The following is a 72089-nucleotide window of genomic DNA, read 5'->3' as shown; positions in this document are numbered from 1 at the left end:
AGAGCTCTGTGAGCTCAAAGCCAGCGTGGTCTACAGAGATAGTTCCAGAAACCCAAGGCTACACAGAGAAATCCTGGGCCCCCTTTCCTCATAATTCCATGAGAAATAAATTTTGGTTTGTTTTCTTTCTCAGAAATACATACCAGGTCAAATCAAGTAAATTCAATGAGAACAATGAATAATTATTCACTTTATACCTTTAACAAAAATTTGTTACTTATATGTAAATGTAGGTTTCTAAAAACGTATTTTGATAATCATTAAAACAAAATCTAGAATCCTAAAGAAATATTTTAGAGGGTTGCTATCAGTAAACTTAATTATTCAGAAAACTATTTTCTAGCTTGTAAAAAGTTTATTCTGCTTTGTGAAACAAGAAGCCATTAGGATCAACATATGTTTCTAAAATAACAAATATACTACAGAAAACAGAACTTAAGGTGTTTGTCTCATGTTTTAATGTTCATCCAGTTTAGCAAACATTCCTACTTCCTTTTGACCCAAGGTATAATTTTTCAGCAGAAAACAGTTATCAAAACTAAGCATGTTAATATAATTGCATATGGATTCCACTATAATTTAAGCTGAAAATATTATATCTTAAATAGTTCTATTGTTTTCTCAATCCTTTTGGTCAAGTGCAGGTTTAAACAGTCATTTTATTTATGCATTTAGTATTCATCTTCAAATTTCCATTGTCAGTATGCCCTTAAAAATCAATTAAGCCATCTTAAAATAATGTTATCTTAATTATAATCATGTGTTTACTTGTATTAATAAATATTTTTGAATAAATGTTTTGCTTACATTATAAAACATATTCTCTAGATTACTATAGTTCTCAAATAAATGCCTATTATGTTTTCTCAGCATGCTGTGTGTGCATTCTGGTGCCCAAGTAAAATAGATTTAAATACATATATTATGTGATAAATGAATAATAAGTTATTATGCTTAAAATTTGCAAAGAAACTTTTCTATGAATGATATATGAGTTAATTAAGTAATACTTCGTAAAATTACATTTGAACAGGTTGCTGTAATGCTTGGTATCTATTATTTTAAAATGCATCTCTAGAGTGCTTGCTGAGACTTCAAAGGATGGAGCAGCCCTGTGCCAGAATTAGTGTTTCACTCAGATTTCATCAGAGAAGTTTCTCTGTAGAGTGGCAAAACACTAACAACAGGAGGAAATACAGAGTATAAGAAACAGTGACATGCCCAACCACAAATGGGTTATCTAACTATCTCATCCCCACTCTTCAAAATTGAGGGACCATTAATGATTACGGGGAAGAAGATAATAAGAGCCAAATGTCAGAAAGGCCTGGAGTGAAACATGTCTTTTGGATAAGGAAGACCCATTGTACCCATGAAATCACAGTACATATTGTTACTTGTATAAGACGTAGAAGATCAAGCTAGCCAGTCAACATTAAAGTATGGAATGGAAGAGGTTCACAGGCCTCCATCCTAACTGAGGAGATATAAAACACTCAACAGCATCTCGAGAAAGGATTTTGTTTTATTTACAAGTCTGAAATGCTATTAATGTTTATTAATTTACTAATATTAATTAGAAACTCATGCAATCAAACTTCATAACTTCTGGAAATTAGAAAAATGTTCTTAAATTTCTAGTCAAATTGAGCAAACCTGAAAGAAGTATCATAACAAAAATTACTAAATTACACATTATATATTTAACAATATTTTCTGAACATTAAAGATGTTTACTTTTTCTCTTATTGAAAATAGATTTGTTTTAAAGCTGTGACTACTGATAGGTTGACCATGCTCCCATAGATGGTCTCATACCCAAGAATACATGGACAACAGAAACTGAAGTTGATGGCTTATCAAAATTAAATAAATAAAGGGGGGAAGAAACCTGAGGAGGACAGACTGGTGGGCTGGATCTGGCAGGAGTTAGGAGTAAGGGTAGAGAACGAATATGGTCAAATACATTGTCTAAAATTTACAAGCAATTAATTAATTTTTTTCAAAAGAACACCTCTAAAATGTTAGAGACTATGACATTTTTTTTAGTATTAACTTTTTTTCATGTTTTTGGAATTGAAAATATATGGAATACAGTGTCCTTAAAGTATTAGCTAAAATAAATACTATTCCTTGTACAACTTGTATATTTTCTTTATTTGATGCTAATTTATCCAAACATGCTTTCCTACTACCTCTTTGATATTCATGGTGATATTTTTGTAAGTCATGGGACATTCTTCCTTGGGATGTGGACATGACATTTTTCAAACAACTAACAGAGCACAGTTGGTTTTCTCGGAATCCTAATGAAAGTTACAAACGAATGGCCTTTCTCCCTTCTCCACATGTTGATTAGACACTTTCCCACTCTTCTATGCCAAAGGCAGACTCCACTTGGAGTAACTATGATTCAGAGAACAGTATGGAGGCTTTTTGTTGTTGTTGTTGTTGCTGCTGCTGCTACTGTTAATTGAGCTGATAGAAATGGCTGACAGGGTAATGGTTGTAATTGTTCACCGTTTCACATAGAAAAGAATTTGCTCAGTAAATAGGAGTCTTTGTTTCCAGCCTAATTTAATGGAAACACAGAAGGTATAAGAAAGCAATGTGCCAACTGACACTGGGTATAAAATAAGGCATTCCAGAGACTTTTGTGCAAATGTCCATCAGCAGACATCTGTCAAAGCAAACTCATGGGAAGGCTTCAGAGTGCATCCATTTACCAGCAGCAAACATTTGGTAGTTTCATTCTCAGAGGGACAGACTGTTGGTTTGTTTTGCTGTAGGAACATTTGAAATATTCCACTCTTTCCACCACCCCCTAACTGCTATGTAAACTCCATGTAGCCTATTTCAATAGTAAAAGGAACAGACTATTATACATATGGATACCAATTCTTTAGACTAGCTGAGAGGGCAATGAAAGCATATGAGAGGGAATCATGTGACACATTTTTGTTTTTTTAAAAGTAGCATGGAAGAGGGGATGTGAAGTCTAAATAATATTCCTTCTGCCAAATACTTAAATTTAAATGCGTACCAAACTGCCTGCAGTCTGCTAGAGTATCTTGTGGGTTTATGATTGTGATGGCTGGACTGATTTCCATTGTACTTTGTGTGGGTACTAAACTATGGACTGCAAAAGAACAAAAATTAAGGCTCATGTGTTGTCTCTGTGAATAATGTAGGTCAAATGAAATCATGGAAGGTCAGGGTGATGCTCAGCACACACATAAAAGTCCAGGTAGACATGGGGTCTTTCTGCAATCCCAGCGCTCTAAGAATGGGGGGATAAGTGTTCTCGGGACAATATAGCTAGCTTGACTACCTAAATCTGCAAGCCCTGCTTTGACCATGAGGAGCTGCCATAGTAAGCAAAGTGGAGCTTGATGGGATACCAGATGCCATTTGCCGTCTTCACCATGCACATGCATAAATGAGCATGCCCATATGAACACACTATAACAAATCTACAATCAAAGAGTACAACAATTAACAGTAATAACAATCCAAATTATGCTATTTATTTTGTCTCTGTGTTTGTACTGTGTGAAATAGAGGCAGAGATACAGAGACTGAGACAGAGTAACAAAGACATAAACAAAGAGATACAGTAGCACAGGTATGAAGGTCAGGGACCCTTACACCAAAAGACCCAAGATACAAACTCACTTTTCTTGGCTTGTACAGCAAGCAGTTTTATCATATGGGCCATCTTCACCATTCTATTGAATAATTTTTCAGTTACCGCTCAGAAAGAAACCAATACTACTAAGATATATTTATATCTCTTACTCGCTATTTAGAATTGTGGATCAATGGAAGAATACCATCTGGTGAATTGTATGTGGCATATTTCTAACGGTTAGCTAACTAGAAAAGCCCCCTTCCTTTTCACTTTTTCTCTACCCCAATATGCTCTGCTCTTGATGCTCAGGTTTTAAATGCAAATATCTACAGTGCGATCTTAGTGAGTACCTCAACTAAAAATCCATAGTGGCCATAGAAATGTAGCAAAAAGTATGGAGTTTTAATAACTAATGTTTAAAGATCTAGACCTCATATGTATTTATTTTTAAAAAAAAATATATATATGTATACACACATATGTATATATACATATATAAATGCACACACACATTATTTTAAGATATATATTATCAATTCTCAAAATTACCAAAAAATATAAAACCATGTCATTTCTGATTAGATAAGAACTGTAGTGTGAAGCTCCTTTGTTCATTCTTTGAACTAACAGTTGGCCAAAGTTGACTGAATGTCCAAATGGAAGGGTCAAATACAAAATTATTTGGTGTTTTATAATAGGGTTGAAATGCTATTCTGGTGTGCTTGGAACTTTTAATATGCAGACCGATGTATTCAATGCCTAAACTCAATTATTCTATATTTTTCTATTCTTTACATGTTCTCATTTGAATTCAGCCTCTATAAATACCAACCAGATAGTAAAACCAGTGCAGAACAGCATTTTTCATGAGCACTTGATTCTTGGTTCATTTGCTTTCCCAGATTAATGAGACCTCTATTTTTTTTTTTTTTCAGTAGCACCACTGCCTAAGGAGAGACTCAGCATGAAAGAAATAGTCTCCTTTGGGGGAACCATTTGAATTATATTTATTGAAAATTATTGACTAGTCAAGCAAACAGTCATCATTGATTTAGTGCCACTTTTCTGGATGTGAAGTTTAATGTTTCATGAATCAACTCTAATACGAAAATTCCTTCTTTGGAGTTTTGTATAAAAATAAGTGAATTTTTTTGTGGATAGGAAAATATTTCTAACTTGCTGAAAAATGAAAATCTGAAGTATTTACTTAAAGGGAATTTGTTGCCTTAAATGTCAAGGGCAACAGTCTTCCGTATTAATTTTGTAGAGCTTCTCAAAGCATAATAAATAACTTGAGTTTCTCCAATGATTTAGTTCAAATTCATTAGTATTCATTTTAGAAACCAAACTTTGATCTGCTACAAGGAATAACAATGCATACTTGCAGAGTTGAAGTACAACCAAGTAATCTAGCAAAACACTTCAAACCTATGTAAACCATTTCTGATCAAAATTAATGTCACTTACCCTTTAAAGTCAGTAAAATAGGATAGGATTTTATTTGTTTGCATGTCACAGTTTGTAAGGTACTTAATAGGTCTTATCTCTGAGAAGGGGATCCCCCCCTTCCTGGGAAAGGGGATGGAGCAATTGGGTGAGATCTGTGTAGGGAGTACTCGAAGAAAGGGGAGGCTGATACTGTGATATAAAGTGAATAAATGAGTAAATATAAAAATTGCTAACAGAAAAACCATTTGCTATCTCATTTATTTCTAACTGTCGCCTTCTGTGGTGCAATTTGCAACACAAATAGAAGCCATATATTTGGTGAGATTCTCATTGACCTATTTTAATGTAATCAGTGATGTAATGTAATTTTAATGTAAACTTGTACCTTTTCTAAAAACAAATCCTGACTTCCAGTTTTCTGAAAAAAAAATCCTAAACAATTTTCTCTTCTAGGGTTGTATTTGAACTTTGCCCCCTTTGAAATTTATAGTAAATAGTTTAGTTTATTAACTCATATTACATTTTTTCTTAGAAGTTCATACTAAGACAAAAATTGACAATTATCTCTGTGAGCTTATCTAAGGAAACATTGGTACAGGAGAAATGCGGATGCGTAAAGGGATAATGAAGACCACTAAAGGATGGATTGCGGAATATGATTACTGTGCATGAATGGATTTTCTTCCTCCCAAGGATGTTTAGAACCATTAGAGAATGTGTGTATGTGTGTAAAGAGCCATCACACCTACTATGCTACAGAGACTGGCATTATTATTTAAATCCTAGATGGTATCCAAAGTTTATCTCTACAAAACTGGCAGTTTGTCATTTGCTCTGTTAGTATCTCACTAAAGTTCTCTGTGCCGTGGCTGATGTATTGTTCTCTCTCTCTCTCTCTCTCTCTCTCTCTCTCTCTCTCTCTCTCTCTCTCTCTCTCTCTCTCTTTTGCTCTCCCTCTTCCTCTTGCTCTCTGTCTCTGACCATCTCTCTCCTGCTCTCTAACTAGTATGTTAATATTTCTTCTATTGATAAAGGTTAGTATTCTTGAAGACTGCTATCTTGTAATATTTCATTCAAATTTATTATAGTAGATTGGTGGATAAGAAAATATAGGTTGATGTGCTCCCATTAATGTACTTGCTGTTCCAGAGCTAGGAAATATTGAAGATATTCAATTCTAGTCCCATGATTTTTATATGGGGTTATTTTTCATCTGACATTAAGCATGTGAATAAATGCTGAGAAGGATTCTGTTGTGTTTGAGGTACATTAAATTTACATGAATATATTTGTACAACATTATATTGGTGAAGAAAGTGGATCTCAGCCTAAAAGACACATGTCTATTTGGCTCTCATTTGTCTTGCTTGTCTTTGCATCTTGATGTCCTAGCCTGACATTTCTGATAGTCTTTTTAATTGGTTATATTTAACTCTAGACTATTTCCATTGGGTTTTTTTTTTATGATTTTTTTATTACATCTTTTCCTCAATTACATTTCCAATGCTATCCCAAAAGTCCCCCCATACCCTCCCCCCTACTTCTCTACCCACCCATTCCCATTTTTTTGGCCCTGGCATTCCCCTGTACTGGGGCATATAAAGTCTGCATGTCCAATGGGCCTCTCTTTCCAGTGATGGCCGACTAGGCCATCTTTTGATACATATGCAGCTAGAGTCAAGAGCTCCGTGGTACTGGTTAGTTCATAACGTTGTTCCATCCATAGGGTTGCAAATCCCTTCAACTCCTTTGGTACTTTCTCCAGCTCCTCCATTGGGGGCCCTGTGATCCATTCACTAGCTGACTGTGAGCATCCACTTCTGTGTTTGCCAGGCCCCAGCATAGTCTCACAAGAGACAGCTATATCTGGGTCCTTTCAGCAAAATCTTGCTAGTGAATGCAATTGTGTCATTGTTTGGATGCTGATCATGGGATGGATCTCTGGATATGGCAGTCTCTAGATGGTCCATCCTTTCGTCACAGCTCCTAACTTTGTCTCTGTAACTCCTTCCATGGGTGTTCTGTTCCCAATTCTAAGGAGGGGCATAGTGTCCACACTTCAGTCTTCATTCCCCTCAACAGAGGAATGGATACAGAAAATGTGGTACATTTACACAATGGAGTACTACTCAGCTATTAAAAAGAATGAATTTATGAAATTCCTAGCCAAATGGATGGACCTGGAGGGCATCATCCTGAGTGAGGTAACACAATCACAAAGGAACTCACACAATATGTACTCACTGATAAGTGGATATTAGCCCAAAACTTAGGATACCCAAGATATAAGATACAGTTTCCATTGGGTTTTTAAGTCATTTATTTTTACAAGGGACTGGCAGTATAATGTGAAAAGAATATAATAACAGTTTCACTAACAAACTAAATCTATTATAATGCTCTGAGAAGGCTGTGTATGCAGGTGTGTGCAAGTGTGCATATGTGTGTGCATATTAGACAAAAGCTAATGTCAAGTATATTCCTCAATCATTGTCCAGCTTTTTTTTTTTTAAACATGGCAATCCAAACTGAACCAGGTACTCACCACTTGGATACAGTGGTTAGCCAGAGTATCTAGGCACCACCTGTCTCTCACTCACTCGCAAAAATGCTGAGTTACATATAGGTGTGCTAGAATACTGAACTTATTACTTCTTGATTACACAGTAAGCATTTTACCAAATAAGTCAATGTCTTCATGAATTTTGCATTTATTTGACTCCAAATTTGATGAGTTTCAAATATTAAAACAGTGTATTTATACTCTGTTAGAAATTTTGAGCTTTTATTCTTGACCAGAGATACTCAAAATATGACTTAGAAACCACAACAACATTGTGAGTTTTAACTTTAACTTTATATTAAGTACAAAATATTCTGTGTAAAATAATACATTTCTTATTGAAAAGGATCTGTCTGAGCAGGATCCTATGGGCATGACTCTGCTGGTGAGCTTTGCCAACTCAAACCTTTACCTATGCCACATTTTGCAGACATGAAGCACAACTGGGATGAGTCTCAGAGAAACACATTGTGACTTTATGTGTTTCTAGCTTTGAATATTTTTAAACAATCACAAAAGATATCACAAATAATTATGGAATAAAAATGTATTTTAGTAGATTCCCCTTGCTTGTCATCTTTCCTATGTCTTTGGTCTCAAGATCTTCTTTTGTACACTACATCCCCTCTGGTCTCTTTTCTTCAATCATACTACATATTTCCTATCATCTGCACCACTATCATTTATTTTCACCCCTTTTAGTCTCTCTTCTAGTTTTGTAGCCATTACCTATACATACATACAAACATACATGCTACATGCATGCATTTGTGAACATGTGTGCTTGCTTGTGTATATGAGTTTGTTAGCTATTATAAGGTAGTCTCTGCATGTGGAAAGTTGTACTTTCTTTTTTTGTGAGGGAAATCACTTTGCTTAATGTTATGCTATCCAGATACATATATTTCCTACAAATTTCATAGCTTAATTTTGTTTTACAAATGAATAACACTTCATATTGTGTATGTCCTACAATTTTACTATCTAATCATTTGCTTGGCATCATGGTTGGTTTCATTTTCTTGGTTCATGAATAGATCAGCAGCAAACATGGCCTTAATAATATCTCTGTGGTAGAACATGGAATCCTTTGAATATATATATATATATATATATTTGAATATATATATATTTGAATATATATATATATATTTGAATATATATATATATATATATATATATATATATATATATATGCTAAGGAGATACAAAGTTGAATCACATACTACACAAGGAATATACAGACCTTCCCCGCCACAAACTCTCTCTCTCTCTCTCTCTCTCTCACACACACACACACACACACACACACACACACACACACACACACATTCATAGTGATTTCCAAAATTCCTATATTAATCTCATCCACCAACACCCTACCACACATATTTCATAAGAATTTATTGTCGCCGGGCAGTGGTGGAGCATGCCTTTAATCCCAGCACTTGGGAGACAGAGGCAGGCGGGTTTCTGAGTTCGAGGCCAGCCTGGTCTTCAAAGTGAGTTCCAGGACAGTCAGGGCTATACAGAGAAACCCTGTCTTGAAAATATATATATATATAAAAGAATTTATCATCAGGTTTTTTATCTTAAATTTTATTTATATTTGTATGCATCTTTATAGGTATATGCTAAATGTGTGTAGGTGCCCATGAAGGCAAGAATAGGGAATTGGTTTTCTTGGAGCTGGAGTTACAAAGTGCTTATGAGCCACCTGGCATGGGTACTGGGAAAGAAACTCATTTCTTTTGTAAGAACAGCAGCTATTTTCACCCTTACCCATCTCTCCAACCTGTGTTGCTAGATTTCTTTATGATGGATACTAAGAGTGACAGTGAGATAGTATGTCTTTTTTTTTTTAACTTGCCTGTCCCTGGTGACTTTATGTCTTTAAAATATTGATGTCTTCAAAATAATTGTATACCATTTTTGTTTCTTCTTTTAAGAAACATGTATTCATTTCATCATCCATTTGTTGACTCTCCATTTTGTTTAATAAGTATTAAAACTTCATAGGCCTTTTAAACGTTTAGATGTTAGTCCTCTGAGACTATAGATATATCTCTTTACAATAGATCTTCATAATACAGAACCGCTTAGCTAGAGTTTAGACCTTGCTTCCCAATAATGTCATGTGGGATCTTTAATATCGAACACCAAGTTTACCTGTCCTGCCTCAGTGTTCCTCGTTCCAGTGTGTGGAGGAAGGACTGACAGATAGCTGTGATTTGTGTTGCTTTTCTTTAAGTAGTACGCTTTCTGAGTCGTTGAGGACAACCTCCATTCTCATCAAACAAAGCTTGATGGTGAACTCACCTCTTGTGTACATGATGAAACTAGGGATAACCTCATTGAGAAATCCACACATTTAGTCCTAAGAGACTTTCCAAGAAGATATTCATCATTTTCAAACTTATATTCTGTGAAGTTCTAGGAAAAAAATCAATTTTTAAATGAAAATCTTTTATCATGAAAGATTGTTGCTTTACTAAAATATCCAAATCGTTATAAACACTTACAATCCCAAATGATCTAGAGCTGTGTTAACCTCTTGACAAGGGCACAGTGAGTCAAAACATCGGCATACATATTTGCTGCCGGGTATCAAATGGTGTCTGTTCTCTCAGAATGTTTGCCTCTATATAGATGTACAGCTATGTTAATGTACTCTAATATTTCAAGTGTATACTTAGATAATAATATATACATAAAACATCTATCATCCAGTCAGAACTTTGGAGTTCTCCACATGGCACATAACACACATGCATTGGGAGTTAGAGATGGTTGTTATGTCAACCTTTGAGTGCTGAAAACTGAATCAGGGTACTTATAAATGGTAGAAAGTATTTTTTTAAGGAAATCGATTCAAACAAATGTGATATATTATCCCGTCCAGGAAGACTCGGTTATTTGTGGGTGCGAAGGGGACCGCAAACCTGGGAGAAAATGGGATGGGAGAGAAAAGAGGAGTGGAGACCAAGTAGAACATTCCTATTAAGGTCTCCGTTTATTAGGCTGAAACACTGGGTTTTAAAGCATACATTGAGGGGAATAGAGAGGGGTTGAGGGGGAATTAACAAAGAACAAAGAAGTGGGCATCAAAGTCAGGCTCCAGGTGGCGGGCACTCTCCATTTTATCTCTGGAACATAGATCCTCCTTAGCCTTGGGTGTCAGGCCGGGCTCAGCATGTACCTTATGTCCTTGGATGTCATGGGAGTCAGGAAGAGATAAGGAAGAGGGAACTATAATTCAGCTTTTACAGCCTCAGATGCCAGGAAGGGAACAGGGAGAAGGGAGTGAAGATCGGCTCCTAGCACAAGACCATTTGGCTTGTCAGGATGGGAGACTGAGAAAGGCTTTTTCTCACGTTATGGTCTCCAACAATATATCATGAAAGAGATGCTGGACCAGTCAGGTATATTGATGACATCATGATTCCTACTGTGGAGTCTTGCTTTTGCTACCAACTTCAAACTCATCTATGGAATATTAATGGATAGTTATGACAACTGGATCATTATAGTTTACTTTGAGCTAGATGCTTTTGAACTTTGCTGACAGTGGTATCTTGGTAAGAAGTAGTTTTAGTTATGCTGCATACTTTTTTTCCTTTCCTGTATATTTTCTATAGTAGGGATGGGGCCGAGACAATCACAAAAGCTAGAAAAGGACCATATCATAACTACATACCTAGTCATGGGTTTTGTGACAATATCAAACTCAAAAGATGTTGAACACATACATGATCAATCAATAAATTAGAGATATGTGAGGTAACATGTCAGGGCTGATCAATTTGAATGCTGACTAAAATTCATAATAGTAATTTTTGAATAAGCTGTACCATTTTGTGAAATATGCCACTTTTCAAAAGTATACTGAAAATTATAGTTTCAAAACATGACATTAATCTTTTCCCAAGGCATCATATTCAAATTATTACTTTTCTTTTTTTGGTAACATCTTGAAATATTACCAGTAATGTAACAGGGTTTTTTTTCCAAAGTTTGGTATTAATAAAAAACTAACCAAGCAATATATGAGCCGTGAATGAGCAATTATATTTCATGGGATATATCAAGGACTGTTTTTTATATTTCCATTCAAGTCATAGGGGTGTAATTATGTGGCTATCTGCCATAGTGTCTGATCTCTGCCCTTTAATGTTAAATTTCATTTTCTCCCACAAATGTCCTTCATAAGTATTTGGAGATTCTGGCATAGGTCATTGTCGTCCTGCTAGCTATTGATGAAAAAACATCACTTCCTTTTTCTGATCCAATCATAAAGATCATCTGTTTTGATCCTACATCCTTAGAAGAGATGCCTGTTTTGGGGAACTATAGGAGAGTAATATCCACTCAGTGGACAGATCATTTGAGTCAAGCCTAGCAATAAAAAGGGTGACAGATTTCACAACCTACTTCACTATGATTTGTGTAGAAGACTTGAATTTGGGAAGCAGTCAAAACTCATTGGCAATTGAGAATGTGGAATATGGTATGTAATATATTTAAAAATATTTTCCTTCCTTTAAGGTCTTAGGTTAAATGTGTTGGAATTATTAGGTGATGTATTTAGTGATAGAATGTTAAATCATTTTCCCAATATATTTGACATTAAAATTGTTTGATATTAAGAATAATATTTTATTCAATAACCTGTATAAATCATTTAATCATCCTCATACCTTAGAAGTTTCTCTCCTTGACAGAGATCTAGATTACAATTTAAAAAGTAATTAAAACAATGACAATAGGTAAGACGAAGTGGAAATGATGTGATTTTTAACATGTGCTTATTGTGATCTGATGATTACTATCTATTCCAGTACTTGATATCTCTTTGAATCCTGTAATTAAGATGGAAACTACACATTGCTACAATGATTGGAATGTATAGTAAGGTGTTACAAAGCAAGAATGGCATATAAAAGTTTGTAGAGTTCAAGCCAGTGATGCCTGTCAAATCAGACCTATCCGGTTAGAAATTCTGATGTTTGATTTTGCCATAATTTCACTTAAGGAGATAAGTAGAGTATATATATATATATATATATATATATACACACACAGACAAAAAGATTACTTGAAAACCCAGCACTCAATGATTTACAGATCCATTTCATATCAAACATCTCTGTTAGCTTTCATATGTGTATGGGTGTGTATGTGTGTCTGTATGTCTGTGTAAGTGTGTGTGTTTCTTACAGGCACATTAAATATTTGTTAAGGCTTTGCTTCAATATATTAATATTTATGAAGGTTATGGGTGTGTTGCCATCATTCCTAATTAATTTTTATAATAATATTAACTGCTTTGATTCCTGAGTAGTTTTCTTCTTAAGAAAGCAATGCTTCCTTTGGCTTCAGATTGTCATCTATTTTCTGAAACAAACAGCCTCATTCTCACATGACATATTCAGTGCCTGCCCTGTGCAGACTCATTTTCAGTGACTCCATTTAAGTCACACTTTTAAAATTGTCCCCAAGAGACTTGGCTCAAATAGAGCAGAGCTGCCTGCATTAGCTACTGCACACAGCCAGCCTGAGTGACAGGCATGCTTAATCTGTTCATTCCAAATCTCTATGGTGCTTTGTGCTTTAATGATGGTGCTGCCTATAGAAGCGGGTTCTGTGCTCTTCTTACTGAGCTGAACCGCCTGAAGACTGGAGGACAGACAGTAAATGTTGTATTACTGTACCTGCTGTTAGCATCATCTTTCTTTGGAGATTATGTCTATATATGAGGCATACTCTGCAGATAATGCAACTTAGTTTGAGTCTACTTGCCAGAAATAGCCTATCATGATCTATTTAAGTTCATATTGTGTTATTCTCAATAACTCCATTCTCTATAATGTTCTCCTTCTTTCCTTCCCCTTGACTCTCTAAATATTGTTTCAATGAAGTTGATTCAAAGTCCACGCTTTGGCAGTTAGTGAGTCGTTTATTTCATATCAAAAGCTATGCCTTCCATTATTTTGATATATATTTTCTTAATTTACTCACAGTGGTCCAAATCTACCATTCCCATGAAAGAATTTACTTGGGAGCAACATGAGGAAACTAAGTATTTATATAAAAATGTGCAACATCACACCAGTCGTCTCAACTTTTTCTGTACTCTTTGTGTATTTAGTTTCATAATGCTGTTTATGACAGGACTATTGACTTTACAGACATTCTGGTCCCAGAAAGCAGAGATAAATCCCCTTGATTATAAGTGAGCCCCTCATATGACTTACTTCTGTATCCCCACAGCATGTTCTATACTCCTGGGATCTGCACAAATCTTATGCCAGTTTTATGAAACATTGATTTTTCTAACTCCAAAATACCTTCTCTCTCTCTCTCTCTCTCTCTCTATCTTACCTCTCCCCGGTGTACAAATAAAGGCTCTAAAGCAATAACAACAAGAACAATCAATCTTGAATTTTATTGATTTTATTTAACATATTTCTTCTCTCAGAATGATTTATGTACAAAGAAAAATGTCTTTACATATTTAAAGACTCAATCTCAACTCTGTTAGGTAAGGAAATCTTAGTTAAGAGAAACAAGAGGTCATAATTTTAACCCTGGACTTGTGAATCGCCACCAGGATATCTCTAACATTACATAGACATAATTGCCACATGACCAGCTGCTGTACCTTTTAAAAGATGCATTTTATTTGTCTCTGTGTTTTATTTGTACATGTGTTTCCAAGTGCCCTTCAAGGTCAGACTAGAACAATTGATCAACTAGAACTGAAATTGCAAGTGTTTGTAATCTGCTCTAGGTGGGTTCTGGGAATCTTGAAGTAATTTCTGACACTTGTGAAATGAATGATTTAAAGCATGTTTTCTATCTCTTCTATTCTGTAAATTTAAAAAAAAGTTTTTTTTAAATTTTGTATATGAAATTTCTGTGTCTGAGTATGTGTTTCTGTGTGTAGTCCGGTGGTGCTGAGTTTCAAGTTGTTCTAAGATCCCCATCAAATGTGCTCAGATCAGAACTCAGGTAATGGGAAGAAACAGGTGTCAATCTAAGCTGCTGAGCCATCTCTTCATCACAATCTCTTCCTTGCATTTTGTATTAAGACAGGTACTGTAGTAATGCGTATGTCCTAGGAATGTCTCACTGTTAAAATGAAAGTGCCAGGTAAGATATTTAGTACAATGCTTGAACGAAGCATGAATGTATTCATTGTCATTTATATTTCGTGCATCTTCTATAAGAATTACACATCTATATAATCTTTATCACCCTGTTTTATAGGTGAGTATACTGGAAGGGCTTGAAGATTAATTATGTAAAAGCACACCTAGTGGAATCATATTGCTGAAGAAATTGAGCTTTTATTTAACTTTAAATCCTTTGTTCTCTTGCTGTATAAAATTATATTAAGTTATATCATTTCCTTTTTATTTGAAAAGCAACTCTCTGAAGTTACTCAATATCTACATAAAAAGGTCTGTTTTTTCTACATCTGCACTGAGATATAACACACTATTCTTTCCACTGAAGTATTCCTAGGTCTTGAAACTGTGTTTGCAACATCAGTATTTGTAGAATGTGTGGGTGGTTGAATGGCAGGGTGGGTTTGGAGGATATTTTCAACCTGCCTTTTGCTAAGGAGACCATACCTCTTCCTGATTTCTCTTTATTTGCCTACAATCACATGCTATATAAGATTGTTCCTGCTGTGAGTAGACATAACTTGACAGCTTTAGGAAAATGACTATATTGAAGAGATACACTTCCTTCTGTCCCACTTTTTAAATTTATTTTTCCCAGTTCAATAATTGATAGATCAGATGAATCATGTTTCTTGGGCCTTCTCCATTCATTTGCTCTGTGATTTTCAAGGTCAATATAGTTCATTAGAACAACATTGCGATACTGTGCCTACGGTAAGGATTTGTGAATATGTAGATTGTGGATGAACAGAACTCCTCAAGCTAAGTAAGAAACATACTATGGCCTTAATCTTGTTACTAGTATTAAACACAGCAGCATGTAACTAAGAAGATCTTGTTTCCAATTTTGTAATATTTATTTCATATAAGGTCTTCTGGAAAGATGAAGGTATGATTGGCTGGTAAATAAAGTGTTTACACAATCCTGGATCTTACCCACAACAGTAAATATTTCGCTTTATCTCTAGGGCTTTTCTCTTTCATCACTAAGACCAAGCTTAGAATTGTACCTCATTTTTGACAAAGAAGATATTGTTTCCTGGCCTTTTACTTGGCTTTTTGTTGGCTTCTCTGGCTCCAAAAACACTATGAAACCTGCTAAGGAGAGACGGAAGTTAAGCAATGCTACCCAGCTGCAGCAGGCATAACACAGGAAAATTATCGGAACAGCAAGATATTAAAAAAGGTATAATAAATGTTGCTCCTGTGTCAGCAGCAACAAACCACTGTCTAACTGAACTTTAGGAACACTCACTAGGAGGCAAAACAAACTCAGTACTGGAAATCTACGCAGGTTCCTGGGACTAGTGAGGTCATGGACCTATCAAAAGAATCTTCTACCACCACTTAGCTAGACAGCATAATTCCTTGCTACATTCTATGTCTTAACCATATATCCATAGATAACAACAGTTGATTTCTCTCATCAAGGAAGCCCCTCTTTATAGCCAGTTGAGGGCATTAAAGAAAACCACAACTGGACACAATCAGAAATCAATGGGGCATAGGGAGCAGAGTCACAATGGATTAATCTATATCATAGCTTCTTCATCTACAGGTCATGAAACACTGTAGAAGAGAGGTGGAAAAATTTGTAAGAGCCAGAAAACTTGTGCATAAATTAATGCTGATGGAATCAAAATTCTGTCCATGCCCGTGTACTGAATTGCAAATTACTCAATTTGTATCTACCCCTATAGTGCTCAAATACACACACACACACACACACACACACACACACACGTGCGCTAATACATTACCAATTAAACTGTATATACAGTGTAATATATATTTTGTTTAATATATATCATCTGGTTAAGTTCTTCAGGGAATATTGAATGTGAAGCTGAGATCTGGAAAGCAGGAGGTTCTTCTGATATATGACAGTGGATGCAAAAGCTCTGTAATCTGGGGGTTCTGGCCAACGTTTACGGAAGGACTCAATGTGCCCTCACAGTAAAAGATTCATTAAATACATCTGAGGAGGGGACTTATCATGTGTTTATTAGCAAAGTTTTGTGAAGCTTGTCTTATTTTAGAAATAGGAGACAAGTTTGAATCACTTTAACTGGTCTCAAATTTGGGTAGTGATTAGAATAAGTCTACTGTCAAAGTATTATTGTATGGGCTTGGTTTCCCTCTGATTCATATTCAAAATGAAGATATGGCTTTGCCATAATGAACCATAGCCTCTCTTGGAAAATCCCTCAATATTTACATTTTTAATTTTGAAAAGGTATATAGCTATTGCAAGGAATATTTCAGAAACCTGCAAACTAATTCAGGAAGACCTTGGTCAACACTTCCTATGCGGTCCTGTGTTCTTCCACAGAGGGCCTGAGCTAATTTCTGTGCTGTTCCTTTCAGCTGTGTCCACTTGTCCACTTGTTGTGACATTCTTCCAATCCCCCATGGTTTTTCATTCCACAGATTCTTATCATGAGGTATTGTTAACATATATTATTTAAGCATTTTGTTCTCTATTAAACATCTCTGATTTCCTAATACAACCAGAAATAATTCACAGCAAAATTAACTGCCTCATTCTTTGTCTTGTGAAGGTATACCTTTTATGGTGATAACTTTTCTGATGTGTTAGTTTTTATTTGTTTATTATATTAATTAAATTATATTAATTATATTATCATCCCATAGAAGCCTGTTTGTTTTCTAATGAGAGACAAAAAAAGGGTAGAACTGATAAGGAGAGAATTTGGGAAAGAACTGAGAGGAATAGATTGAGGGGAAATTTAATCAAAATATATTATGTGAAGAAAAATTATTTTCAATAAAAAATAAAGTTATCTATTTTACCATTTTATTTCTTCTTACAATTTTATTTTATTTATAGTGCTGTTATACTTTTAGTTAATTGACACGCATGCTCACTACCCTTTCCCATTGTTCTGTACTACCTGCCCCCTCATAGTTTATTCTATCTTATAACGAACATGATATTTACGGCTTCTGTACAGTTGGATACTTTCTAAACAATTGCTTACTGAAGGCCCTCATCAATGGATTATATATTTCCTTAGTCAATATTATTAATGATTCTTACACAGTCTTGCTTTCAATTCTACAAAGAGACAAGAAAAGAATGGTTACAGCTAAATGTAGAGTGGGTTAAAATGAGTAACATTTTCTGTCTTTCTAGGATCTAAAAAGTTGGAAAATTACAAGTCATGTTCATCAAGCTATTTCAGCACGGAAGGTTTGTATGCTGCACACACACACACACACAAAATAGAATTTTCAAACAAATATGTTCAGATTAAAGGTTAGAAGTTAATACCTATTAATTTCATGTAAATCCACAGTAATTTAGGAAGCTAACGAACTGTTGAGATTCAGGATCTCAAATATCTTCCTGCTATGACATGAAAACTTACTTTGCATGTGATTTCAACATGCACTGAAGTACATTGTTGTCTCTCGTTTTTAAACAGATATGTTTGCAGGTTTATTGCACTATACTTTACGTACAATTCCAAGTTCTATTTTCAGAGTTATTATGGCTCACACAATAAATTGACTTTGCTTTGTTTCTGTTTGTCTTTTTAAGATAAGTTTTTGTGTAATGTGTAAACGTTGAGTATTTGGACTTGAGTTTTGCTTTCCTTAGAAACATCAATCATAATCCAATTCTCTAGAAACTGGGGATTAGTGAGAATATTTTATCTTAAATTAATATTGGTAACTGATGTGTTAAAAAAAAGTTATCTAGCAAAATTGTTTAATTAATCGAAACTAGCCTGCCTATAATATATTCATCCTCAGTTCTGGGTAGCTTCTCTGACACCCTCTCTAATTTGTGGTAGTTTTATCACCTCCCCCCTTCCTTTATCTCAGGCCCCTGCTCCTCCCCTCTCTGTCTTTTCCCCTTTGCTTCCTTTTCCTCCCTCCATTCCTTCCTTTCTACTTATACTCTCTTTTATTAGTCTGCAAAACTTCATTTTTTGCAAAATAATTTTAGTGTATTTGCATCCAATGCGTAGACAACTAATCAAACACTCAACTTCAAAATCTCTTCAGAATATTTTTTTAAAATGAACCATGATTGCTAATTCTCTGTGATTTTTTTTGTCAGTTTTCAAATCTTATTTGCTTTCTCAAGTCAAATTGTGTACTCATGGCTGGCATAGAACTTGCTATGTAGACCAGGCTTACATCAAGTTAAGTAGATCAGTCTGCCAACTTGAGAGTGCTGGCACTAAAGGTATGTGCCATATTGACTATTACTAGACAGATATTTTCTTTTAGATTTGCACTTTCCTTTTTTGTCTTTCTTGTTTGCTGTATTTTTGTTTAATATGGTATATAAAAATATACCATATTAAAGGCTATGTATGAGTCTTTCATTAGGGAACCCAGAACATTGGGGCAGATAGCAGAAACCTGCTGCTGGAATTTATTGAAATTAATTTAATACTGTAGGGATGTTGGGAAGTAGGCAAGTAGAGATCAGTGGCAGAGTTCTCATCTTCTAACTATTGTTATTATTCTGGCCCCACTTCCTAATAGTTCTGCTGCCTTAGATATAGTAGTTTTAGAAGTATTACTTAGAGCTATATACCCCACAACCAGTTGTTTTCTCTGCATTTTGAACAGCTGTAGCTTGTACAATTGTCTATCTGCTGCAAAGAGAAGCATCTTCAATAAGGGGTTCAGATTACACTAATGGGTGAGTATAAGGATAAGTATGTAGAATGAAATTCTACAATATACTTGTTTAGAAACTTGTCAGTAGTGAGTTGTGCTCCATTGTCATTGGGCCACACGGGTCATAGGATGAAGGCTAGGTTTACAGTGTATCAAACATGAACCATGCCCTTTAGAATGGGCCCTCAGTCCAGTCCAGTGGCTGTTGGTCATGGCTAGAGTATTCGTGCCACGATTGCATGGTTCTTGCTGTCGAGTCACTGTGTGGTCATAGCCTATAGCTGGCTGAGTCTATGGATTGCTTTTCTTGCTTGGCAGGTTGCATATCACCTTCCTTCGCTCTGAAAGCTAGCTCTCAGGGAAGGGGCTTCTTTTCCTCACTATGGGTTAACTAAGCTTGTTTTATCTCAGCTTTGTAGGATACAAATTTAATCCTATTGCAAATCTCTCTTTTTCTCTTTGTGAGTGAGTATGTGTGTGTGTGTGCAGGCATGTGCTTGTGCAGTTGTGCATGCATGGGTAAACTTTCTAATACAGGCATTTTTTAAAGCTATTATCATGTCTGCTAGTTCAAACTTATTTCCATCTAAGAACGGCCTATTTTAAATTAGTTCACAATTATGCCTAAAACTCCCCATGTGATATTTTAAAGCACCCAGTTATTTTATCTTGGAATTGATGATGTCTTTTTTTCCCCAATATCAACTTAGTACTATTATTAAAATTATTTTTAGTAATATTCTGTGGTCCATATCATGTTCTATGTTCATAAAAATCTCTATTTACAATTGGATGTGATATAAAAGCTGGAGTGCTGTGTGGATAAAATGTGAACCAAGTCAAGGTGTTTGACAGTGCTAAACACATCCCATCACTTTCAAATAAATTAACAAAAAATTAATCGGTTTATCTATTTTATCCATTACTGAGAGTTACCTAAAATCTTCAGTGCACTTTATGTTCATTTTTTAATGAAGTAATTTTAAGAATATGTAAAAGCATATACATTTGAACTTGAATTTCTAAATATTCATAGAGTGCTCTATTTTAATGAGGTTATGAATTATGTTTCTCTTCCTTTAAATATTTTGTGACTAGATGGGTATTATCTAAAAGCTATACTAAAATCTCCAATATATTATATTAGGAATCATATATAATCTAGCCTTAGGCTTATGCTATTTTAAGTACCAAAGATTCTAGATAAGTGCTGTTTTGCTGGTTTTGTTGTTAGTGTTTTAATGAATATATTAAGGAAATAAAATCTAACTTTATTCTACTGATATGTGGGTTGTTTAATTTGATCTAATTAAGTGAGGATATTATAATTAATGGGAATTTCTTCTTGTAGTTTTAGCCTTTAAAGGATAGAAAATTAAAAGTCTCAGAGAGTGTAAAGTTTGTTCAGTACAGCATCCAAGAAATTGAGTGAAAAAGAGATTTATGGGCTCATTCAGTTTTATCATCTATTATTTCAATTTGAGCACTTAGGCATACATCACAATATGCTCTTATGGTTCGGAATATTCAATGAAATACCAATATACTTTGTAAAATATTTTATACTGAACATGAAAGGATGAAAGAATATTGCTAGAAATATTATTTTGGAGGAATTTTTGCTTTCCCAAATATTCAACCATCATAAAAATAAAACTCTAAGAAGGGGCAAAGTGTCCACAAAGACACTTTGCCCCTTGTTAGAATTGGGAACAAAACACCCATGGAAGAAGTTACAAAGATAAAGTTTGGAGCTGAGACAAAAGGATGGACACACCAGGGGAATCCATCCCATAATCAACCTCCAAACACTGACATCATTGCATACACAGCAAGATTTTGCTGAAAGGACCCAGATATAGCTGTCTCTTGTGAGGCTATGCCAGGGCCTAGCAAACACAGAGTGGATGCTCACAGTCAGCTATTGGATAGATCACAGGGCCCCCAATGGAGGAGCTAGAGAAAGTACCCAAGGAGCTAAAGAGATCTGCAACCCTGTAGGTGCAACAATATTATGAACTAACCAGTACCCCCCGGAGCTCGTGTCTCTAGCTGCATATGTATAAGAAGATGGCCTAGTCGGCCATTAGTGGAACGAGAGGCCCATTGGTCATGCAAACTTTATATGCCTCAGTACAGGGGAACGCTAGGGCCAAGACGTGGGAATAGGTGGGTAGGGGAGTCAGGGGGGTGGTATGGGGGATTTGGGGGATAGCATTTGAAATATAAATGAAGAAAATACCTAATTTACAAAAATTTGAAAATGATAAATAAATAAACAAATAAATAAAACTCTAACATAGTTGAATATCTAGATCACATTAGCCTATTTAATTTTTACTTAGTTGCTAGTATTGAATGGTTTCTTACTCTCTATAGCTAATATAATGAATAGATAATTTACAGTTATGAAAAATTAACATACTTATAATTGTCACAGCCAATATAAAATTTTTTTTCAGAGTAACTAAATGCCAATTCTTAAAGACACAATGAAGAGAAAAAGCAAGAAATGCTTTTTGATGGCAAATGGAGGAGAAGTGGATTCAGGGGAGAGAGAGGCTGTGGAGCAATAACTGGGAGGAAGAAAGGAGGGTTGGTTGCAGTCAGGATGTACTGAATGAGAGAAGGATGAGTGAAAATAGAAAGTAAGAAATACTTTGATACAACTTAAAATTCAAATTACTAGTTTCTAAATGAATGGATGTTAACTATGTGAAAATTATCATTTGCAGTTTTATTCTGTTTTTATTTTAACTTAATCATTAAATGTTCCTTTTATGTTGAAACTAGATTCTTTTTCATATAATATATGCTGATTATGATTATGAGTCATCCTACAACTCCTAGTACCTCCCTTCCTCCACTCCCATCCATAGCCACACCATTACTTTCGCTCTTTAGTCAACACACAGACCTCTATCACTAAATGTTGGCAACTTTTCACTTTCAGGAAGTTTCTTGCTGTTATGAAGTAAGTCCTGTTAATAATTTTGTTTTCAGTGAACCTATACAATATTCATGATGTTCTACATGTACTGAGAGTATTTTTTTTTTACAAATTCCATTTAATGGCAAGAAACATATACCTTGTTATTTGAAACTCATTCTTAGCAAATTTAAGAAATGTTATCTAGATTTATGCTATATCATAGGTTTTCTCTATTCACACCAGAAATATCTAGCCTTAGGTAAAGCCAAAACATGAAAATGTGCAAAATATGGTTGTCCAGAACACAGATTTTGACCAACAGGTCTAAGAGTGAAATTCATGCACACAGGAAAGATGATTTTGTTTTTCATACAAATAAAGTTAGCTCTGAACATATGTTCACTTATAAAGACCCTTTGACAGCAAAATGCCTTCATTGTTTGATTTCTTTCTAGATGGAGAAGTAATGTATTCAGTTTGCACTTCACCCACAGATATCAGCTATTTTAATCATCCAAGGATTCTAGATATTGGCTGATTGTTTTAACACTGTTTTTGTTTTAATATATTGATGAAATCAAGAACTAATAGCTTTATTGAAATGCATTTTGAATAATTTAGCAATAATTAAATTAGAAAATCATAGTAAATTCTTTTTAAAAAATTGTACTTCTGTCCATTACAATTGGTAAGATGTTGGCATCCCAAGTATCAAAGTTTTACTTTAGATTCCCAGTAATTACGTAGAAATCCAAGCGTGGCAAAATATGCTTTTATTTTCTAGTTTATATAATTTTTATTTTATTTTGGGAGGTTATAAATTAGTTATGACATCTTCCCTTCAAACCTTCCCATATTCTGAAAAATAATGAAAGAGACTTTTATGAATCAGAAAACCTGCATTAGGGATAATTAACAAGTAACTTTATTTCTTTCTCTATTCTCTTCGTGGAATTTTCTCTGGCAAAAGTTGGTATTTTCATTCATGTCATGAATGAAATTTGTACTCCCTAATTATCTCATTTCTTTTTTCAAAATTCATTATTAGTGGATATTAAATTATAACTGATATCGCAATACATTCTACAATTCATATCCATGGTTTATTTCTATAATCTCAATACTACCTATAACAAATTTCTTTTGAGGGGAAAGAAAGAAGTTCATAGAATAGTTTTCTTTTTAATTGGCAAAATGTGTATTACTAAAGGTACATTCAAACATTGCTTCTGTAGTTGATGCTATTAACACATTTTAATGATTTTCTATGAACTTTTGCATTTTGTCTTGCTAATTTAGTTAGTCACATTTTTTTGCACCTTGGAGCCTCAGCTGGAACTAATACCGTATTATCTGTAAGCAAGAAACCGTCATTAAACTAAGGCATTTCTGGGAAATGAATATTAGTGAAATACTCACAAATTACATTCTACAGGATGGAAATAGTAGATGTCTGTTTATTACTCATAAAGTTGAAGCAAATTGCAATTCTCCAGTACAAAGAACTCTGGGGAATGATAGGATCAGTTTCAGAGTTGATATCAATTCCTGTTACAAAGCAGACAGTTGCTACAAGAAGCACCACATATGTGAGACACATGGAAAAGCATATTAAACACATTTCATGTCAAACTGAACATCAGAGCATCAATGCAGCCAAAGTGCTTTGAAAATAACGAATGTGAGAATTTTCTCATCAAGAAGTCAACACTTGCAACATCAGAGCCTTAAAAATGGTGATAAATGCAGTAGATGCAGTGAAAATCAATGAGAGCTAAAATAAAGGAAAGTAGACAGTATTAAATGATGATATTTGGCTTAGAGATAAGTCCTATGAATGCAAAAGATGTACAAAGGCAGTGAAAAATATTCTTTTACTAAACATGGGGAGACTTACCATATACTAGATTAAGTTTTACAGAATTATCATATATATTTTTGAAATTGTTTTTGGTATGTACCATTTGAATTATATATTTGAGGTTGATGAGGATTTTTGATGTGTTAAATATTTTATTAAGAAAGAAACTAAATTATGGAAAGTTGACAATGGGACTAATATTTTACCTACTAGAGATATTTGGTGTTGTCTTATATAAAAATTTTCATGAATTTTTATCATTGATATCAATAAGTAGAATTACATAGTAATACTTGCCATGCATTTACATGTATTGGTCAAAATGTGCCAGAGTGTGAGACTACAGAAGATACTGTTATTATTCCAGAAAGTTTGATAAAAGTTAGTAGTAAGGCTTTTAAAAAATATCCTCTATTTCAATGGTACATCTCAAATAATCTATGTCTGTATTATTGTAAAGTTGTATCTTGGTGAGTAAGCTCAATGTTCCAATAATAACATGACAGAAAATATATTTCATTAAGAAGAACATCTTAAGATTAAATAAACAACTGCTTGTTATTTGTTCGCTTGTTTTAAGCACTTTGCCAAATTCCAAAGTGGTCTTACTGAACTATAATCTCTTGAAACATACCTGAAAACACCATTCTACAGAGTAACCTAGTGAAGCTGAGCCAAGAGAATAATGAAGCTGTCTTAGTTCTTAAATTTCCACAAAGTAATTTATGGTAATGGCAGCCTTGGATATCTAAGGGAATCACTGAAGTCCTGCATAATTCGTTGTACCAAAGATTCAAAGAGTTTTATATAGAATTAATATAGACAGAAGAAAAGTCAGAGAATCAAAAGCACTCATCAGCAGATTTGAGTTTTGGACTTTGCTATAAATGATATTTTTGTAATAATGTAGATGATATGGTATGAAAATTCTCCTTTATCCTGATGTGTAAGATAGTTCCTTTTATTATGCCCATGAATCTTCTAGGGTAGTATAGCTTCTTGCTATCCATGCTCATTTATGCCTTCATGTACTTTCTATGAATACCTTCCAATGAGGAGAGTCTTTCCTAATTTATTTTCCTGTCCAAATTCAAGTTTGGTGCACAGCCTTGCCATTAAAGACAAAATTTCCGCAATGACTGCACACAATTGTGTTTGTCTGCAGCTTGGAGACTTTACTTGCCCGTGTGCTTTGTACCTTGTATTATATGGATCTTTCATACATATATTTTAGTTTTAGAACCATTTCAGCATCTGCAGTGCAGACGCACCCTGTCTTTTAAAAAGTGGACATTCCTAAGAGTTGTTTTAGGCATATCATATTATATCATATCATATTATGCTTTTAATTGCTATCCTGCTACTACTTTGCACTAACAACAAGGAATTGTGGAATTTCCTCATATTCCTGAAACACAAGAGAATTTATTAAAATACTCCACAAGTTAATTAATTTAAACATTGATAGTGATAAAACTAAAAGCAAAATTTTTGTGTACTATGTGTTCATTCTAAATGATCAGAGTGAAAAGGGTAATCAAAATCAAACTCATATATACATATACATAGTCACTTTGCATTCTCTGCAGATAGTTTTACAAACAGGTAATTGTTGATTGGAATATCAGACATAACTCAGTCTCAGAGAAACCTCTCCTCCTATTAAGTCACAATTAGTTAATGCTATTATTCTTTATCTAATTTTTGAAGGATGATTCTGAGGTATTTAGAAAATGCAGGCTCTCAAGTTTGATGTGATATACTATTTAGTAGAAATGATCTATTGATATAGATCTGAATTCTATGGTTGATGAATGGTAAACAACTAGCTAATAGCCTTAGGAGCTTTTGATATTTGTTTAATCTTCTACATAAACAAAACTTTGGTTTTTTGTTCTCTGGTAGTAATTATGGAGAATCAGATGCTTAGCAGTCTATAGAGGTCTTTATTTCAAAGTTTCATGACATGAGGGCCTTAGGAAGGTTATCCTCTAGAAATACAATTCCTTGCACTTCTTTAAAACTGAAGCAAAAGAATGAAATGAGGGCAGCATACAAAAAAATTATGTTTCATTTACCAAGAAAGCACACGTCTATTTGTACAGCCCTTGCACTTAAGATGGGACCCAAAGATTTGACTCTCTAATCAATGGAAATAAGAAGGCTCCACTGATGGTTTCCTGAAATGTGATACAAATAATTTGCGCCAGTAAGTAGACATTGAACCGGCAGTGCAACTGAAGTTAAGCACAGAGGAAATTCAATAAAAATGCATTCTGACAAGAAATTACTTTTTATGGTACTTTGAGTTAGAAATAACATTGAAAGGAATGCAGAACTAATTAAGTATCACATTTTGGGGTTTTCCTTTCCCATTTTGTTAGGAGGATTATAGTTGAGTGGGTAGATCAAATAAATATGGACACACTTTTAGAAGTGGGAATAAGGGAAAAGTCTCCAATAAAACACTCCTTAAAAACAAAAACCAAAAGAAGGAAGAGGAGGTGAGTGAGGAGGAAGAGGGGGACAAAGAGGAAGAAGAGAAGGAGAGGAAGGAGAAGGAGGAAAAGGAGGAAAAGGAGAAGAAATGAAAGAAGAAGAAAGAAGGAAGAAGTGCAGGAAGAGGAAGAGGAAGAAGAAGAAGAAGAAGAAGAAGAAGAAGAAGAAGAAGAAGAAGAAGAAGAAGAAGAAGAAGAAGAAGAAGAAGAAGAAGACAACCACCACTGTGACATTGGAAATCAAATTCAAACTCCAGGTTCCACAAAAAACAAAACAACAAAACAAAAAGCTGGAAATCAGTTATTTGGAGAATTATAGTTTAATTAAAATTAAAAAATCAAATGGTATGCTGGAATGAATGCAATGACTGGCCCTCACATTATCAGTAGCATATAAGAAGGTAGACCAGATATCCGTATTAAAAAAAAAAATACAGTTGTTCTTGCTGTGACCTGGTTCTTGGATATCTTAACTGCATCTGAAAAATTCTGCCCATTTCTTTGTACAACAGTTGTTAAATACTTTGTAAACTATTCTCACTGGTAACTCTCACATTATGACTAAAGGAATATGATGTAAGGCTGGTAATAATTAATAGTGGAATCCTTTCAATATTAGGTAATGAATCTAAATATGAGGTTACTATTTGAAGATCAAAATCTCTCATTAAACTTTGTAAATATCATTGTTGTTCATTTAATAATGTATAGATCTGAATTTTAATTAAAAGCAATAAAAAACCTTTTAATGAGATACACCATTTCAAATGAGTGTGGCTTTTGAAACAAAATTACATGACTAGAAACTCATCGGTGAAGGAACTGGGACGATTTTACGAAAGGAAATACTCATTTTTCTATAACTTCCTTCTAAAGTTAAAAGCAAGCATCCAAGTCTGAGGATCTTACCAAATCTCTTCTATTCTATTTACCTGCTCCTTACCTTCCTATCCCCGGAGCTCTGCAGAATGGAGTACACTGTAAATCCCCAGCATTACTTTTGAATGTGATGACCTGCAGGGCTGTCAGGAAAGGTGTTTCCAAAAGGGCAAGGCCATCATAAAGGAAGCAAACTTGAAAGGAGCTATCAAGTTCAGAGGTAAGCTCTCCCTTTACCTTACCTTCACACAGTGGGGGGCTGTTAAACTCTGACAAACATAATGGTTTATTGGCAGCAGGCATTTTAGATTCAGGAAATCCCATTTCTAAGCCTCAGGATACATTCAAAAGTGAAGACATGAAATCCCCATTATGCCATCTGGGTAAACAGCTTTCTCAGGAAATGGCAAGTGGATTTTCTTTTCTCTTTTTGTCAGTTTTCCTGTCACTGTGGTATTCAGACAACCTGCAGAGCTTCAGTTGAATGTCCTGAGAACCTTTCATTGATGTGCATCTTTGAACCTGAAAAGATGTCTTTCTACTTTCCTTGCAAAGTAAATATTTCCTGACACTCCAAATTTTTTTTTTGTTAGAAGATCCTCTTATTCCTCCCCTGTGGTCATGCACTCATAAAGGACTGTCTAGCAGAGTTTGTCAGCCTCCATCCAAAGGTCAGATTGAAGGAATCTTTCAGCAGTGGCCTTTTTCATCAGATAACATCGATTCTCCCCTCCCGCATCCCACCTATGGCATGACTCTACAGTGTTAACCAAAGCATAGCTAGATTCAATTTCTCTGAGTGAGCACATAACTTGTGAGCTTCAACTTATAGATAGTAACATATACTTCATAGTAATATATACTTCATAGAACGGTTGTCTTGGAAAACCAGGAGAGAATGAGGTCTCAACAGAAATTTGAAAGGGATATAGAATCATGTGTGTGAATACCTTAAATCAGGTTGTTGATCTTCATTTGAAAATTTCTTTATTTTATTAATCACTTTATCTGTTTACATTTCAAATTATATCCCACTTTTTGGTTACCCCTCCACAGACGCCCCATCTCATCCTCCCTTCCCCCTCCTCTTTGCCTTTATGAGGATACTTTTCCACCCACTAATCCATTTCTGCCTCACCACTCTAGCATCCCCCTATGCTGGGGCATTAAGCCTCCACATGATCAATGTCCCCCTCCCACATGTCAGATAAGACCATCGTCTGTTACATTTGAAATTTTCTAAATTAATAATCTCATATACAGTGGTTCATGATTGGCAGAGGTTTTAATCTGTAGCTCAGAGGAAAAGGCTGAGCTAGCATTTGTATTTTTCAAGTCTGTGGCACAGATGGAAGTAGAAGATGTGTCTTGGTGTGATGTCATCCATGAAAGTCTGAGAGAGTATGAAAAGATTATAAAGACTGAGCAAGTCTGTCTTCTGAGGCGTGAGTATAGGAAGGAAACACAATAATTAAAAAAAAAAAAGAGGATAAACACAAAAAGTAAAACCCTAAGATTTTTTTTTATAAAATATACACACAACTATTCACTATGTCTTAAACTTTGTATTTTTAATAAACATATGAATGCAGTAATGTTATATTATTAAATTAGAGATTTGTGAAGATGATTGCAGGAGTGATGGTTAATCTAGGTAGGAAAGCTCTTTTAGTATACTATGTGTTTTAGTATATTATTAATATTTTAGTTTTTCTTGCACATGTCTATTTAAATGACTTATATCCATGCCAGAAGAGGGCATCAGATCAGCTGGTACTGAGTTTCAGACAGTTATGAGACTTCTTGTGAATACTAGAAATCAAACCCAGGTCCTGCACAGAATCAGCCAGTGCTTTTAACCACTGAATTACCTCTTTAGATCTTTACCTTACCTTTTGAGACAGAATCCATAAGTGAACCTGGTGCTTGTTGATTCTTCTGGGGGTGGAGGGGGGCCTACACAGTAAACTCCAGATATTGTCACCTGTTCAGTACAACACATTTTTTCATGTGTTCAGACAGCTCCACTCCTCATGTTTCTGCAAGTTATCAAATGAGGTATCTCTTTTACCCAAAAATGTACATCATTTTAGAGTTTTATTTTATAAAGTTAAAATCAAGAGTGAGGTATTCATCCTGGACAAGCAGAAAACAGTTGATGATTTTTCTGTATTTCCAGAAGAGTAAAAGCATTTCTTGTATTTTCCTAAAGTCAATATTTGAAGGAACTTTCCAGACTTTAGTCTTGAATGATGCATCCTCACTTGCTTCACTTTCAAAAAGATATTAGAGAATATACAGAGGGGAGAGGCAGAGATACTTTAATCAGGTACTTCACCCTTAGTGTATTTAAGTTTATAGTTAGGGCATAAATCCTGCCAATCTTCCCTGTATGCCTCTGACTAGATTTTCCTTTGTATTATTTCAAAGACCTTTTTATGCTCTATGAATTTACATTTTACAGATGTTGTGATTTATGGTAGCTTTTCCTTTTGTCAGTTGCCTATAAGATGCGATATGTCAACTATTGATTTTTATGATCGCATATGTTTATCAGGTTAAATTTCTCCACAAGACAAACCATACACCCAGTGTGAATCAAGGTCACCAAAATTATCTGTGTCTTTGAAGATCTAACCTTATCTCTTTTCAGAGATTAAAGGCAAAAATTAAATAAAACTATAATAAGACAACAGTAAATATTTTTCTGACTTTGAGACTAGCAATAGTGAGGTTATAAAATTGTTTTAAGGTTGCACGAAAAAGGATAGGCACACTCACCTAGGAGAAGAGAAAAACTAGAATCTGGAAGTCAAGATTAGACTTGTCTAAATGCATATATGAAACTTCATCTGTAACTGCAGGTTCTCATGATACTTTGGTTCATTTCCTATGAACTGCACTTTGGTGTGGAAGCTCATTAGCAGCCTAGACCTTCCGATAAAAAGTTCAAGCTACTGTTTTCTATAGAGCAGTTGTTCAGAGAACATTGGCTGTGGAATCAGCACCTGTTTTAATTGACATTTTTGTTTTAAAATACCGAGTTTAGTTTTATGTAGAAAATAGTTTCATGAGGTTTGGAAAATGTGTTTCTTAACAACAAATGCAAAATACCTTGTACTTATGTGGAAAACAAAATTTTATACTATATCTAGAAGTTATTATTTACAAAATTGTATGAAAATTCTTTTTATGTATTTTTGGAAATTAGTAAATTTAATACTTCCATTTTTAAAATTTTCATCATAAAGTTTCTTGCTCTAAATTTTAATAACTTTTTTCTTTTTTGTTTTCTTATTCAAGTAATTATTTTTATTTATTTACATTCCATCCATTGTCTCCCTCCTGTCCCCCAACCCACAGTTCCTCATCCACTTCCCCCTCTCCCTTGCCTCTGAGATGAGGCTCTCACTTTACCCTTCCTGCCCAGGTTGCCCCTTCCCTGGGTCATCAAGTCTCTCAGGATTAGTCACATCATCTCCCACTGAAATTAGACCAATCAGTCTTTTGTTATATATGTTCTAGGGACTTCAGACCAGCCTGTGTATCGTGCCTGGTTGGTGGCTCAGCCCCTGGGAGCTCCTAGGTGTCCTGGTTAGTTAAGATTGCAGATGCCAAGAGGTGCTTGCTGACACAAGCCTGAAATAGCTGTCTTCTGAGAGGCTCTGCCAGAGCCTGACAAATACAGAGGCAGTTGCTTACAGCCAACCATTGGACTGCACACAGAGACCACAATAGAGAAGTTAGAGAAAGGACTAAAGGAGCTGAAGGAGTTTGCAACCCCATTGGAAGTACAGCAATATCAATGAAACAGAGCCCCCAGAGCTTCCAGGGACTAAACCACCAAGTAAAGAATATACACGGAGGGACCCATGGCTCCAGCTGCATATGTAGCAGAGGATGGCAACCTCTGGTATTAATGGGAAGAGAGGCCCTTAGTCCTGTGAAGGCTCCATGTTCCAGTGTAGGGGAATGACAGAGCACTGAGGTTGGAGTAGGTGGGTGGGTGGGGGAACACAGTTATAATAGCACAGGGAGGAGGATTGGGATAGAGGGTTTCTAGAGGGGAAACCAGGAAATGGGAAACCACATAAAATGTAAATAAATAAAATACCTAAAAAAGGAAAAAAAAAAGAAGAAGAAGACTGCTGGTGTTCCTATGGAGTTGGCCTCCCATTCAACTTCTTCAGTCTTCCCCTAATTTCTCTATATTCCTTCATAGGAGTCTCCGACTTCAGTGGTTGAATACAAGTATCTGCATCTGTCTATGACAGCTGCTGGTCGGGGCTCCCTGAAGACAGTCATGCCAGGCTCCCAGTGTGTAAGCATATCATAGCATTAGTAATCATGGCAAGCCTTGTAGCCTCCCCACTAAATGGCTCCCAACTTGGGCTGGTCACTGAACGAACTTCTCCCTAGTCTCTTCTCCACTTTTTTCCTAGCAGTTCTTTTAGACAGGAACATTTCTGGGTGAGAAACTTTGACTGTGGGTTGGTTCCTGTGCTTGTAGGCTCTGTCTATCTACTGGACATAGACTCTTTGAGTTCCCGCTCCCCACTCTTGGGCATTTTGGCTCAAGTTCCCCCATTGAGTCCTGAGAGTCTCTCACATCACAGGTCTCTGGGTCTTTTTAGAAGCCCCTTCCCCACCTCCCACCTCTAGCAGTTTCATATTTCCAATTATTCTCCTTGCCCTCAGAGCTTCTCTCTTGTCCCCTCCCCCATACCTGATCCTGTTCTCTTGATCCTGCGCCCCCTTCCCTCTCCCACCCAGGTCCTTCCCTCCCTCTGCCTCCCTTGATTTTGTTGCCCCCCCCCTTTCCGTTTTCTAAGTGGGATTGAAGTATCTTCACTTGGGCCTTACTTCTTAAACCTCTTATGGTCTGTTAGTTGTATCCTTGGTATTCTGTACTTTTTTGCTAATATCTATTTATCAGTGAGTACGTACCATGCATGACTTTTGGGGTCTGGGTTACCTCATTCAAGATGATATTTTCTAGTTCCATCCATTTGCCTACAAAATTCATGATATCCTTGTTTTTAATAGTTGAATATTATTCCATTTTGTAAATTAATCACGTTTTCTGTATCCATTCTTCTGTAGAGAGACATCTTGGTTGTTTCCAGCTTTGGCTATTATAAATAGGACTGCTATGAACATAGTGAAGCACATGTCCCTGTAGTATGCTGGAGCATCTTTTGGGTATATGCCCAGGAGTGGTATAGCTGAGTCATCAGATAGAGCTATTCCCATTTTTCTGAGGAACAGCCAGATTGATTTCCAGAGTCATTGTAGTAGTTTATAATCCCAACAGCAATGGAGGAGTGTTCCTCTTTTTCCTCATTCTCACCACCATGTGCTGTCGGTTGAGTTTTTTATCTTAGCTATTCTGATTGGTGTAAGGTGGAATCTCAGGGTCGTTTTGATTTGCATTTCCATGGTGAGTAAGGATGCTGAACATTTCTTCAAGTGCTTCTGAACCATTCAAGATTTCTCTATTGAGAATTCCCTGTTTAGCTCTGTATCCCATTTATAATTTAGTTATTTTTGGTTATTTTTTGTTGTTGTTGTTGTTGTTTTTGAAGGTTAACTTCTTGAGTTCATTATATATATTGGATATGAGCCCACTATCAGATGCAGGGTTAGTGAAGTTGTTGTTGTTGTTGTTGTTTTCCCCGTCTGTAGGATGCTGATTTGTTGCCAGACAATGCAGCAGACATTAGCTGCATAAAGACAAAGCATATCCTTTCTTTCTTCCAAATGTGTTATTTAAAGGGACAGACATAACACAATTATGTACTCTGGTGAAATCAGACATGTATGTGATTTAGTCTTAGCCCAATAGGGAAAAAAAAAACAACAACAAAACAAAACAACAAGAAACCCAAGTCTGATTTATAATTGGGAGATGAAAGGAATGAGGGCCTATGAGTGATGACTTGGATGAGACAGTATTGTACACTTGGGTAAGAAGTGGGAGGGGTGACTAGCCACAGAAAGAAAGGGGCAAAATATATGATGACAAATGAGGAGCCCATGTCTGTCTGTGTCTGATAAGTGTTGTTCATCTGCTAAAGATTCACATTAACTTCTATGTATGATTTCACTGTCCATCGTAGATAGTTTGGAGATACTTGGCATATGCAAGACAGTCATTATCATTTTGAAATAATAAAACAAATAGATACATTTTGTAAAGTAGAATTAAAAATTATTTTCACAAATATGCAAAAAATATTAAACCCTGGGCATACTAGAAAAGAAGTGTCTGAAATGAAGTAGATAAAGTGTTTCTCATGATGATTGTAATACTATAAAACTCTGTTCTGGAAGCTTTTGTCCCTATGCAATTTCATAAGAAATAAAATTGCGGGCTGGTGAGATGTCACAGCAGTTAAGAACATTGGCTGCTCTTCTAGAGGTCCTGAGTTCAATGCCCAGTAACCATGTGGTGGCTCACAGCCATCTATAAGGGGATCTGATGCCCTCTTCAGGCCTTCGGGTGTGTATACAGCAGAACATTCACACATTAAATAAATTAAATTTAAAAAAAATAAAAAGAAATAAAATCGAACTTAGTATCCCATTATCCCATTATGGCTTTTATCATAAAGCACTATGCATTGGAATGCTCATAAAAAGCAGGTCTAGTAATTGGGAATACCAAAATGTGTTAAAATACTGTCAATTTTATACTAAATTTGACAGTTGTTGTTTGCCTTTTGTTTTGATGCCCCCAGGAGTACATGTCTTGAGTATCTTGTCTCCATGGTGGTGCTATTGGAAGGTAGTGATATCAAAAAGGTAAACACCATGAGAAGACTATGAGGTCATCAAATATACGTTCTTCAAACAGGTAGGTGACTTGTCTGCAAGTGCTTGGTAGTGCTTACAAATAATAGTTAATCAGAGAATATGCTTGACTCTCATCCTTCTGACCTTATTTCTTGACTTGGGGTGTTAGTCTTCCTCTCACAGGCTCACCTGAATCCTCCTACTCTATGTCACCAGGACTTACAGCTGGAAAAACTGCAAATAAAATAGTGGATGCAATTAACTAGTATCAGATATTTTGCTATGCCGATTAAAAGTCAATTAATACAGGTTCCCTTCTTGAGATAAAGGAATTTGATCTAGTGGTTTCTTGAATTTAATCTGAGTAATTGGTCTTGAAGGTACTGTTGTATGAAATAAGGTATGGTCATCATTATCATTAAATCTAAGAATCTCAGTCATGGTTTGAGGTTATGTTTGTCATTTCCAGAGAAAAATATGTCGTTGTTGTTTTCATTAGTCTCCACTTACAGTGTCCGGAACTGAACCTAGTCTCATGTGTCAGAAGAACCAGGAAGCTCAATCAGGATAGAACTCTTCCTCAGGCTAACACTGAGGTTGATTATTATAGGAATGTCTATTAGACATTATACTCTACAGAGTGCAAAAGAAATGCCACCTTATATATGTCAAATTATTTCTATATTGATGGCAAAATACTCACCCCCAGAAATACTATTCAAGACATGTGATGAAACAATAAATGCATGCAAGTTGCATTACATGGACAAAAGTTGTATACAGATTCAGAGAAGAATTTTTTCTTTCTTTCTTTTTTAACAGAGGAAGGGTGAGGAATGGATATAGAGGTAGAGGAATAGAGAAAAAGAGCAGAGAGAATTTTTGTTGATCTTTGACTAGAACTCCTAATACAAATGCCAGTTTGTATTATCTTTCTATTTGAACTTGATCAGCTGACAGCGGAAACAGAATTTCTGAAAGGGACCTAATGGTGGTGAGATGTTTTGATGTTTCCTATTTCCATGTCTTTTTACACTGTCAAATGTCGTTGGATTACCCACATTATTACAATCCTCTAATGAGCAGAGAATAAATCTCAGACCTCATAAAGGAAGCATGCCGCCTCACATTATTTTATATAAAATGATGTGTGTGTGTGTGTGTCTGTGTGTGTTTTCCTAGAGAGCTTCGGGCCCTGACTGCATCTCAGCTAAGCACAAATTCTGTAAGTAAATTGGCAGGCTCTTCTAACACTCCATCCTGTTTATAATACTCCATTTAATTGCTTAGCAGATAGAAGCCAGTTCTATTGTACACATCTTCAAAGCATAATGGCATGAATAGAGAGAATTATAATAATATGCAGCACAATAGACATCCTAGGACAGGCGCTGTCATGTAAAAATATTAAGTAACTGAGCTACAATTATGTTATAGGTGGTAAGGCATTTCAGTGCTAGAAGCAATTATTGCATGCAATCCATAAAATCCATAGCTAGAAATGAAAAATATAAGCTAAGTACCTGAAGTATATGAATATGTTCCTTTGTGGAATAGGCACTGTATTTGTTCAAAGAGTAGTGAAACCAGAAGTGATTAAATTATGAATCACACAAAAGGCAGCATTCACGTACATGTATTACTTTGAATTTTCAATAACAACTGCATTATAGAAAGTGAGATAATGGTAAAACTTTTCTGGGTGAGGAAAGCAGAATGACTTTTATTTTGCAAGAAACTTTCAAGGTGAATGAATATGATTTATTTTAATTAAAAATAGTAACATTATTAATAAACTTCACCAAATGCTTGCTGCTTTAGAGTTCCTTCATAACATGAAGTGTCTTTTTTCTTGTATTATGTCTGCTTTGTTAGAGCCTAGTATATGAAAATAATCATAAATTGATCATGCCAGAATTTATCCATATTTTCCTTTCCATTCCCAGTAACAAAAGGTCTGGCATGGGAGCTAGTTCTGTCAGGAAAGTGCCTGCAAGCCCCAGAATGAGCATCTGAATTTGATTCTCAGAACCCTTATAAATTAATAGGACCCAGTAGAGCACACTTTTAGTTAAGTTGCTGAGGAGATGAGCAGAAGTGAATTTTGGGGACTTTTTTCTTCTGACCCATCCTAATCTAATAAGAAGAGCCCTAATAATGAGAATCCCTGTCACAAAAACCAACCAAACAAATTAAAACAAATGAACAAAACTCTGTTATTTGTAGTAGCCAGAAGCTAGAAACAACCCAGATGTCCCTCAAGGAAGAATAGAATCTGAAATTTTCGTTCATACACAAGGGAATACTATGCAGCTATTAAAAAAATGAGGACATCATGAATTTTGCAGGCAAATGGATGGACGTAGAAATATCATCCTTAGTGAAGTAATTCAGACCCAAAAAGACAGGCATGGTAAGAGGTTATTAGCCAAAAAGTTCCTAATACCTAGGATACCTACAGTCCTTAAGAAGCATAACAAGCAGAAAGGCCCAAGTGAGGATGTTTCAATCCCTCTTAGAAGGGGGAAGATAATAACCATGGGAGGTAGAGGAGGATAAGGACCTTAGTGGGAAAGAGGAGGGGGCGGGCAAAGGGGAACAGGATAAGTTACAGGAGGGAACAGGGAAGAAGCCCAGAGGACCAGGAAAATAAATGGAAATAAGCAGCTTCAAGGGTGGGAGGTGGGGGGACCCTGGGCCTCAAGTGGAGGAACAGGGTTACTAAGCGATGGTCAAAACTTCTGACCCAGAGTGGCTCCTGTCTGAAAAAATACTGCAGGGACGCAAATAGAGAAGTGACTGAAAGAAAGGTGGTCCAATGAATGGTTCAACTTGGGAACCATCTCATGGGTGGGTACCAAGGCTGAAAATTATTAATGATGCTATGATGTGCTTATAGATGGGATCCTTGCATGGCCGTCTCCTGAAAGACCCTACCAGCAACTGACTGAGACAGAAGCAGGAACCCTGTCTTAGTTAGGGTTTTACTGCTGTGAACAGACACCATGACCAAGGCAAGTCTTATAAAAAGCAACGTTTAATTGGGGCTGGTTTACAGGTTCAGAGGTTCAGTCCATTATCATCAAGGTGGGAGCATGGCAGTATCCAGGCAGGTATGGCACAGGAGGAGTTGAGAGTTCTATGTCTCCATCCAAAGGCTGCTAGTAGAAGATTGACTTCCAGGCAACTAGGATGAGGATCTTATACCCACACCCACAGTGACACACCCATTCCAACCATGTCACACCTATTCCAACAAGGCCACACCTTCAGATGGTGCCACTCCCCAGTCCAAGGATATACAAACCATCTCATTCCACTCCCTGGTCCCCATAGACTTGTTCAAAAACCAAACAAACAAAAAAAAAAAAAAAAAAAAAAAAAAAAAAAAAAAACAAAAACATGAGTCTATGGGGGCCATACTTAAACATAGCATAATGCAAAATGCATTTAGTCCAACTTTCAAAGTCCTCATAGTCTATAGCAGTTGCAACAATGTTAAAAGTCCAAAGTTCAAGGTCTCTTCTGAGATTCATTCAACTTAATTAACTGTAATCCCAAAAGCAAGGCAGGAAACCAGTTGGGCAAACTCCAAACTCTGCATCTCCATAGCTGATGTCAAAGTGGTCTTCAGATCTCCACTCCTTTTTCATCTTTGTTGACTGCATCAAACTGCTTTCTCCAGGGGGAGGGGGGGTTAACTCCCTGTTAGCAGCTTTCCTCAGCATGTATCCCATGGCTCTGGCATCTTTAATATTTTTGAGTCTCCAAGGCAATTTCAATGTTACCTGTTCTTCTTTCAGTGTCTGGGATTCCACTTGATCTTTTGGACTCCACCTAAGGGCTGGCATCATTTCTCCAGCTCTGCCCTCTGTAGCACTCTAAGCTCAGGTTGATCAACTCCATTAGGCTGCTGTTCTTGGTGATCATCCCATGGTACTGACATCTTCAATACACTGGGGTGTTCCACTCCAACTAGACTTCATCAATAGCCTCTCATAGGCTCTCTTCAGGGTGCCAAGCCTCAAATCCTTTGAATGACTCCTTTAGTCCTGGGCCATCAACTACAGCTGAGGCTTCACCTTCTCCAATGGCCTTCCCTGGCCTCTCACAGTGCTAAGCCTCAGCTTCTCTCCATGATCCCTTCATTCCTTCACAAGCAGTACCACCTGAGTGACTCTTACACATTACCAAGTCCAGCCGCAGCATGAGGTACAACCTTGGGTATCTCGGGAACACAGCTTCTTTGTGCTCCCAGAAAACAATTTCCAGAAGATTTCACCTCAGTGATGCTGGTCTCTTCTTAATCACTGCTAATTCCTGAGCTCCAGCTAACCAGCATCATTTTTCCCAGTATTTCCTTCCATTCTTAACTCTAGAGCCAGAGCCACATGGCTGAAGCTGCCGAGTTCTGCTGCTTACAGGAACTAGAACATGATACCCTTGTACTATTACATCACTAGCTTTATGTTTTCTAAATCCTTCACTGCCTAAGCTTGGCTATCCTGGTTCTTGCTCTGTAGATTGACATTGAATGCAGAGATCAGCATGCCTCTCTCATGGGATTAAAGGTGTGTACCACCATGCCTGGATCTAATTAAGCTGGGTAGAAACTTGCCCCAAGGTCCCACTCCCTTAATCTGTTATTTCCTAGAACACAGGATTTTGCTCCATTTCACTTCCTGGGATGCCTTTAATAATCGAACTATATATTTTATATTTTGTGTTTCTAAGCTTGCTATGCTTATTCAAACTTCTCTTTGTGAGATTTAACCAGAGAACAAAGTCTCTGCTGGGCTTTTTTGAAACTTCCTTTGTCAATGCAATTAATCAAAGTCTCTTCACCTTAGCCTCAGGCAGACTTTTCAGACAGGGGCAAAAAGTAGCTACATTCTTCACAAAAATACCACAAAAACAGTATTTTTGCCATATACTGAAAGTCTTCTCCTTTGAAATCTCTTAGACCAGGTCAATACAGTTCAAATTACTTCCAGCAAAAAAGTCTTCCATATTCCTACTACAATAACCCATTAAGCCCCATTTAAAGCATTCCACTGAGTTCCAAATCCCAAGTCCAAAAATTCACATTCTTTCAAATAAAAGCATGGTCAGGCCTATCACAGCAATACCCCACTCCTAGTATCAACTTCTATCTTAGTTAGGGTTTTACTGCTGTGAACAGACACCATGACCAAGGCAAGTCTTATAAAAAGCAACATTTGATTGGGGCGGGCTTACAGGTTCAGAGGTTCAGTCCATTATCATCAAGGTGGGAGCATGGCAGTATCCAGGCAGGCATGGCACAGGAGGAGCTGAGAGTTCTATGTCTTCATCCAAAGGCTGCTAGTGGAAGACTGACTTCCAGGCAACTAGGGTGAGGATCTTATACCCACACCCAAATTACATACCCATTCCAACCATGTCACATCTTTTCCAACAAGGCCACACCTTCAGATGGTGCCACTCCCTGGTCCAAGGATATACAAACCATCACAAACCCCTATGACTGAATTAGGGGAAGGATTGAAGAAGCTTAAAGGGAGGACAACCCTATAGGATCAGCAGTCTTAATTAACCTCACGGAACTTGTACAAACTGAGTCAACAACCAGGAGCATACACAGGCTGGTCTGAGGTCCCTGGCACATATATAGCACAGGTCTGCCTGGCTTGGGCTCATTGGGAGAAGATGTGCTTAATCCCTGAGAGATTTGAGGCCCCAGGGAAGGGAGCGGTCTGGTAGAGTGGGAGCACCTTTGTGGAAGTAAAGTGGGAAGAATGGGATGAGGAACTGTGGAAGGAGGGCCAGGGAGGTCTGACAACAACTGAAATATAAATAATTTATAAAAATTAAAAGATAGACAATGAAGAAGCCAGTGAGGAAATGTTGAAAGTAGAACAAAATTATAAAAACTCTGCCAACCATATTTTTCAGAAGAGGTTAGAATTGATTGTCAAAACCCCAAATTTTTGGTTAACATTTGTCAAACACCCACAAGTTTCTGTACCACTTGGGGAGGAAGACTGAAAGACTCTAAGACTCCCAAAGGGAGACACTCACTCAAGCCTCGGGACAGCCGCGCACCCAAGAAGACACTGAGACCGAACTCAAGATGGTAGAGAGTAAGATTTTATAAAGCAACAGCAAGCAAATACATGAACCAGAGCTCTGGGGTCGAAACTCATACACCAAGTGAGGTGCAGAGGAGAATCGACGACCGGCCCAAATTTTTCACAAGCTTTTATAGGAGAAAGGCAGGGTGGGGAAAGTACAAATGTGCGTCACTAAGGGGTTCTGCCAAAGGTTATTCCCAGGGACTTTCCAAGGGGCTTTTCGTAACCAAGGGGTCGTGTCCTATATTTTGGCAATGTATTTGATTTATTGAAACACTCTGAGGTTGTTCTTATCTCAAAAATGTTCTTGAGGCTGTTCCAGGAAACCCTTATTTCAAAAATGTTCCTGGAACAGTCCTCAGTTGGGAGGGGATCGAACTCTGAGTTGAAGAGTTCAAAAATGTATTCTGGGGTGAAGAGTTCAGGAGTGTTCCGGGAACTATCCCCAGATGGGAGGGGTAAGAGGACCTTGAGTTAAAGAGTTCATGGAGAGTTCAGTTTTTCCTCTTTCATTCCCCCCTTCTTCTGGTGAAAAGCTCTAATCCTAGAGCGGGGTTTCGGCCTCCTGGAGGACCCGATATTGTTGCCTTAGCACCATAACTTGCACTGCATTTATTCTTTCTCTAATAAAAGCTACTAACTTATTAAGTATGCAAGGGCCAAAAGTAAGCAAAAGCATAAGTGTAATTAAGGGTCCTGCTATGGTGGAGAGGAGGGTGGTGAGCCAATGGGACTTATTAAACCAGCTTTCGAACCATCCTTGTTGGCTTTCTCTTTCTTTTTTACGCATATCTAGGCGTTCTCTGAGTTTGGCCATAGAGTCTTTGATTACTCCTGAATGATCAACATAAAAACAACATTCTTCTTTTAGGGCAGCACAAAGTCCTCCTTCTTTAAGGAATAATAAGTCTAATCCCCTCCTATTTTGCAGCACTACTTCAGACAGGGAAGTTAAAGATTCTTCTAATTTAGTTATAGACTGTTCTATAGTTCTAAGATCAATATCCATAGCTGTATGTAATTCTTCATAGTATTGGGGGGTCTGAACTAAGGCAGCGGTCCCTGTACCTATTCCTGCTGCTACCCCCAATCCTAAAAGTACTGCCAGAGTTAAGGTAATGGGTTCTCTTTTCCAGCGGACCCGATGATCAAACTTGTCTAAAAAGGAGCTATCATCATGATACAGGAGTCTAGGAATAAGTTGAACTAAAATGCAGAAATCTTTGGAACTATTAAAAACAGATATAGATACACAAGGAGTGAGACCGGTATTGCAAGCCCATACTGTGTCTATGGGGAGCACCAGATACTGACCACTTTTGCTAGGCTGGATGTTCTGGGTCTGATTACAAAGGTGCCGTTTATCCTGAGGCGCCTGGCCTAAACAGAGCCCACTTCCTGAAACTGCTGCCAGAGTCAGCTTTCTGTTTTCCCCCCAAAGGCATTGAAAATGATCTGAAGTAGTATTATAAGTCCTGATCTGAGCAATTCCTTCATAATAAGGGGGCCTAGAGGCATAGCATAACCAACATGATTGAGTCATATTAGGATTAGTCCTATTTAACACCAAAAAAGCTCCTTGGACTAGACTGACCAGACGGCTCTCTGTGTCTAGGGGCGATGGGGAAACTAAGGTCGTCCTCATGAGGGAAGTATTAGTCCCTAGGGAAGGTCTTGCTGTGTTGGGCTGTGGAGTTGGTGGAGCTGGTACAGCCGGGACCTTTGGGGGAGTCGGTGCGACTGGGGGTTCCTGTTCCACAAGGACCTTATTGGGCCCTATGGGTGTTACTGCCAATTCTTTTACTGTCAGCTTGATTGTAAAAATGAACCCAGGGTCTCTCGGTGGAATATATACTCGCCAACCCCACTTATTTCCTTTTAGCCAACTCAGACGAGCTTGTTTCCCTTTCTCGGTGAGTTTTATAAGTAGGGGGTTGCAGTATTTACCTTTGCATGGTCCTGAGGGACTGTTTTTAAAAGCGCACCTATTCTCTGGATATTTATAGGGGTTTCTTTCTCCTTCGTTTGCCTTGTCATAACCACTGCCCCGTTTTACCGTGATTAGGTCCCAGTCAGAGGAAGGCTTCCAATAGGCATCCCCTGTCGTTTCACATGTCCATTTACCACAAAAGTAATCTGATGCCCCTCCACATTCCTGTTTAAGCCTTCCGCTCTGACCCTGTCCAGGGCAAACATAAAAATGTGCAGCTCTAAGATTAGCTCGGTAGAACTGCCCCGAACATCCCAACGTGCTCCCTATCCCATTCAGAACACACCGCTCTTCAGGGGGTGGGTTAACAAGATCAGTATGATCGGGGAGGTCCCAATTGGGAGATCCTGCTGCTAATCTACAGATGTCAGGTGTGAGATCAGGCCACCAAGTCCACAGGGGAAGGACTGCAGTGATTGCCCACACAATGTTTCCCTTTTCATTAAGCACTTCCCAAGACTGCTGAACTGGGGCATGAGGGTTGTGGTTCCCTAGGCTTAGGGTGGCGCCCGCGACACAAGCGAAGTTTAAGAGGATTGTCAGTAGTTGCCACCGTCCAGTTGTCTTCATGGTTGCCTCTACCCTGGCTAGGAGCCTTCTTGACGTGGGAGGCGTGGATCCAGGCAGCGATTCCGTCTACTTTTACTGCCGTTGGAGTTGTTAACAGTACCAGATATGGTCCTTTCCACCGAGGCTCAAGAGTGCCAGTGCGATGTCGTCTGACGAGGACCGAATCTCCAACCTGGAACCCATGGGGCACTGCCGTGGTTCCCGGTGCATAAGCTTCTTTGATCTGGTCCCAGATCTGTGTTCTGACAACTTCTAAAGCCTTTAAATGGGTAAACAGACCAGAGGGTGAGGAAGAGTCAACACAGGGATCCAATATCCCGCCAGACTCAGTCAAGGGGGGCGGTCCCCCATGCAGGATTTCATAAGGGGTGAGACCGAAACGTCCAGGTGTGTTTCGGACTCTAAGGAGCGCAAAGGGAAGGAGGGTCACCCAGTCTTTACCGCCGGTCTCAATAGCTAATTTAGTTAGGGTCTCTTAGAGTCCTATTCATTCTTTCTACCTGTCCTGAGCTTTGGGGTCTATAAGCACAGTGTAATTTCCAATCAGTCCCCAATTGTGTGGCCAATCCCTGACTTACCTGGGCAACAAATGCGGGCCCGTTGTCTGAGCCAATTACCTTAGGGATCCCAAACCAGGGTAGGATTTCTTCAAGGATCTTCTTGGTTACTACCTGAGCAGTTTCAGACTTAGTGGGAAAGGCCTCTACCCACCCTGAAAAAGTGTCTATAAATACCAGCAGGTACTTGTTACCATACATTCCTGGTTTAATTTCAGTGAAATCCACTTCCCAGTAAACTCTGGGGCGATCCCCTCGTTGTCTCTTTCCTTGTTCTTTATAAGGTCGGGCAGCGTTAGTGAGCGCACAAGCCCGACAGGACTCCACTACCTGTTGTACCACCGTATTCAATCCTTGGATCTGATATCTGGAATTTTTAATAAGTTTCAAGAGTTTGTCAACCCCTAGATGGGTGAATTGATGCAGTTTCTGGACAAACTCTCTTCCCTCTTTGGCAGGTAGCTTGATATGCTCTTGGGAAAAATAGGGGAGCCGGTCCGCAGTCCAGATGAGCTCCCTGATATCATATTCTTCTTTTTGGTCCTGGCGTGCTACTTGATGAGGTTCTGGCGTGGGCTCGCCTCCCTCCACCAAGACTGCTGTTTCTAGAGCAGCTTGCTTTTGGCAAAATATACAATTAGGATGAGTCACTGGTGAGGGTCCTGACGAGGGCCCACTCTTTCCTGTCAAAGCCATCACCCCCTGGGCTGCCTGCTTTGCTGCTACATCAGCCATCTGATTTCCTTGGGCCACAGGATCCTGACCTTTTTGGTGGCCCGGACAATGGATAATAGCCACTTTCTTTGGCATATGTATAGCCTCTAAGAGGGCTAGAATTTCTTCTTTGTTTTTAATGTCTTTACCTGCTGAGGTAAGTAGCCCCCTCTGTTGGTAGATGGCCCCGTGGATATGGGCTGTAGCGAAAGCATAACGGCTGTCAGTGTAAATGTTAATCGCCTTACCTTCAGCCAACCGCAGGGCTTGGGTTAGTGCCATAAGTTCAGCCTTCTGAGCCGAAGTTCCTTCTGGAAGACCACTCGCCCAAATTACCTGTTTTCCATCTACTACCGCCGCTCCTGCTCTCCTTTTTCCCTCCACCACAAAGCTGCTGCCATCTGTGTACCAGGCAGGCACACCCGGCCAAGGCTGATCAGTTAGATCTCTCCTCGTTCCAGTTTCCTCAGCCAGGACATCAGCACATTGATGTACAGGAGTGGAGTCGTCTGCCAAGGGGAGGAGGGTAGCAGGATTGAGGATGGCAGGTGGAGCAAAAGTTACTCGGTCATTTAGCAACAAACTCTGGTAGTGGGTCATCCGGGCATTAGTCATCCACCGGTCAGGGGGCTGACGTACAATACTCTCCAGAGCATGGGGGGTGATTACAGTCACATGCTGACCCAGAGTAAGTCTTTAACAAGCAGGGCTACTGCAGCAATGGCTTTCAGGCAGGAGGGCCAGCCGCTGGCAACTGGGTCGAGCTTTTTAGATAGGTAGGCCACTGGCCGCTTCCAGGGCCCCAGAGTCTGAGTCAAGACCCCACGGGCTATTCCAGCCCGCTCATCAACATATAGGGTAAAAGGCTTAGTCAAATCTGGCAAGGCCAGGGCGGGGGCTGCAAGCAAGGCTGCCTTTATGCTGTCAAAGGCTTTTTGGTGTTCCTCAGTCCAGGTGAATGGGACTTTTTCCTTAGTAAGTGGATATAGAGGGGCCGCCAATGTTGCGAACCCTGGTATCCAGAGTCTGCAAAAGCCCGCCGTCCCCAGGAACTCACGTACTTGGCGCGGGGTGGTGGGGGTTGGGATCAGCATTACAGTCTGTTTTCTGGCCTCGGTGAGCCACCACTTTCCTTCCCGGAGGGTGTACCCTAAGTAGGTCACCTCGGTGCGACATAGCTGGGCTTTCTTAGCCGATACCCGGTACCCCAACTCACCCAGTTCATTCAGGAGCCTCTTGGTTCCTTCAAGACACAGTTCCTGAGTTGAGGCTGCGACCAGCAAGTCATCTACATACTGTAAGAGAGAAATCTGAGGGTTCTGCGCCCTAAAAGGCCCAAGGTCACGGTGGAGTGCTTCATCAAAAAGAGTAGGAGAGTTCTTGAATCCTTGGGGCAATCTTGTCCAGGTTAGCTGGCCCGTATATCCTCCTTCTGGGTCCCTCCACTCAAAAGCGAACAGTGGCTGGCTATTAGGGTGCAATCGAAGGCAGAAAAAAGCATCTTTTAAGTCTAAAACAGTGTACCAAGTCCGCTCTGGCGGGAGGGAACTTAGTAGGTTGTAAGGATTTGGAACAGTAGGGTGAATGTCCTGCACCCTCTTGTTAACTTCTCTTAAATCTTGCACTGGTCGATAATCATTAGTCCCAGGCTTCCATACTGGCAGTAGAGGAGTGTTCCAAGGGGATTGGCAAGGCACTAGAATTCCTTGCTCTATCAGTCTCTGAATATGTGGCCGGATGCCTTCTTTAGCTTCCTTACTCATAGGGTACTGTCTGACCGAGACTGGAGAGGCATCGGCTTTTAATTCTACCACGACCAGAGGCACTTGTTTAGCTAATCCCATCCCTGCCTGCTCAGCCCATACTCCAGAAAAAGCGGATAGCCATTCAGGGTCTGGCAATTATTTGGGACCCTGCTCATGGAGGCGATACTCTTCCTCTAAATTTAAAACCAAACATGCTATAGGGGTCTCTCCCCAGGTGATTTCTGGTCCCTTTGAGGTGAACTGGACTTGAGCTTTAAGTTTGGTCAACAAGTCTCGTCCCAGAAGGGGCGCAGGGCATTCAGGAATCACAAGAAAAGAGTGAGTTACTTGATTTTTTCCTACTTCCAAAACTCTCTTAGTAGTCCAGGGGTAAAATTTACTGCCAGTAGCTCCTATTACCATAGTCTTTTTACTTCCTAATTGTCCTAACGGTTTAGTCAAAACTGAATGTTCTGCTCCTGTGTCTATTAAAAAATTAACAGGAGTCCCCTCCACAGAAAGTGTTACCCTAGGCTCAGGGAGGGGATCTGAGCCCCGACTTCCCTAGTCTTCCTTCATAGCCAACACCTTGGGTTCTTTTGGCTTCCTTTTGGGGCAATTTCTGGCCCAATGTCCTTTCTCTTTACAGTATGCACACTGGTCTCTTTCAAGTGGAGGTTTCTGTTCTCCTGGAGGTCTTCTCGCCCTGTTGCCCAGGTACCCTGACTGTTCTTTTTCTGCCCTTTTTGCACCTACTACTATGGCCAAAATCTTAGTTAAGTTTCTCTCTTGGCGGCGATCACGCCGATTTTCTCTCGCTTCGAGCTCTCTCTTTTCTCTCTCTTGTTTTTCTTCCTCCGTCTCCCTCTTATGATACACTCTCTCAGCTTCTCTCACTAAATCCTGTAAGGTATAATCTTGGAGCCCCTCTAGTCTCTGTAACCTTTTCTTGATATCAGAGGCAGACTGACCAATGAAAGCCATAGCCACGGCTGCTTTTTGACCCTCTGAAGAGGGATCAAAAGGTGTATATCTCCTGTAAGCCTCCATTAGTCGTTCTAAGAAAACAGAGGGCGGCTCCACTGGACCCTGAAGGATCTCTCTTACCTTGGCCAAATTAGTAGGTCGCCGTGCGGCCCCTTTGAGCCCCGCCACTAGAGTCCGGCGGTAGACCGTGAGACGCTCCCTACCTTCCGCAGTGTTGTAGTCCCAATTAGGACGAGTCAAGGGGAAGGTTTCATTTATGAGATTGGGGAGATTAGTGGGGGTCCCATCTTGTCCCAGGACATTCTTTCTGGCTTCCAGCAGGATCCTTTCTCTCTCCTCCGTGGTGAAGAGGACCTGCAAAAGTTGCTGGCAATCATCCCAAGTGGGTTGATGGGAGAACATAAGGGACTCAAGGAGCCCAATAAGCCCAGAGGGGTTTTCTGAGAAAGGAGAGTGGTTAGTTTTCCAATTATATAAATCAGAAGAGGAAAAAGGCCAGTACTGCAAAGGAATGAGATCATTAGGTCCTGGCACTGGCCCTCCCACATGTGCTCTAAGTGGCAAGGCAACTGTTGAATCCGGCCCCCCCTTCCTCCCCAGGGCTTCGGCCTCGGCGGCTCCTAGTTCCCCCCGCCAGTCCCTGTGCCCCTCTCGCTATTGGTCCCTGTGGCGGGGCGGCCGCTGGCGGCTGCTGAGGCAGGGGGTAAGGAGGAGGTTGGGAGTCTATCCAGAGGAGGTCATCAATCTCTGGATAAATCTTGGGAGGTGCTGAGGGACTGGATTTTTCGGCTGCATCGGACTGGACAACCGCGACCATCAGTTTCGAAGAATTTGAAATCCAAGGCTTGACCCACGGAGGTGGGAACTGAACAAGATTCTGCCAAGTCACAATGTAGGGGATCTGATCAGGGTGACCTCCTTCTTCCTGGAAAACAATTTTCCTGACGGCGGCGATTAGTGACAAGTCAAAAGCACCCTCTGGTGGCCAGCCCACTCCAAATGTCGGCCACTCGGAGGTGCAGAAGGTCTGCCAAGGACCCTTTCTAACTTCCACCGACTAGTTGTGAGCCCTGACCCTTACCTCTCTCCAATGCTCCAGGGTTAGAGACAGGGGAGAGGAGGCAGATTGTCCCATTTCTAGAATAATAGCAGACACAACGAGAGCAGACACAAGACTGAGACAAAAAAGAAACCAAAAACTGCGGTGACCTCGCGTCGCCCACAGACAACTTACAGAATCAGATGGCCTCTCCAAGGCCGGCCGATTTAGACCTTCCACCAAAGTGATGGTCTCTTGGCCTTCAGAGGGGTCCACCAAGCGTCCTTGGTCCTCCCCTTGTCTTCCTGGGGCGTCCCCCAGGGCAATCGGACGGTGGACACCGGACACGTCTATCCCTATCCACCCCATGCTCTCTCTCCTGGAGCACGGTCTCAAGTGCTTGTACTAAGCACAGAGCATCACGCAAAACCGAAACTGCGATCGCACCAGATACAGAACGGCCTACCTGGCCTCCAGATTGAGACCTATCTGGTCTCCAGAAACAGAACACAGACACCAGACCAGAACAAAACAGAAAATCTTACCTCTGAGTGGGTCCAGGACCTCTGGGTGGTCGCGCTGCTTCCCGGCCAACGCACCAAATGAAAGACTCTAAGACTCCCAAAGGGAGACACTCACTCAAGCCTCGGGACAGCCGCGCACCCAAGAAGACACTGAGACCGAACTCAAGATGGTAGAGAGTAAGATTTTATAAAGCAACAGCAAGCAAATACATGAACCAGAGCTCTGGGGTTGAAACTCATACACCAAGTGAGGTGCAGAGGAGAATCGACGACCGGCCCAAATTTTTCACAAGCTTTTATAGGAGAAAGGCAGGGTGGGGAAAGTACAAATGTGCGTCACTAAGGGGTTCTGCCAAAGGTTATTCCCAGGGACTTTCCAAGGGGCTTTTCGTAACCAAGGGGTCGTGTCCTATATTTTGGCAATGTATTTGATTTATTGAAACACTCTGAGGTTGTTCTTATCTCAAAAATGTTCTTGAGGCTGTTCCAGGAAACCCTTATTTCAAAAATGTTCCTGGAACAGTCCTCAGTTGGGAGGGGATCGAACTCTGAGTTGAAGAGTTCAAAAATGTATTCTGGGGTGAAGAGTTCAGGAGTGTTCCGGGAACTATCCCCAGATGGGAGGGGTAAGAGGACCTTGAGTTAAAGAGTTCATGGAGAGTTCAGTTTTTCCTCTTTCAAGACAAGGAAGCTCTGGATTATCTGACCAGAGTTGAAGTGACAGAATTTGAAGACATTAAATCAGGTTACAGAATAGATTTTTATTTTGATGAAAATCCTTACTTTGAAAATAAAAGTTTTCTCCAAAGACTTTCATCTGAATGAGAGTGGCAGTGACCCATCTTCAAAGTCTTCAAAGTCCACCGAAATCAAATAGAAATCTAGATTTGACAAAATGCTCAACTCAAACGCAGAATAAGGTCAGCAGGAAGAGGCCACCCGAAGAACCCAGAGAGCTTCTTTACCTGGTTAACTAACCATTCTGACGCAGGTGCTCACGTGTTAGGAGAAGTCATCAAAGATGATACTTGACCAAATTCCTTGCAATAGTATTTGGTTCCAGATATGGATGATAAACAAAGAGAGGCAGAAGATAATGATGATGAGGAGGAGGTAGGATTGGAAGATATTGATGAAGCAGGAGATAAGGATGAAGGTGAAGAAGATGAAGATGAAGATGAAGGGGAGGAAGGCAAGGCAGAAGAAGGCTAGGATGGTGAGCACAGAAGATTGATGGATTCCAACCTTCTTTATTTTTGTTTTCTTTATTTAATTCTCTCCAGTCCCTGGGAGCAAGTTTGCAGTCTTTTTCTCCCCTGTCTCCCTGTGCCCTGTTTTTGAGGTCTCAACATCATTTGAAGTCTCAACAAATTTGAGGGGAAGTATCTTGAGCAAAATACAACAGGAAAAAAAACCCTCCACATTTCAATTCTAAATTCATTTTTATCCTTTCTTGTGTCAAAAACTGTGGATTCAACATCACCACCATGCTCTGTGGGAAAAAAGAAAAGCCCTCCAATATCCCTGGCTCTGCTGAAGACTCAAGGGTGCTAGGCCCCTCTGTAATAGTGCATGGAATTATAGATTTTTTTTCCTCTGATATAGAGCTCAGAGATTACATTGTGTCTTTATATAAATACAGACAGTTAGCATTTACCAACCTGTATCGGTTTACTTTCTCTTGTTTAATAAAAAGGAAAAACAGGGTATAAACAGCAGGGTTTGAGGTCTACAGGGTGGAGGCAAGTGGGCATCTGACAACATGGCTTGTTCTTTGGCAAGGTTTAATTGTGAAGTTTAACAGACATTCTTGTAGTTTAAGGTGACACTTTTAAAATAAAATTCTCTTCTGATGATGACTTGAGCCCTGCCACACAATGGTAGGATCAGCAGAACCTGCAGGTTTTTAATTGGAGTTACATTCTCTGTTGTAATTTTTTTAAATGACTTTCTTTTTTCTTTCTTTCTTCTTCTTCTTTTTCTTCTTCTTCTTCTTCTTCTTCTTCTTCTTCTTCTTCTTCTTCTTCTTCTTCTTCTTCTTCTTCTTCTTTTTTTTTTTTTTTGCTTTCACTGGAAGGAAAAAAGATGCTCATTTTAAATGTTGAAGTGTGTTGCTTTGTCACAATAAAATCAATGTGCACACACACACACACACACACACACACACACACACAGCACATTTAACCATTAAAAAACTGACAATGTAAAACTGTCATTGTCCTGAAGTTAACTTGTGTTTTCTGTATGAATAGTCTTTTTACATTTTTGCAGTGTAGTATTCTACTAGCATGGCTAAATTATCACCTTACCATCTATTGTTTTGAAAAACAGTGGTTGTTTAGAGTTTTAACCTATTAAAAATAAAGCCGCTGCATTAAAAACATGCAAACAAACAAGTAAACAAACAAAAAACTTACAAGAAAAATGAATGCACAGTGCTAAAGTTTACCTAAAGTTTATTTCTCATGGCCACAAGCAGGTAAGCTCATGTAAATTCGAACCTGCATTTCATGGAAACACACACACACACATACACACATACTTACACATACTGAAAGAGACAAAGGAAGACAAAGACATACCAAGAGAGAGATAGATGGAGATAGACACAAAGAGAGAGACAAACAGAGACAGAAAGAGAAAAGAAAAGCAACAGAGAAAAGGACACACGCACACAAATAGAGAGAAAAATAACAAAATATATCCCATGAATAAAAAAGTTAATTTTCTGGGAAAACTAGGGCATCACATTGTATTAAAGATGTCACTCACTCTCAATACAAATGTCTATTCATCACTATTATTCTATGTCAGGCCAATTTAGTCATTGGATTTTTCTTTTGCTGTGATAAACAACGTGGCCAGAAGCAATTAGGGAAGAAAGGATTTTTGTTGTTGTTCTTTTTTTTTTTTTTTTTTTAATCTTACAACTCTCAGAGCTGGACTGAGGGTAGTTGCTGCAGGAGATCATGACAGGAACTGAGGCAGAGATCAGAAAGGAATTCTTCTTACTGACCTTCTGTCTTGTTTAGTGTACAACCCAGGACCATATATCCAGGATGCCAACACTGGTTGGGCTCTCTGGCATGAATCATTTATCAGAAAATCCTCCATAGTTTTACCTACAGACCAGTCTGATGGATGCTTTCCCTAAACTGAAACTATTTCCCAGATGAACCTACCTTGTGTTTGTTAGCAAAAACTAACAAGATTTGCAATACCAAGGGGCCTCAATACAGGGGAATGCCAGGGCCAAGAAGTGGGAGTGTGTGGTTAGGGGAGCAGGGCAGGTGGAGGGTATAGGGAACTTTTGGGATAGCATTTGAAATGTATAGAAAGAAACTATCTAATAAAAATAAATAAATTAATTAATTTAAAAAAACCTAACAAGAGCAGCCAGTAGACCTTCACACTTACGTCATTTAATGTTTCCTCTATAGCCTGACCTTCTGGAACTCACAGGTGACCAGCTATGCAAAGCTCCTTAGGTGACCACTGTCATGACTTTGGTCACATGAACCAGAGCCTCTTGAGCCTTCTCTCATATAAGACCTCCATTTTCCAATTTTCTCAGATGCTATGGTTTCCTAATCACCAAATAATTAAAAATGAATAACAGTTAAATGAGAAGAGAAACCCTAGAGTCAGATGAAAGTGGAACATGTAGCTTCAGGGAAAGTTTCTCCTTTTACCAAAACTGCACAACCACCAGGCAGGGCTTCCCTATTCTCTTCCTCTAGAAGAAGAATGTTAATGTCTAATGAGACAGTGGTTTATGGCTTCCTGGACACATTTATTCTAATGGGCCCATCCAACACTCTTTACAAACAGTATTAAAATCACCTTACATGCTTTGATATTCTTCATCCTCTTTTTCTTTTTCCTATTCATATTTCACCTAGAACGTTAAGTAGCAATCTATGACTTTGAATTTTTCTTCTTTGTGCTTCTAACTCATGAGTGCTGTCATTGCAGGTGTAACTCACCAGGCCAGGTTTATACAAGGTTGAGCTTTAAACCCAGGGAGGTGTACGTGCTCAACAAACAATGTCCCAACTGAACCACAGAACCAATTCATTTTTCAACATTTTTAAAAAAATATTTTGTGCTAATATCTTATAATATGTAAAATAATTACCTCTTCCCTTTAAGCCACTATGTATCTCTCTCTCTCTCACACACACACACACACAAATTCAAACATGCACTGTGTGTGTGAGGTGCTGACCATTGTTTTTATTAATGTGTTTTCTCATATATTACATTGTGAGCAGTTTCCCGTCTCTCCTCTCTTCAAAGTCTTTTACTCACTTTCCCCTCCACACTCATTCTTCCGGAGTGTCCTTTCAGAAACTGCAGGCTTCCCAGGGTTATCAACCAAGTATGGCTGGATGACCATTCTTTTTTTAAGTAAACAGAATGTTTAAAATACCCAAAGAAAGGTACTTCACTCACACATTTTAATGCACATTGTGTTGATATGGCATAGCTCACAAAAGACAGTTTGGAAAGATGATCAGCCAAGGGGTTTAAGATGACTGTTAGCTCTATAATAAAAAAAAAAAATGGCCAATATGCTTATAAGAGTGCTTGTTCTAAAGGCACCACTGTAGCTAATATTACATTATTTTAGAAAAAGTAATTTAAACATATTCTTTTAGGTGTAATATTTTGCTTTCCATTAACCAATTAGTTCCATAAGAAAATTCATACTTTTATTGACAACATTTTCAGAAATTGTCAGATACTGGCTCCCCACCCTTGAAAATCTTGCAGGAAACTGAACTATTTGTGAAACTTTTCTTCTTGAATGTACTTTTTTGTTTGTTACTTTATTTGTTTTATATTGTCCATACACCACATACTTTCTTTTTAAAATTGCTTTATTAAATGCAGAAAAAATTGCCCCTGTTAAACACTTGCTAAGTCCCTATTATTGCTGCCTTAATGTGCTCGCCATGCTTTTTTCTTTTTTTTTTTTTGGAATTATTTTTATTATATATTTTCTTTATTTACATTTCACATGTTATCTCTTTTCCTGGTATCCCCTCCGACAACTCCCTATCCATTCTCCCTCCCCCTGCTCCTGTGAGGGTGTTCCCCCAACCACCCAACCACCCAACCACCCACCCACCCACCCATCCACTCCTTCTTCCCTGGCCTGGCATTGCCCTACACTAGGGCATGGAGCCTTCACATGACCAAGGCCTCCCCTCCCATGGATGTCTGACAAGGCCATCCTCTGTTATATATGCAGCTGAAGTCATAGGTCTTTTTTGTTGGTTTTCTATATATTTTACTATTTAAAAAAAGACACACATAATGTTTTTGTTTTTTTCGTTTGTATACAGGCTCTTCTGGAAGTCACTCTGTATATCTGTAGACCAGGCTGGCTTACAACTCACAGACATCTGCCTGTCTCTCTTTTCCAAGTGCTGGGATTAAAGGTGTGTCCTCTACACTCAGCCAAGACACATATATTTTGATCGGGTACTTCCTGAATCCCCACTAAGGAGCTACCCTAGTACACATACTATCTATGCCAAAGTTGAGACTCTAATGTTTTTAGCTTCATGTTCCATGCACTGGGATTTTGCTGTCTTAATGAATTATACGTGTGTGTGTGTGTGTAAATTACATGAGAATGATGATTCCCTCTGCTTATATACTTATATAATCTTGATTTTGAAGAATTGATCTAAATACTGGGACATTCATGCTTGTAGTACCTTTAAGACAAACTTTTCACAACACTCCTGAAATGTACTCCTTCCAGTTGTTATTTCCTTCATGAACAAGGCAATAGACAAGGATTATCTTCCTTGAATCTATTATTTTCATCTTAGAATGTTCGTTCTCTAACACCTTTGGTGGGGACACAGAGAAAGCACACACACACACACACACACGCATGTGTAGATCTATATATCTATATATATAGATAGGCTAATATATATATATATATATATATATATATATATATATATATATACATATATATATATGTGTGTGTGTGTGTGTGTGTGTGTGTGTGTTTAGAAAATTTTAGGTCTATTACAAATAAAGTAAAATTGAGCAATTAAAACAATTGAAATATTTGCTATACATAACTATCATATATAGCTATAGCATAGCAATAAGAGACATACAGGATTGGAAGAGGCACTTCAACCTTTCGTGCTAAGCTTACTGAGACTTATTATATGTGGATATCTCAGAGTTTAGAACTTTTTAAACTGTTTTCTAGCTATATATTTGTAGTGCTTATATTTGGGCAATTCTTCATAAAAGCACATATCTCCTTATGAAATATGCCTTTGTTAAAATGACGAATACATTACAATAACTCATATCCAAATGCTTTTGCCATTCCCCTCACAGTGATTGTGAGATCCTGGAAGGGTTCACTATTATTCACTCTGTTTCTCTAGGATCTAGCAAAGAATCCTCATGCAAATGGAAATGGTCCCAACCATACATGGGCTGTTTTAATAGTTTGTGCTAAAAACCAGCCCCCCATCTTCTCATTGCTGCTATTTTCCACAATATATACACTTCGGCCTCTTTAAGAGAGGATCAAATGGGAGAAGTCTAGATTTCTGATAATAAGAATTATTAGGATTTAGTCTCTAAATGGAATGCTTTGAATCACATTTCATGGAAATTAATACACATAAAAGGTTATCATAATAGTGAAATGTCATGTCTTGGCACAGTAAACAGACAGATGTCTAAGTATCAATATCTATAAATACCCTCTCAACTCCTGCTGAGGGTCACAGTCTGTCAGTTATTAATAGGTATGATGATCTGATATACAATGAGATTATAATCTATGTACTCTGCCCTGGCCTTGGTTCCTATGATACTCATGGACTTGACATTATGAGTATGTGATAGCACTGACTCTTAATTTGATTTAATTTAGGTTTCAGTAGAAATGTACAATTTTTTTAAGAAAAGATCAGATCCTATATGACTAATTAATGAGAAATATTAATATTTATACATGTGTTCATATTTAAATAAAAATTGAGAAATAAGGATGTGCATTTAATTGCAGACAGTTTAAAAACGTTGTGCATGATTATTTCTTTGTATCCAGTTTTACCTCCATTTATAAAATCATGAAAAGTTTCCTTTGTCTTTATTTCATTTTCTTCAGAGTGAGGTAGTGTTTGGAAACAGTCGATCTTTCACAAGCGAAGAATTTCTAGCCTGAGGCCAATAAAGCAGACAAATACAATTTTTGTTTAAATTTGAGATTAAATATGGGGTTTCAGAAATGGAGAACTGAAAGCCATGCTGGTTTGACTTTCAGGAATGCTGCAGTGTACTTATGATTAAGGTCAATAGGTAGACAAACCGGATGTCCCTCCCTATTTCTGAGAAGCAGGATTAAGAAAGAATAGACAAGTTATTTAGTAAGACAAACTCTAGGACAAAAATAAATAATCTTGGGAGTAGTCATGTTCAGAGGAAAATAATAATAATTAAGTTTTAGGTGGCTATTTTATCCTGAAAGTAAAAGAGTTGGTGGTTATGAATAAACAATCAATAAAGTAGTATTTCTCAGAGAAGAAATTGTGTACTTTCTAAAAATCCAAATTATTATAAAACAATTCTAATATTTATGACTCCGTGTTTAATCATTGCAACTTTATGAGACATATTTTTTAATATTTTATGGAGTGACTGAAGTATTGTCTTGGACTATTCTTTCTAATTCATTTCTGATATAAAAGACTAAGATATTTCATTGCTCTTCTCTTATATATATTTTATATATTAAATGGATATTTTTTCAAAATTAAAAATACAAATGACTCATTACTTCTTAGTGAAAGCTTATAAACAGTTGCCAGTGAACAGTGACATAGTAGGATGAGGCTAAATACCCCTGTGACTACGTGACTAAAAAGAAGAGTATTTACAATGAAGGGTGTTTAGCATCAAATATTTCAGACTGTTAAAATGTCAACCTGTGTATTCTGTGAGACTCTAGTCCTGACTGGTCTATAAGTTACTATGTTAATAAATCTTGCCTCAAACATTAAAATCATGGTGCCCCACCCTCACCATTAAATACAGGATAACAAGTTTATATAAGCCACCACACCCAATTCATCCTTACTTTCTTATAAAATAACGGTAGCAGGATTACCATTTGTCATTCATTAGTTGAATTATCACTTGTATTAATAATTACTTAAATAGTAACATGTCAGTAGTTTATAAATACCTATCACATACAAATATTGTATACCAAGCAGTGCTTAGACAGTATTTTATCTATTCTTTCATGAAATGATAATGTGGACATTATTATTTCCCTTGTACATAAATAATTGAAAGAGGTTAAATAATAATATACCCTCCAGTCAGAAAAGCTGCAAAGTATCTGATGTCTCAATTCTGCAATTATCTGCGAATGGATCTTCGTAGGGAAGAAAAATGATATATTAGATACACTGCGATACAGATGGGATAAAACAGGGTGCTATTTCAAAGCAGGGTTTTGCCATCTGTAGCTACACGACACAGTGAATACAATGACAGACGCATGGTTTCAGTGCTTCTCTTTCTTCTAGTGCTCCTTGTTCTTTTTTAAAACATCTTTTCCTATGCAGCAGCTGAAAATAATAAAAGTGATCTTTCTGAAATCAGGATTGCTTTCAATTATTTTATGTTTTCTAAAAAATGCTAACCTTACTGAACTTCATGTTTTAAAAAAATGAGGTAAAATAGATAAGACTGGAATTTCATAGTGGTGGGGAAAGCATCATCTAACTTTGAATGCTCGGCAATAATTTCCAAGGGAAGTGAGTAAAAAGACAGTGATTTTGTAAATGAAGATACCGAGGTACCGCAAAGTTGTGGCTTCAGGAAGAGACTTTGAGAGCTGTATGTCATCCATTCATGCTCTAAGTCTCTCTAAGATCAAGAGTACAGGTTCACATTCTTTTTACCAAGTGCAATGTTGCAAATCTGGAATGAGAGAGATTGTGATTAATCAAAATCTGACCATTGTCATTGTGACACATGAAAAGAGAACTAATAAATTCATTTTAATTTCTGAAATAAGCAGAATCCGTTTATTGTGGTCCATACATCAGCTGAATATTTCACTGTTCAGTCATTTGGGTTGAATTCCAAAAGACAGAGATAAGGATTTTAGTGCTGCTAAGACCATCCTGGAGCTTACATGAGTCCAAATGATGTCCTCTACAGATATCTTGTGGTTGTTTAGCATGGGATTTTTGTGGGACTCCTAACAGTGGGAACAGAGGTACCTCTGACTCTTTTGCTTGATCTTGAGACTGTTTCTCTCATATAAGGTTGTCTTATCTAGCCTTGATATGATTGTTTGTGTCTAGTTTTATTACATCTTGTTATGGCCTGTTTGGATGATACCCATAGGAGTACTGCTCTTTTCTAAAAGGAAACAGAAGAATAGTGGATCCTGGCTGGGGATGGGTTGGGAGGAATGAGAGACAAAGACTATGGTAAGGATGTATTATATAAGAAAAAAATAAGTAAAAAGAAAATGGAGAATTATAGTTCTGTAAATTTACAGTAATTGGATGTTTCTGAGTGTCAGTGTTTAATTTTATAAGATATAATAGTTACATATTTCTTATTTAATGTAGACTAGATATAACAATAATGCCATATGCATGTTTTGTATAATATATATGCATGAAATGCTATATAATTATTTGCTATGTGATATATAATTATTTAAAAATAATAACAATGATAAATAGCTTATAATGAACAAATTTAGACTCAGTATGTGCTACTTACTTAGTCATGGAAAACTTTAATTACAAAATCCCATAGCACAATGCTAAAAAAAAATCTATATCCTGGCATTTAAAGTTCTCCACTGGTTTAGACTCCTGTGTCCTGTACTGCAAGGATCAAATGATGTCTCTTGATCCTGCCTGGCACCCTATGTCTCTTTCTTTATTAATGCCATTCCTGCCATCAGAATTGTTCCTTAGAAATGTCAGCCTTTCTCTCTTTACTCTTATCGTTGTAATATTCACAGGACTAAATATGGAACCTGCTATTTAAAGGCCTGGGACAAAACTTAACTTCAGAACAATTCCCTACTTCTCTAGAAGGAAAAATGTTTTCTCCAAGCTTTCATTATAGTATTATCTTGATTTTTTGTCTCTTCCTACGTGGGACATTGGAAGATTTTCAAACTATGTACCAAGGGCTAAAGGGATAACTCATTAGTTAAGAGCATCAGCTGCTTCAAGAGGACCAGAGTTCAATTGCCAACATACACAGGTTGGCTCACAACCATCTGTAATTCTAGTCTTGGGAGTTCTGATTCTCTCTTCTGGCCTCTGAGGGCACTAGCAATCAAGTGGAACACAGATAAACATTCAGGCAAATCCTCATATACATATTATTTTTTTGTTTGTTTTTCAAAAAAAAAAAAAAAAAGAGAGAGAGAAAGAGACTAAATGAATTGTCTGTCTTAAAAATCCAGAATAATACATGATCTAAATCTGTTAGAATCCTTACAGAATTTAAGAACATGGGTATGCAGATTGGTGCAAACTCAGCATAGGTTTGTGAGAATCTTAATGCCAACTATAAGTTGGGTGACAATGGTATTAATATATCATTGCTGTTTTTTAAAGGTAATACACAGCGTTAAAGATTTGTCCTAAAGATGTAAACCTGAAAACAGGATCATTAAGGCTTATAATGTTCAGCATAATTTGTTTAAGGAGAAGGAATATGAGGGAAAGATGTGATGAGCAGGCTCCTTTAGGTATAATGTTTAATCCTCAGAAGCAGCTGCTGTGGGTGAATACACAGACTATCTCAAGTCTCCGAAGACAGGGATTTGGCTGGCAACAGATTTGCACAGCTCTCCAGCACTCATGCAGTCCAACAGCAGTCAGCAACAGGAAGCAATGAGATGCTCATGACAAATAAAAGATTCTGTACATTTAGAGGAAAATTGTAGGTGTGGAGGTTTGTTTTTTGTTTTTGTTTTTTGTTTGTTTTTAACTCAGTGACTAGATGAAACTATTGTGGTCATTTACTTAACTGAAATTTGCTACTGTGAATATAAATTTTAGAAAATACATTTCGAAAAATCTCCTCTTAAAATTTAGTAAAATAGTCTATCTCCAGCCATGATTTCTCAGTTTATCTCACATAGCATAAATCTATCTTTCATAATATTCTCATATTTATATTAGTATCTACATACTGACTCAATCAATATATTACCATAAGGAGTTATATGGTAAAATAAATAAAAAGTGAGAAAATTTTATTTTATTTCATTAGACCCAGTATTTTTAATTGGTTACACACTGACTTGGTTGTGACTGTATGTGTGAGGCAAAACCCGTTAGTGATGAGTGGACTGTATTTGTACAAAGATTCTCACATTATTATGGCAAGAAATGCACAATAAACAGACATCCAAAATAAAGAGTTTAGAACAAAGATATACTCATTAAAATAACTCATTCAGTAGCCTAATATTTCAATTAGGCTCCAGTTTCCAGTGACCAATTCAGCTATGAATTCACCAGTAATCTAACACACACACACATACGCACACACACATTCCCAATAGAAACTTAGAGACAGCACTTGAGGAGGAGCTGTATATTCTTGAATTTCTTGTTAATGCTCACTAAGAGATTCTGCAATATGGGTTTGTTAAGGAAGACATAAATATAGGAAGGTAAGTACTATTGATTTTTTTAAGGTATTAATAATATTTGACTGAATGAAGTCTTTGTATACTGCTATATCTAATGAAAAGAAAATGCATTCAAAACTGTTCCAAGTAATGTATGCTCTTATAGACATAAAGTAGAAGACTTAAACATTCATGAACATCTCAAAATCAGGTACTTCAATTGCAGTCAAAGGAAAGAAACAAGACATCTCACACAGAAACATGTTGACAAGTCATTGAAATGAATCAAAAAAATTTTTATTTTAGCTTAATGTTGACAGCTTTTTTATTCTTCTCTTATATTTCATTCCTACGTAGACAGAACCAAAATGTTAGCTCTCACAGAAAATATACATACTTAACAATAAACAATCTTAAATATTTTTGAGATCATAATAATCATTTAGCAAAAAAAATCTTACTAGGGCATCATAAGATTGTGACAGACACATGTAGTACTCATAAGCATAAGAACAAAGAGTTGTGATAAAATATTAACACGAAAATCTAGCTAAAAGAAATAATGTACCATCTTTAAGAAGTTTTTATTCCAATATTGTATGATTAAATCTAATTAAATTGAAACATTAATATTTAAATAAAGTTGTTTTTTAAAGACTTTTAAAAAGCAGCATACAAAACACATGAACATACCCGAAATATATTTTTTATTGTTCATTAAAAGATGCACAGTGTGAAGTCTAGAGCTTATGCCTGAGTTCAATAAATTATTGAAGCTTCTTTTTCTGACATCTGAACTGAGAATGTCAGTTCTAAGCATTTTTCTTCCATACCGTTAACATTTTTTAAAAAGAAATGAGGTGTGATATTATTATGCACCCTTAGGTGGCCTGGAACTCACCATGAAGAAGAGGATCACCTCAGACTCATAGCAGTCCACCTGCTTTTGCCCACTGAGTGCCCAGGATTAGCGTGTCACCATATCAGACTACACTTAATTTCTAGCTCATACAATAAGAAAACCAAACCAAATGATGGTACACAGATTACATAGGAAATACATCTGTACATTATATGTTAGTTTATTATGAAAATTCTACTAAATGTATAATTAATTAATCATTTACTGTAGCCATCCTGAGGCTTGAACACTAGATACATCCATGTACACTGACAAATTCAAATTAGAAAATAAAGTGAAAAGTGCATTCACACATCACATATTATTTATAATTACACATATGTATATATATATATATATATATATATATATATATATATATATATGATATAAGAATTGGGACTTGAGAGATAGCACAGCTTTTAGTATTATTTATTGTTCTTCCAGAGTATTGTATTGTGGTTCCAGTAAGAGCCTCCTTTTGGTCACCTCACTGCCATCTATAACTATAATACCAGTTCAAGGAGATATGTTACTTTCTTATGACCCCCACTGACACTGGGGTCCAGTGCTCAACAGGCATACATGCAGAGAAAATACTCATACATATAAAAAAAATAAAAATAAAACATAATAAATATGCAGGATTTTTCTACAGTTAATCCATAAAATATCATAGAGAATATTAAAGAAGCCTCAGTAGAAGTTAATAAAAGCAACTTATTGATTCATTGATCCAATATATAGGCATGGAGTCTCTCACAAGTTTTTAAACACTCAATTACTCTAATTAAAATGTTAGCATGAATAAGAAAAATAATAGCAAGATTATCTTAAAGTTTACTTGGAAAATGTAAATTATGGAATAGCCAAAATCAATGTTGAAACACAATAAAAAGTAGAAGACTTGTAATTTCTTATATCAATGCCTTGAATGTCTGGAGACAAACATGCATGGTATTTGTGTAAGCATAACCAATGCGATGAATGTGAATGAAGAGTATAAAAGTACTTTGAAAGCATTTCCTAAAAAGGAAAAATACTTCAATGAGAATTAAGAAGGGGTTTCAGCAATGATGTTGGAATATTTGATGCCAAATGGGGAACATAAAGTCACAAAATTAAGCTGAGTGTGGTGGTGCACGCCTTTAATCCCAGCACTCGGGAGGCAGAGGCAGGCGGATTTCTGAGTTCGAGGCCAGCCTGGTCTACAAAGTGAGTTCCAGGACAGCCAGGGCTATACAGAGAAACCCTGTCTCAAAAAAAAAAAAGTCACAAAATTATATATAAATTTTGAACCTAATAATACAAAAATGTACTATGGGCTGAAGAGATAGTTCACTGGTTTAGAATGCATAGTACTCTGTAGTCTCATGTGTTATCCATTCTGTTACTCTACCACTTTGGGGCACATACCCTAAGGAAACTTAATCTTACGCACAGAGACACTTGCTCAACTAATGCTCTATTCACAACAGTCAATAATCAGAAACAACCTAGGTGTCCCCTAACAGAAGAATGAATAAGAAACATAATATATTTACACAATGCGATATTTCTTGACAGAAGAAAATAAAATGAAATCATGAAATTTGCAGATAAAAAGAACAAGAAAATATATCTCAAGTGAGGTATGACTGGCCAAGAAAGACAAATATGGTATATTCTTACTTATATGTGGATATTAGTTGTTAAATCAATGGTAACCAAACTACAATACACGGAAACAAAGAGATTAGATATAGAGTAAGGAACTGGATGGGACAGAAAAATCTCCTAAGAAATAGAAATATAATAAATAGTTATGGAAAGAAAAGGGTGTGGGAAGAGACTGGAATGTGAGGAACAAGGACAGAAAAGAAGTGAAAAGTAGACAAGGGAATGAATACTGGAGTCACAGCTAAAATTAAGGAACATGTAAGGTGTAATATGGAAAGCTAATAGAGTAGATGATTCCTAAAAATAGATACATCGATATTCATAAGGAAAATTGGTCTGAAGTTCTTTTTCTTTTTTGGGTCTTTGTGTGGTTTAGGTATCAGAGTAATTGTGGATTCATAGAAATAATTGGGTAGAGTTCCTTATGTTTCTATTTTGTGGAATAGTTTGAGGAGTATTGGAATTAGGTCCTCTTTGAAGGTCAGATAAAACTCTGCACTAAACCCTACAGGTCCTGGGCTATTTTGGGTTGGAAGACTATTAATGACTGTTTCTATTTCTTTAGAGGATATGGGACTGTTTAGATCGTTAATCTGATCCTGACTTAACTTTGTTACCTGGTATCATGCTTTCCTTAAACTGACCATTAAGAGCCTTGAAGAAGACAGACAAAATATAACTAAATGATAAAAGAAAAAACTACAATGCTAGAATGGTTGAATGAACTCATCAGTGATGATATATTGTCAGATAATGATGAAATGATGAAATTAATGGGAAAAGAGCTGGGACCGGAAAATATTATGCTAAATGAAGTATGCTTTTGAGAGAAATACTGGAGAAAGTAATATAAGCCATGTGAAGTTTACAAAGAATAATTGTATTGTTGGGAGATAAGTGGATTAACTAGGATATGACAATTTTCAGAGAAGGGAATGTTCTAGAGTGTGGTTGTGATGGTGGCAGCACACTGAGATTTACTGTTCCCCTTGAACTGAAAGTTTGAAATTTGTGCATTTTCCTATTTCAAAATTAAACCTCAGTGATCATTCCTAAAATCAGATGCACTGCCTTTTTATTATTTTTTGAACTTTTTCCTTTTGTCTACTGTGTGATTTGTGAGAGAGTGAAAATGTCAATAATTAGAAGAAATAAAAAGCCTTCCTTCTTTTCAATGCCAAAACCATAGTGTGAGGTATGTTAATAGTATTTCAGAGTTTTTTACATAATAATAGGCTCACATTTTTAAAAAATGTTCAGTAGGTGATCAGTTACTTAAGATAGTAAGAACAAAATATTACAGAATCCATAAATGGCTGAATATTCATAGATATATAATATTTGTGAAAATAAATCAAAATGAAAACACAAAAACTGGTTGACTGGGAATGGACCTCATTGTAAAAGTGTTTACTATGCAAAAACGAGCACCTGAGATTTGATTCCCAGTATATACTAAAAGAGAGAAAAGGGGGCTCACACATGTAGCCTTTGAACTGAAGGGATTACAGTCTGGAAGATCAGTGATAAGGCAACTTATCTGAAACAATGAGATCAGGATTCATTAAGAAAACTTTTTCAAAACAAAATAAAATATGGAGAGGAGTAGAGGTGAACAAGTGGCATTGAGATTAACCTCAACACATATTCACAAGAAAGACACCTACACTCTCATGTTCTCATTCACCCACATACACACACTGAATTGAATATGATGATTATCCACAAAGGACTGATGTTATTAATTTCTGCTTTACAACTGAAACACTGGCCTTACTCAAAGTTGTACAACATATGGTAGAAATGACCTTTTGACTAGCTCTGCATTTTTGCATGATCTATTCCGTTTGATTATTTTAGAAAAGTAACTATAACAGTCATATTTGCAAGAAGCATGGCAGAATGTGTGGAAGTAGATTAGTACCACAGAGATGGGAAATGAGAAAAAAATAACACACTTTAATAATGCTAGTAATTTATTGAAAATCAGAAGAGCTACCAACTAGAAGCAAAATTTACTTTAAAATGTAGGACCCTAATGAGTTTACAGATGAGAGTGGAGGTGTCTCAATTTTGGACTGTGGAGAAAGATTCTGCACTTTCACATAGCCTTAGCTTCAGTTTCCTCTTTTATTTCCGTGTCAAGTGTGCAGTGTTGCCAAATGTAATCATCCTCAGATCCAGGAACAGATTTCATGTCATATGCCTTCACTTACTATCATTGTTCACTTATAATTTGGCAGGTGGCTGTCACATGTTGACAAGCTGTTTCTGTCTTCTCTTTTGTGCCATGCATTTAATTTAAATTTAAATAATTACTGTCTTTTTTTTTTTAACTAGGAAAACCTCAGGATTTATAATACAAAATTGCCTGTGGACAAAAGATTAGGTATCATATTGAAATCATCTTCCATGACTACCAAGTTCAGAAAATGTATTTTAGGTGTCTTCTTGATCTCCTTGATGATGCAATATTCTTGATATGCTTATTGAAATATGTAAATTTAATATTGTGCAGTAGAACACAAAATGTAAAAGAAAATTTAACTTTTCTCTTAGAGCATTAACATATACTTTTCAAATGCTTTATTCCATTTTTTTTTACTAATTCAATTATTTATTTACTTTACATCCTGATCACAGCTTCTCCTTCCTTCTCCCAGCTTCTTCCTCCTCTCTCTCACCTCTCTTCCGTGAACCGCTCCTTCCCTTCTCCTTAGAAAAAGGAGAGGATTTTCATGGATATCCCCCAGTCTTGGCATACCAAGTTACAGTAAACTAGGTACATCTTCTATTGTGGAGAGACAAGGCAGCCCAGTTAGGGAAAAGATAGCCAAATGCAGGCAATATAGTCCGAGACAGCAGTTGATCCTGAATTAGAAGTCCCATATGAAGACCTAGCTGTACAACTATAACCTAACTGCCAAGGGCCTAGGTCTGTGCTACTCGTACTCTCTGAATGGCGGTTCAGTCTCTATGAACCCAGAGGGTTCATAAGATGCTGGATAGTGTGGGTTCCCTTGTGGTGTTCTTCACTTCTCTGACTTCTTCAATCCGTTCTCTCTCTCTCACCCCCTCTTCTCACCCACAAAGTCCCCTCCATCCATTTATTCCTGATGTCTAGGTGAGATGCAAGTTTCCCCTCTTGGTCCCTCCTTATTACTGAGATTCTTGGAGTCTTTGTTTTGCAGCATGGTTATCCTATATTTTATGACTTATATTCACTTATAAGTGAGTACATGTTGAATTTCTCTTTCTGGGTCTTCTTTACCTAAGGATTTTTCTAGTTCTAATCATTTACTTGAACATTTCATGATGCCATTGTTTTTAGTGAGTGAGTGAGTAATACCCCATTGTGTATATGTACCAGATATTCTTTATTAATTTTTAGTTGAGGGATATTGAGTTTGTTTCCAGGTTCTGACAATTATGAATAAAGGATGTATGAACATTGTTGAACAAGTGTCAACTAATGGTATGGTGGAGCTTCTTTTGGGTATACCCCAAAAGCTGTGTCACGAGGTAGATCTATTCCCAATTTTCTCAGAAACCAGCAAAAAGAATTGAATGTAGTTGTACAAGTTTGCATCTCACCAGCAATGGTAGGGTGTTCTCCTTGCTTCATATCCCAACTAGCATGAACTGTCTCTTAATTATTTGAACTTATGCATCCTGGTTGGTATAAGATGGAATCTTGAGGTCATATTGATTCCCATTTTCCTTGTGACTAAAGAAGTTGAACATTTCTATTATTATTACTATTATTGTTGTTGCTGTTAAATTATTCTATTTACATTGCAAATGTTGACCCCCTTCCAGAATTCTTTCTCTTTTTTGCCTCTGAGAGGATTATCCCCACCCACCCACCAAACCCCACCTTACCCACCATCAGCATTCTCATCCCCTGGGACATCAAGTCTCCACAGTATTAACACAGCCCCTTCTACTGAAGTCATACAAGGCAGCCTTCTGCTACATATGTGACAGGTGCCTTACACCAGCCTATAAATGCTCTTTGGTTGGTGGCTTAGTTTCTGACAGCTCCCAGGGTTCAAGGTTAGTTATTTTTCCTAAGGGTTTGCCATCCCCTTCAGCTCTTTCTATCCTTCCCCTAAGTCTTCCATAGAGGTCCCTGGCCTCAGTCCAATGCTTGGCTGTAAGTATCTGTATCTGTCAGTTGCTGGTAGAGCCTCTGCTATGGACAGCCTTGCTAGGCTCCTGTCTCCAAGTACAATATGGCAGCAGTAATAGTGTCAGGTTTTGTTGCCTATGAATGGATGAATTCCAAGTTGGAATGCCCTTTCTTTCAGACTCTGCTCCATTTTTGTCCCTGCATTTCCCTTTGACAGGAATAATTCTGGGTCAAAAATTTTGAAGATGGGTGACCCCATGCCTCAACTGGGGGCCCTGTCTATTACAGGTGGTCTCTTCAGGTTCCATCTTCATTACTTTAATTTTTTCAAAATCTACTTTGTTTTGTTTTGCTTTGCTTTGTTTTGTTTTGAGACAGGATTTCTCTGTGTAACCCTGGCTGTCCTGGAACTCACTTTGTAGACCAGGCTGGCCTTGAACTCAGAAATCCACCTGCCTCTGCCTCCCAAGTGCTGGGATTAAAGGTGTGTGCCACCACCACCCAGCTCAAAATCTACTTTTAATGATGGTTCTTAAATGTTTTAACTTCCCTTCTAGCCCTCCACCTTCCAGATGTAGTAGGAAATAAATGAAGTGGACTTGTTTACAAATGATTTCTGGAACAAATACCATCTCCATTGTCAGGAAATCAGCAGTTTAGTTCACTGGTCAGCAGTGGGAGCCTGAACCACTTGCAAGTACTTCATGATTATACCAGCTGTCTTTAAGTGCTTCTTGTCCTTTTGATATTTCTCTGCCAAGCATTCTCTCTCTATTCAAATCATATTGCCCCTGGTCCTTATTTATTGTGTTCTTAAGCTATACTTTAACAATATGCATTGTGTAGTTGATATACATTTAGATGTTAATTTCTGATTTTATTTTTGTTAAATGGTTGTGTTTTGGACTTGTTCTCTCTCTGTCTTCTTGTCTGAGTAACCTGGGATTTTGTTGATCTTACTACCATGGTTGCTCTTGGTCCCTTGTGCTGAACTGGTTTCTAGGAATGTTGCAGGGTTTGTGGGCAGGAAATCGACTCAAGGCACAGGGTGCAATTTACTGATGTTGGGTTGGCTATCAGTGGATTAGGGTCTTACCTTGTTTTCCCTTGTGCTTGCAGGCTTCTAGGAATTCAGGTAGAGTTGTAGGCTGGAAAATGAGGTAGAGGTCACAGCTTCCCATTATTGACTGTGCTTAAAGGAGACCTCCTCATTCTATTTCTAATTGTTTATATTAGAAACAGTTTAGAAATACAAGCATTTCTGATTATTCTGCTGGCATCAGTAAAGTTTACACTCTAGTCTCAAACATGCCCCAATTCTTTGTGTTAATTGTTCTGAATAATGGTCCAATTTTTTAATCATTAGCAATATCCTGGATTTTTATACCAATAATTCTGTTAAATGTTTTGCATATATAAAATTTTAAAATGTCAGAAAAATAGGTCAGCATGAATTTTTATCTCAAATTATTGACATTCCCCAACCGCCCCCCCTCCCAAAAAACAACATTAAGAGATTAAGTGTATTAGTGAATGTTTTGTTGATGGCAAGGAGCATGCACAGAATTAGAAGTAGCTCCTCTTAGTTTGTTAAGTTGGTAAAGTATGGGAATAGATTTTTAGGCTATACATCCTTAGACACATTATGTTCTTTTAACCACCCTGGATACTTTCTATGCCAAGGTTCCTAACTTCTCATATACTTTAACCACTCATACAAAAATTATCGTCTTTCTTTCTAGTTATTAAGTCTTACTACACAGTCGTCAATATTTTAACTGGTACCATTTTTAAGGGCAACTCTATAGTGACGTCTTTTCAATCTGCCTTAACTTATAGAGTCACCACAAAATTATCATAAATGCTGAGGGTTCTTTTACCAGCAGCAACCTTAGAGAGCTCATAAGTGAAATATATTCTGTAAAATTATTACTCAATAAAACTACAGTTGGTATTAGATATGGGTCTATCCAGAGAAAGGTATGATCTTGAGTAAGCCCATTCCCTGCAATATATCAATATCTATCTATCTATCTATCTATCTATCTATCTATCTCTATCTATCTATCTATCTATAATCTTGAAAGTTGCAGACACTGAAGATTATGGTACAGAAGAATTCTGTGATTGATATTTAATAAATGTTAACAGTGGAAGTGGAGGGAATTTTAGGTTGAAATAGTTTAAACCATTAAATAAAAAATAGTTTATTACATTAAAATTTAAAAGAACACAAATCATTTCCACTAATACTATTTTCACTATGTTTATTTAAGTTATAAAAATGTACCTGACATATTTATCAATCACTGATAAGCATTGAAGAATTGTTGAAATGACACATTTAGTTATCTAGAAGCTGCTCAAGTGCCTCGAGTGCTGCTACCTAGAACTCCTAAAATGCAGATGTCAATGTAGCTCGTCACAGGGTAGTTTGGCTTAGTTTAAGCATAACTGAGAAATTCCATTGGGAAGTACTAACTGTGAACAGCAGAGAGTGAAATCCTGCTTTCGACATAAAATATTGAGATTGGTGCCAGCACTTCATAAATTCTGTAGGTGACATCTTAATTGTTGAAAATTTTCACAAGCAAGTTCATGCTTTTTCAGATCTCTGTTCATTGAGACTTAAAGGAGGGAGGAAAAAGCCTGGAGAATGCAAGCAATCTTCACCTAAATATTCTGTTTTTATCAGGTTTAGTTACTTAAAAGTTGGAGGCTTCACATTTGAAAATGAGATCAGCTTTACACTTCAATGACTCATAATCTTCCCTTTTGGAACTAAATGTGTGGTCTTTGTAGAAATGAGTCTCTTCATTGACCTATACCATTATCCAGAGAAGTTTAATGGGAACAGACAGCAGAATGCTGTCTTGTGCAAAAGGTGTTTAGATCTTTCAAAGGTCAAAGATGATAATGGACTAAAGAAGTCTTATTGGCAACTATTAAGTATCAGTAATATCTCTGAATACATTTATTTTTCTAGACAGCCATACCCAAGTACCAAAATTCTTTTCATCAAACAATAACAACAAAAGCATCAAGCAGACAAGCAGAAAACATGAACCAGGTTTCAATTCTTGTGTACCTGCTTTTGTTGAAGTGCTAGTGAAAGATTGCTTTGCTTTCTTTTTACACCTGCTGTTTGCTGGCAATGCTTGTTCTTTACTTAAAGCACTGTAGTATCTGCAATGATGTGGTCTGAGTATCTATACCCTGTACAGTTTACTTTTTGAAGCTTATTGTCCAGTTGGATAGTAGTAGGAAGTGGGACTTTACGAAAGAGTTGAGTCAGAAAAGTAAAGCACCAGGAACAAAAGACCAATTCCCTCCCAAGACTTAGAGTCTGAATGTGTACAAAAATGATACATGATCTTCAAAATAGAATGTCTCATTGGTCACTTGAAACTTGGAAATTTGACAACTGGAATTTGGACTTCTTAGGTTTTAGTCTTTTGAGAAATAAAGCTGTGTGCTTGTCATGCATTTTGATGAAGACATTTTGTAATCACAAGGCAAATGGGCTAACACCTTTATAATTGATATTGTTCTATTCCATTGTTTCTATATGCCTAGCTTTTCCCTTTCTGTAAGTTTATTATTCACTGAAATAGAACTCATCCTAATTCCTCATATTTTAGTATTATATTTTTGACTTGGATACGTCTGCCTATTCTTTAATTTAAAATAAATTCATGTTCACTTGGACATTATAAAGTCTGCAGTTCAAGTGAAGCTATTGTGTGGCCTTAACATGTAAACACATTGCCCCATCCACTTCTCCATCTCTGTCCCCATCATAATTTAATTGTTGACCACGTAAGATTTTCTCACTTATTTTTTAATTTCACATGTGTTTTCATGAAGGTTGTCATGGGTATTGTTAATAATGACCATTCTGATTGCTCTAAAATGAAGTCTAAGATAAACTAATTTTATTCTGCATTTTACTGTTGGCCAACAATATTGAAACCAATTTTGAGTGTTTTCTTTTTTTCTTTTTTAAATTTTTCAGTGGTTTGTTACATTTTATATTGCCCATGATGTCAAATTTCCTCCTCTATATTTTTGCTTATACCTGTAAACATTGGTGGTTCTCAAACTTTTCCAGGTAAATTTTGTCTTATAAATAGAAAACAATCAATTGCAGGACTCAGAATTTTAAGAAGGAGAGACTGAATGCTGATTCTTAGTGAGGCGTGCCTAAGAAAATCCTCAACCTAACAATGAACAGGCTCCGGAAGCATCACAGAACATGAGGCAGAGCGAAGGAGGTGAGTCATGGGGAGAAATGCAGTGAATACCTGCCTTTCGTACATGAGGTAGTTCTAGCATTCATAAACTTGCCACAGCTATAACTCACTGCACAAGACCCATCCAATATTAAGTCAGTCAAAAAATTCCTGTTTTGAATGGGAAGATCATTTATGGAACCACTTCAAATCAGGTAGGTCATTATTAGGGGATAGCTCATGAAAGAGAGGGAATCACTCTTTTTGAAGTTATTGCCACAAGTATAATTTTCATTCTGCCACAGATGCTCCAATCAACCCACCACCCACATACATATGCAGGCGTTATGAGCAGTACCAAATGGATTTTATGAGATAACACCAAAAACATGGGAGATGTGAAATAGTTAGGGGAATAGGTTGGAAAACCTGTGGGTAGCTTGATATGAGAAATTTTTTATACATTCATTTTTGAATTTTTTTAAATAAATGTATATAAAAAGAAAACAAACAAACAAACAAACAAAAAATAAACAGCATCCAGCATAATGGAAACAGGCAACCACGGGAGGTAGGAAGTTGGGTGATACTCCAGAATGTACCAGAGACCTGGGAGGTGATTCTCGGGACTCAAAGGGACAACCTTAGATGCAATGCTCTATAGTGGAGGTAACTTGTAGAACCCACCTCCAGCAGAAAGACAGGACATCAAGTGATGCAATCCCACAGTCAAAATTCTGACCTACAATTGTTCCTATCTGAAAGAACTGCAGGGATGGA

General features: G+C 37.4%; 1 pseudogene; it reads left to right on the top strand.

Annotated features, from left to right (window-relative positions):
* The first annotated feature begins 34433 nt into the window (after nt 1-34433).
* Nucleotides 34434-49911, top strand: LOC110306574 (protein SET-like; annotated as a pseudogene).
* Nucleotides 49912-72089: the final 22178 nt, after the last annotated feature.

This window comes from Mus caroli, unplaced genomic scaffold (assembly GCF_978045245.1).
Source record: "Mus caroli unplaced genomic scaffold, Mus_caroli_1 scaffold_14, whole genome shotgun sequence".
Classification (NCBI taxonomy): Eukaryota; Metazoa; Chordata; class Mammalia; order Rodentia; family Muridae; genus Mus; species Mus caroli.
Note: the sequence above shows the minus strand (reverse complement) of the source record. Positions and strands in the feature narration are given on the sequence as shown.